General features: G+C 37.9%; 1 protein-coding gene across 6 annotated transcripts; it reads right to left on the bottom strand.

Annotated features, from left to right (window-relative positions):
• Positions 1 to 33,023: 33,023 nt before the first annotated feature.
• Positions 33,024 to 59,688, bottom strand: SOCS6 (suppressor of cytokine signaling 6). Of its 6 annotated transcripts, XM_083872196.1 has the most exons (5): positions 59,575 to 59,647; positions 58,626 to 58,726; positions 56,017 to 56,151; positions 38,332 to 38,448; positions 33,024 to 37,351 (listed from the first exon to the last, which is right to left on the bottom strand). In XM_083872196.1, exon 5 carries the CDS (start codon positions 37,224 to 37,226, stop codon positions 35,622 to 35,624), a length of 1,605 nt encoding a protein of 534 aa, XP_083728322.1. In that variant the 5' UTR covers positions 37,227 to 37,351; positions 38,332 to 38,448; positions 56,017 to 56,151; positions 58,626 to 58,726; positions 59,575 to 59,647; the 3' UTR covers positions 33,024 to 35,621. The 6 variants fall into 6 exon arrangements, with proteins under 6 accessions (XP_083728322.1, XP_083728325.1, XP_083728326.1 ...); XM_083872199.1 differs by lacking the exon at positions 58,626 to 58,726 and having other exon boundaries at positions 56,017 to 56,103; positions 59,575 to 59,665; XM_083872200.1 differs by lacking the exon at positions 56,017 to 56,151.
• Between the last annotated feature and the right edge of the window lie 8,414 nt (positions 59,689 to 68,102).

Genomic DNA, 68,102 nt, shown 5'->3' on the forward strand with positions numbered 1-68,102 from the left:
AGCCTGCCTTCTGAAATATGGCAGACATCACTCTAGTGTTTTCTTGCTCAGAGCTATGAGCTTCTTTTAGTCACTGTCAATCAAAAGCAATCAAGAATGATAACTGACATATTTTGGGATGCCCTTCTGTCTTAGTGTTTTCATGTGCTACTTTTTCCAACTTGGCCCACTCTTCTCTAGCAGCACCTGTCAAAGTCACACTGTCAAGGGTTCTCTATTCCTGAGCAAATTGACATTTCTCCTTCATTTTTTGAGAAATAGGAGGGGAGTACTCCATGGACTATTACAGCTGCATTAAGTGAAGATTGGTACATAATTCCTCAAGCTCTGCACTGCTAAACAGTAAACTAGCTGTGGGAAAATAGAAATTCTCTGTGTCTCTGGGATAATTTTCCCCATATTGGTCACACAGTTTGGACGCACTGCCCCAGCACATCTGATCCCATTTCCCAAGAAAAGTTTATACTTACTACCTCTGGAGGGGTTCAGGAAGAACTTGAAATACTGGGGACAGTTCAAGTGCTTATGATGATTCCCTGAAGCCAATACCACACCAGGTATCCAGAGAAGGGTGAAAGTTGTCATTGCACCACCACCCCTACACAGAGCAACTAGACTGCACTGATGGTCCAGTGAATTCTTCTGGGGAAAAAAGAAAACTCAGCACTGGTAGAATAAACTATCCATTGTCTTGAGGAAGACAAACTATGAAACAAACCCCAGACAAAACACAGCCACCAAAACACCACCTGTGACAGACTCACATAATAACCAAAAGTGCACCCACTGCACTGACACTTCCTGCAGAGTCCAAAGGGGACAGAGACTGTGGAAAGCAGCATTGTAGAGGCCACTCACCCACTGCATAGCCAAACTGAGTGGAAGAGAAGTGGCCAGCCACTTTGCAGAAGCCAGAACTATGCAGGTAATATTAGAGTGGGTTGAAGGGAAAAGTGGCCTACAGGTCATATCTGTAACTATTCCTGAATGGCAACCACAAAACTGTGTGGGAATGAATAAAACTATGGAAAACAGCAAAGGGTGGAAGCATTAGGATGAACACATCTGGCCAGCTGAGTGTGTCAATGGGTAGCTCATCAAAGACACTGAAGACCAATGAGAGTTCAACATGTCAGTGCACCCATCCCAAACAAAACACTGCAGGAGAAAAGAAGAACCGAGGTGTATTGGGTCTGACTGAGGTAGAGTTAATTTTTCCCCTAGCAGCCCTCAGAATGCTGTGCTTTGCACTGGTAGCTGGCAGGGTGTTGATAACACACTAGTGCTTTGGCTACTGCTGAGCAGCACTGTCCCTCTCACGTTCCATCCTCCCATCAAGGGGCTGGGAGTGGGCAAGGTCCTGGGAGGGCACACAGCCAGGCCAGCTGACACACATTAACCAAAGGGACTTTCCATGCCACGTGATGTCAGCTCAGATATAAAAGCTCAAGGAGGGAGGAGGAATGGGGGTACATTTTTTATTCTTCAGTGTTTGCCTTCCAGAGCAAGCACTTCATGTGCTGAGGCCCTGCTTCCCAGGAAGTGTCCATAGGTCACTCACTGGTGGAGAGTAGAGATTAACCTTTCACTTATGCATGCACAAACTTTTGCTTGTTTCTTTCTTCAGCTTTAGTAAACTTCCTTATCTCAAAGCACTGGTCATCTTCCATCTTATTCTCTCCCCTGTCCCACTGGGAAGGGGGAGACTGCAACAGGACCGCTCAGTGTTCCAAGTGGAACAGTGCAGTCAGCCTGGACTTACTGCAGGGAAACACTGGCTTCTTGGTCTTCTGGAGTTCCCTGAGTGAATCAAGTATACAAGTGGATAAAAGAAATCAAGAAGACTCCTCCCAAGTGATTTTTTAAAATACTTCTGTTATCACATAAAACAGTCGCCACAGAACTAGAGGGGTAAAAATACTTCACAGTTTAATATGAATCAAAAGACTTAATGAACACTTTTCAGGATCAAGAGGAGTCAGCTGTCAAGTTCCTCAGGGGATTATACTGGTTACAGCTTCATTCAGCCTCTTTATCAATGATCTGAGGAAACCGCTGTACTGTGAAACCTGCAAGCCTGAAGCCAATTCCACTCTTCGAGGTGGCCCAAAGCCAAGTCATCAGCCCAGAATGCCAAAAATTCTCAACAAACTTTCTCAGTGGGTGAAAAGGTGGCAGGCGAGTTAAAAGGTGCAATAAGGAGAAACTACCCTAAATCTTGCATACACTGTGCTGCATTAATAAAAACTCAGTTGTAATTTAGGAGGATTTTAGATTTGTCGTTTGCAGTTCTCTGAAATTATTGTGCAGCCGTAGCCTAAAAAAGCCAATAAAATATTGGACATCAACAGAAAAGTGTTCAGAGCAGAACACCACTGTGCCATTTTAAGAAATTTTGACCATGTCCTGATTAGGACTGCTATGCAGGTCTGGTTTCTGCATCTGAGGAAGGAGATAGAACTAGAGAAGATACAGAGAAGGGCAGCTAGACAACCAAGGGGCTAGAGAGCTGCCTTGTGAGAAGATATGTGAAAGGCTGAGAGTCTCCAGTATGGGGCTAAAGAGGTCTTAAGGAATCATGAAGGCAATGGAAGATCTGAAAATAAAACTATTATTCACAAAATCCTGTAATTAGAGAACAAGGAAGTTCTTGTTGAAACACTAGTAGGAAGCTTACTGAAAACAAGTAAAATACTTCTTCATCCAATGAGCATTAAACTTACAAAAGACAGGAGGACATGGAAAGGAAATTATATCATCACACACAAAAAAATGAGATGGACTGATTCATGGACCACAATACCAGACTAAACTAAGAGAGGTTAGAGATGTATCATCTAACTTTCCTAATATAATGATTGGGGGTGCTGGGTTAGTAAAAGGGGAGTGAATGCTAAATATAACAAACTGAGTCTGCCTTGTGCTGTCCAGAGTAAAAGTATGAGATATAGCCAGTCTTTTAGTGTCTTAAATGTAGGTTGCACAGTATTAATCAACTAACACATGAGATATGTGTCAAAAGTTGTAATACAAATTTCTTCTCCCCATGTCATTCCTTTTCTTCATTAACTCTTTAGTGACATCTGCCTCCATTTTCCCACTGGTTATACATGCTCCTAAATGCCTTCTTGACTATTTTAGGGATGGTAGATTTTGATCTACTCCTAATAAGAAGGGAAATAAAAACATCTTTAAAAGATACTCAAATAAATGACAATAGCACTAAATAAGGTTGTCAATCCATCTTAACCCAGAAACAGATGTTAGTAGAAGGAGTTGGCACTTACTCAACTCCAAATTGTCAGGAAATGTTTAGGTGTGCCACACTGTACTGAAGCTGACAAAATTTGAAGATTTCATTCCCAGAGGAGATGTCAGCAAAGAGGGAAAAAAAAAGGAGCTGTGCAGAATCCCAGATATAGAACCAGAAACACAGTATTTGCAAATTCAGTCTCTTCTACACTAGTCTGAAACCTCTTATACACAAATTTTCAACTCTGCCCATCACTTCAGTAATGTTTAAAATAGTTTTCTTATAGTAAGTAGAGAAGGAAAACAATGGAATGAGGTGAGAAATGCAGAACTTTGAGGCTATAATGAGACTGGAGGGTACACCTTTGCTGATGTTTGACTGTTCTTTTGAGATTTACCATAGGTCAGGTATGAGACTTCACAGGATGCTGAAATGAATAGTTTTTACCTATATATGTCCCTAATTCTCCGTGAGAAGTTTACAAAACCATCACATACGTGAAAATTGGATGTTTCAGGGAACACAGGTACTCCAGTGGCCACCAAGGCTGCTACACACAACCACAGGTCTTTTAGTGGAGAGAAAAGAGAAATAGTTGGTTGTAAACACCCTTCCAAACCATAACATGACATACACAGTAGCAATAGAAACTTAAGTGTTGTAGCTCTGTTTTCATTTCTCCTAATTAATAAAATTATCTTACTTTTGATATCTTCACTTTGTCAGGGTGAAAAAATAGATTCATACTAACTGGTTATGATTTTGGACTGCCTAAATGAAATTGCAGCTTTAAGCATGTACTGTCTGGTTTCAATATACGTATCTATCCTGTTTAAAAGTAACTAAGTTCAGAAGAGGAGCCTGAATATCAGTGAAAAATAGTGGAATTCAGCCTCTTGTATTGAATAAGTCTGCATTTTAAGTGTTTTTATGTATTGTCTAACAAAATTTAATTATCAATTGTGTAAGACATAATGTTTAATTATTCTAAAATTTAAATTAAGTAGAGCATAAATAGACAAAAGTACAATCTCAACATACTTTTTTTAAAATCACATTTGACACAGATTTTCACTTTAAGCCCTTTTTTTGTACGTAACACTCAGCTTCAATGCCAGGAAGAAAAAATAATAATAAGGGCTTCATGTCTGAGAAAGAAAAACTGTTTTAAACTTCCCATCTTTATATTTTAATTTTGCTACAAGCATTCTTGATTCAAGAAATCGGGGGGGTTGTCCTTCCCCTCGACGTTTTCATGCCCAAAATTAATTCTTAAAATTTAGCAGGCAGGAACTATAAATATTTGTTTCCCCATAGACTGTAGATGTTATAAGGCATTACCAGAATCTTGATCTTCTAATCCGTGTAAGCAAATCTATGAAATTAATTTTGATAAGAAAATAATGAATTTCACCGCGAGGGGGCGCTGATGGCAAACCAACAGAACTGTTTTGCCTGCTATCAGTGTCCTCATCTGATTTTCTGCGTGAAAACTTCTGGTCCAGATTAGAATTTCATCCCAAAACACAACAGGTCAGACATGTTTGGTCAAATTTGGTGAGACAAATCCTGAATTAAAAATACATAAATAAATATTCTATACATTTACATTTAGGAGAACAAGGATGCTATGTAAATAAGGGCCAAGGAGTTTCTTAAGTGCTGATATTCTGTAATGCATTTAGCACTGTTTTTCATAAATTTACATTTATGTAGTCAACTTAAAAATGAAGGTCTTTTATTAGTTCTAGGCTCTTGGTGAGTAGGATGTACAGAGGAGGGAGAAAAATGCAGAAAGTGTTGGGGGGGCGGGGGGTGGAGTTAAAATAGAGCTTTATTTCTCCCAGCAATCTTAGTTTTGGACACTCTTTAATACTAAAATTAGGTCAAAACCTAAACTGATGTAACTGAAAGAGACAAAGTTAATATATTGTTTTACTGCTAACATAAAAACACATCCACAAGAATCAAATTGAAAAATAACTATCAAATATTAAAATAATTTCTATCTAATCACCAGTGTGGTTTTATAGCTTGTACGTTAATGTAGAGTTCAGAAAAAGATAAATATTTCAAAATACAAATTCTTGTGAAAGATGCCAAGATTTTTTTGTCTGGTTTCGGTTTTTTTGCCATTAAGATTTTTTCTTGGCATTTCCAAAAAAAAAAAAAAATCTATGTCTTAATTATCTTAGAGTAATTTATCTTTGCTGTTACAATGCTCTTTTCACGTGGAATTTATATCTTTGAAGCCACTGACTTGACACTGGAACTTGCATGTCCTCATGATTTGGCCAATTTACATGGCTTCTTAAAAAGAGGAGAGAAAAATAAACTTCTAACTGTAAACTAGTGCTTTCACCCAGCAAACATGGAAACTGTCCATTGAACTTGAACGAGCACCGCATGGTACTGTGAAAGCAGGGCTCACAGCTGAGCTGTGGATTAGCTCTCTGTCCTGGTGCTGGAGCAGAGAAAAAAGTGAAAAAGAGATTACTAAAAAGACAAAGCTGTTTCAAAGCTGTGCAAGAACTACCAGCTGGTCAAAATTCAGATAGTATAACAAGCCCCTTCAGAGACAGGTAAGGACAGCACCACAGTGGTTTAGGATTTACCCCTTTGTCATCTACCCTGTTCCACTTGGCACACCACCTGTTGGAACGGGAGCAATGCTTTCCTGGAGAAAGGAGAGAGCTAGGTAGGATTTACTAATAATGGGCATGAAGGTTATATGAATATGTATGACCTGAATTCTCTGGGTGTGCGGAAGAAGACCACTTTGGCTGTTCTGCCCATTTTTACCATGATCTGCTAGCAGCAGATAGAATTCACAAAGAAGCCTTTTTAAAATATTGAAGTCATTTCTCTTCCCTGCTGCAATAAAGTTTGGAAATGACATTTATAGTCTATAGGTCAGATCCTGAGGGGTACAGTCACACACTTGCAAGAATATCTGGCCAATTCACTGTATGAAGAAAGAGTCCAGTTCCGTAAGTCTTGCGGAACTAAAGTCCCTGTCGGGAGTTCCTTGACAGTTGCTTTTAAGAATGAAAGACATTCAAGTTAGGTTGGACTAGTCTTCTGTAGGTTTGTAACTTCCTGTGGAAAGAGAACTTAGGTCTTAAAAGCTGTATCTAAAATATTCTGCATTTCTAAAGCTACCATTACACAGTGGTATTTGTATCATATTCTTACATGCATGTCATATTCACATAGATTTGTATCAGACTGGTTTTCTTGTCTAAAGTCAATTGAACTGATTGAACTGAGCCCAGAGAGACCAGCAGCAGCTGGGAAGTTGCTATTCACAATTCAGTCATCGTTTCAGTCTGCTCAAAACAAAGTCACAAAATTTTGATGCCACCAAGCTGGATGGGAACAAGTAATGAAATCTGATATTTCTTATATGCAGAAGGATACAGAATATATGTACACTGTGTGCTTCAAAACTAAGCATAGTCTGTAACTAAGATATGCTGATGGACAACAACTCACATATTTCTCATAATAGTGATAACAGAAAAGTATAATGATAGTTTACATATAGTTTTACACCTGATGTTTGTGAGAACATAGGTCTTTCACCTTCCTCTCCTCTTCCAATCTGCCCTTCCCATTCTGCCCCCATTAGCCAGGAATTAAAAGAGCTACAAATTGTCTCCTTTTAAGAATTAAGGTTTCTGGGACTTCTTACCCTGTCACAATCCTTTCTATTACCCAGTCCCACAACAGCATTTGCAGGCTCCCAATAGCCCCACATGTGCTGTACTTCTGCTCCATCCTGCTCCAGGATTTTCTTACGAAGGCTTAGGAGTGGGATAACCAAGGAGAGGACAAACAAAATTCCCTCCTCCAAGCTGCTACTCCAGCAGCAATTGGTGGGAAGAAGGGTATGTTACACAGAAGCAAAAGCATTTGGGATTTGCAAAGCGGTGTTGAGTAGTATTGGCAGCATCAACGTTAATAATGCTGGCACTTCCTCAGTATAATCTGCACTGGGAACAGTGAAAATTTATACTGATCATCAACAGAATAATGTAGTTGTATACATCCACACATGAGGAAATTCAGAAATTTGAATCACCCTTTTCTCTCATTCCAGCACATTTCCATAGATAAAATGTATGCTCTGTGCACTTCTGTAGCACTCTTGAGAAGGTGAAGGGGACAACTGCAAAACTACAAGAGAGAACAAACTCTCCATATGCAGTAGGCCTGACTGTAACCACAATTTCTTTTGCTCTATGTCCTAAACAAGTGGGATTCCGAACTGATCCCTTTATCCCATTTCTGTTTGTCAATACCTACATAAGCCTGCTAAGGAAGGGTACCATACACCATGTCTTTAGGCTGCTTGCCTTAGCCTTCCAGGTTTTCTCACTTATATCTCAGTCCAATCTCAAACAGTTAAGATTCAATTTATTCAATATTCTGTTAATTCTTTGATTTTTTTTTAAGTTTGTAGGATGAAATAAAAGCATAAGTGATATTATTTCTGTAACTCAATTAAAAGTAAAATAAACCAGAACTCTTTTATTCCAGATGCAAACAATTATTACATTAAATAATAAGACACATAATTTTGTTTCCAGGATGCATATCTACATGTATTTATCTGATTATTTCTTCTAGGGCTGGATATATGCATAAGAGTGATATGCAAGTGACACAGAAACAAGGATAATTGACCTTACCTGGTTAGTAACTCATACCATTCTGGACATGCTAAGCAAAATAATTGTATGGACTTCATCCAGTTTGTTAAAACCTTTTATCTTTAAAGCAGGGTGAAAGCAGCAAGACTCATTAATTTCATTCTGCCTTTTAAACTAAAATCTGGCCAGACACTATCTGCTGGATCTCTACCAATAAACTCTGTTGCAGGTGCAGCCTGATCACTGAAAATACTTACAAACCATAGGGTCATCCTGATCCAGCCTGCATGAGTCACCCATAGCTGCCTTAGAGAAAAATAAGACAGAGATATCTTGAGAAAATTAGGTCAGTTAACCTGAAAGAAAAACTTTTATTAAAAAGACCCCAAAACCACCAACCCAAAAAAAACAGCCAATCAAACAGAAATGCAGCCACCCCACCCCACAAAAAACTCAAACAACAAAACCAGCCCAAGACAATCTTGACTGGGACCTCAGTTGTGAGTAGTGTGGTATAAAGGCCACATTTAGCTTCATACACATTTCCCCAGTCATGCCTGTGCACTACAGATCCCTCCAGACTCTGAAACTTAATTCATTCTCATAAAAACAAGGAGTCAACATGTCTGTGTAGCCCCAGTCTCAGAAGTACTTTTAGGATCCTTCTGATTAGAACCAGGTTTGGTAGTTAGTCTTAATGACTGGGGAGCACAATCCTTGACTGTCTGCCAGAATAAAAAAACATTAAGACATATTGTGAAAAGTTTGAAATTGAAATTATTAATGTAAACCTTATTAAATAATTAGGGAGCATTTTAGATTTTCAAAATAAAGGATGAAAAAGAATTAAAGAGGGAAAGATCACACATGTGAAATCTAAAGACCTTAAGAGAAATGAAGAGAAAATGAAACAATGGGAAAACTTGTACCAATAATAGCTGCCAGACCTTGCAAAACCCACAGGATTCCACAACAAGATCAGTACATCTTACCTAGGAGGTAGCCTCTTTTGCTTGAACTGCTGTTCACACATGATGGTCTTGTAAGGAGTGCTGTTTGATTTTTGAATCAAAGAACTCTTGCTTTGACTGTCTGACAGCTTCAGGATACTACACCTAAATTATACATATTCCAGTGCAACTTTCATCCTCCTCCAACTTGCTAAATCTACCCCAAATTCAGGTGTCTTATTAGACCATCACACCTGGAGATTTAAGAGAATAAAAACCACTTGCAATATGTGAACAGTTTTATTCCTCATGGCTCTACCCTGCCAAAGGCAATGAGGCACAGTTATATAAAGAGTGTTCTCAAGTGTGAAACAATGTCCTCAACCACCAGTTCAGACTGCATCTAAAGCAGCAGGGGCTCCCACAGCTTTAGTACCATGGCTAAACCGGTGAAAACAGACGAGATGTTCACCCAGAAAGAGACATGCTGAAACTGAAAATTAAGAAAAATTGCAACTGAGGATAAAAAACTGCTCTCTGATTAAATACTCTTGAAGTTAATGGAGAACTTTCCCCAGCAGTCAAGGACTGGAAGTAGCATCTTAAATCTGGTTTTGGTCCTTATTGTTGCTAGCTTTTCACAGAGAGTAACAAGAAAATATAGAATTATTTCCAATAATTAATTTAACCTGCTTTTTTTCAATACAGTTTCTGTAAGCAGTTAATATCCTTGAACATATTCATTTAATTAAACGTATTTATTACTTTAATTTGCTCACCAGAAGCTGGCAAGAATTATTTCATTTAATCTCTAGCCTGCACACCCACACACACTTTCCTGCAAGAATTTTAGATTTAATGTTAGAAACCTGAGATCATTTTACTTGCAGAGGGTCATGAATATTGTTTATCCCTTTTAACTGGCTCCAGTCATCAAAGAAGTGTTGAGGGAAGCAGCTGGGACTGGGAATCTCTCAGGAATAGAAAAGGGAATGGTAGTAAATCTACATCTCTGAGTGATTTGAGGGTAGTAAAGACCTTCCTAGGAAACAGAATCCATTTTAAGATGGCACACACACATAGCTGCATCCAGAACTTAATTTCTGAAATGGATTTTTTCATGTAACAGTCATGAAAATTTTTGACCTCTACTGTTTAAAGGCTGTGGCACAGGGACCATTTTGCTGTTCTGATCATCCTTTGCATAGATATTGTAATGTCTGTCATTCACTGAAACATGAATTTTCTATGTGTTCCTGAATGCTGTCTTTAATTGCCTAAAAAGTGAATCAACCAATGCTGATACATTTCACAGTTACATTTCGAGAGTATTTTTAACATTAGTTGAGCTTTCTACATTGCAAGTGGTTTTGTTCATTTATTAATGAATATTTCTCTGCCCATGCCATGGCATTTTAACAGCCTGTTCTGCAAAGCTGTGATATTACATTATTGGATGGTATTTCTAGCAGTTGTAGAAAACTCACATGAATCTTCAGTTAATTTTTGAATACATTTGCTAAAAGCCTTGATTTGCTTGTAACTTAGAAGGCTGTTTTGCAGCTGACAACATGACAGATCAGGTACCTGCACATGCCTAATAAACATCCTCATGGCTCCCAGAGGAAGATCCATTATCAACGAACCTTAAAAAGGAACATTCAAAGGGCTCTGATGGTGACCTAGGGTGCATCTCACCAGGCTGCAGTGTGGGAACAGATCTGCTCCTGGGAAGCTGTGGAGAAACCTTGACAGAAGTAAAATTATAAGCAGCAATTTCTCTTCTGCCATGGTAAGTAGCTACGGCCTATCAGATCAAAGTGAATCCATAGGACTCCTGCCTCTTACATGATGAACACAGGCAATGAAGGGGTTACCGTGTCATATTTTTTCCCAATTGCTGTAAATGTGGTTGGCTCAGGATTCAGGAAATATTTGCTATAGTTCTATGCCAGCACCTGATTGTGAGAGTCTGATTAGATTGAATTACTGAATGTATTGTCTGGTTTGCATAATAGAACAAAGAAAGGACACACCCTTCTCCTAATCCTATACACAGTCCTGGTGCTGTATTTCTACACTGAACAGATTTCCAGGTTTTCTATGTTCATTTACTACCCTTACTGGGTGAAAATGTAAGTTATACTTAAAAAGTGTGTCACCACACTAAGTACGACTCTAGCTTTAGAGCTATTTTCTTCTTGTCAATCCTAAGGTTATCTACCCCCAAGCTATCATGTTGTTGCACATCAATGCACCATTTACCTACCACAGTGTAAAACATTGTTCTCTCTGCCTAGACAAACCCACAGCAGTAGCCCAAGAACACCTAACTACACCTGAACCTGGCTTTGTTTTACTGTGACAATATTAAATGTAGCTCAAGAGGAAATTTTAATTTTGCCAACTACAGGGAAGTCAGAAATAAACTTTGAAACATCTAAAAGACTTTACTTTCCCACTGGTTGCTTTCAGCCTCTCACTTTCTGTGGCATGAGCGTAGTTGGAACATGTTTTCTCAGATGAGTGTTCTGTTCGGACTTAGATACATGTGAATGTATTGCGCCAGTTCTTACAGACACATCTCTCATGCACTGGAGAGTTGAGCATAAACCTATCAGCTATTTGATGAATATACTGAGCCTGTTAGTCCATCTTGTAGTTTCTGCTGCAAAGTGCTCTGCTGCCTCAGTGGAGCTGCTACTTTTGTCTCTCTCATTTGTTTAATATTTCTTGCTTCCTGTCTCGTAAAGGCAGAGCTGTGTCTGCTGTGATAACACAGATCAAACATTTTTGAAACAATGAAGAAACCCAAATGTGCAATGATTTATTTTCAATATATGTGATTCACAATCAGAGAACTAGGAAGTGGCAGGTACAAGTGTTAAACTGCAAGATTTGAAGTGTAGCCTGCTTTATATATCTTGAATGCAAACGACAAGTGAAGCTGGGAAGCTGCAGCATCCTGGAGTGAGTACCACAAAGCCAGTCACTTATAGAAGAAGCCACAAAACCATGAATGGGTGGAGACAGGAAGAAAATCCACTGTTGTGAACAGAAGAATTATGTGCTTTGGGGCACTGAGGTCATTTCATCAGTTCAAGAGGACAGAATCAAACAAGCATGAGAAACCTTACAGGAAAGTCGTCATCACTGTAAAAATAGGAACTCTTGTAATGAAAACTGATATAGTCCAAATGACATCAGGGAGGAAAGTAAATGGGATTGATGTCATCTGCCATCAGGCAATTCTACAGTATAATCAATAATTTGTTTTTTCATTTTTTTTTTCAATGGACTGCAATTTAAAATAACCTCAGAAGGTCTGACAGCCTCACAGAAAATAGAGTTGTACTATATGGTCATAATTGCTCAGTTACCATATAACTTTCATTTTTAAGGTTCAAACCAAAAACTTATGGGATAAACAGCTTCCTACATACTGTGGCAAAACTTGTAATGGTACAATGGTGTTCATGACAAAAGACTACACAAACCTAGAATGATTCACAGAATCTTTCAGGCTGAAAGTACCTCTCAAAGTCATCTAGTTCAACTTCTTGCTCTAAAAAGGTCCATTCCATGTGGACTTCATGTTCTTGTCTAACTGAATCAATCTCTAAGATAATGGAACTTCCAAAGATGCTTTGGGCAACTCATTCCAGTGTCTGACCATCCTCAAGATTAAAAATTAATATCTCTATTTCTTACGTAGAATTATATCTGAAAAGCATCACAGCTAGAACAAAGCTCTCACCTACCAACTCATGTCTCTCATCTCAAAACCATGTGTCTCCAAGAGGAGTCTCACTCCACCTTCTACATAGTCTCCCACTAGGCAGCAAAAACAGTGTTGTGTCTCAGTGTTTTCTTCTCAGAGCTTTCAGCTAAAAGCTGGATTCGTTCAAGCCCAATCCTCCCATCTTTTCCTCATATACCTTGTGCTCCAGACCCTTGAGCATCTCAGCGGTGAGTCCAAAATGGGATGCAATACTTCAGAATTTATTTCACAAGCACTCTACAGAGGGGAAGAGACGTCTCCCTTTGTTTTCTGGCTGCCATCAGGCTAATGCAGCCCAGGGTGCAACTGGCCTTCTTCAGTATAAAGATACACAGCTGGCTGATGGTCAGTTTGTTGTTCACCATGATTTCCAGGGCCTTTCCTCTGAAGCTGGATTCCAGCTACTCATCTGCAAACTCTATCTGTGCACAGGGTTATTCCACCTCACAGGCAGGACTGTACCTGGTCACGTTTGACTTCTCACAGTACCTGCATTTTTCCAGGCCACAAAGATCCTTCTGAAGAGCAGCCCTGCCCACTATCATCTGCTGAGAGCACAGCAAATATCTTCTCAGCCTCATCATTCAGTTCATTAAGACCATATTACACAGAATCAGCCTCAGAACTGACCCCCAAAGGACATGACCAATAAGCAGCTGTCAGACGGCCTTAGTCCCATCAATCCCTCTGAGACCAGAATGACATGCCCAAATGAAAAAAGGGGCAATTATGGCTCTTCCCCTGCCTGTGACTGGTGAGAGCATATGATTGCATTGGCACAGACTGTCCCAGGGCAGGAACTGCTGGACAATCCAATTCTCCAGCTGTGTGAGGGAATGAATCATACAAAAATGACGAGATCTATACTAATCGTTCATATGATGCCACACTATTCATTCTACAAAACTAGACACAGCTGAAGCAGTGGAGCTTTCTGCAAGCTCTTATCATCTCCCTGATAGTTAAAAGTGTCATCACCTCTGATCTGGGTTCTGTTTTCAGATTTGCAGCAGATTTCCTATATAATATAAACCAGGGCTCTCTTGAGCTATTTACTTGGTTAAAATCTATGCAAAAATGCTATCACAACTTTATTGAGAAATCTAAAAAGTGGCTTAATAATAGAAAATAAGATTACTTCTTTCACTGCATGTTCCCCTTTTATTAAATGCTATTTATTCTTATTAGTGAACACTTGAGTCTAATGGTATTTGCAAGAGATTTGAGATATTTGATGGAAAATGTAAAGTGGCACCATTGTTTCTTAATCAAGTTCTGTGACAATTATTTCAAGGGGTATTTAGATGGAGGCATTGACAAATCTCCAAACCAACTTCCTCCACACCCTAGCTCTTCCCCTGACGGTTCAGGGCTTGCAGTGCTCCCATCAGCTAGGCGGGTCCCCTCAGCAATTATATGAGTGAAGCCATCCAGCATTTCGCTTTGAAAAAGGAAATGCATTTTCCTGAATATGTGCCAGGTTCTACTCCACCCCTAACTCTCTGCACTGCTCAGTTACACATACTTTAATGGTGTGAAGTTACAGAATTAGTGATCCACTACTACTCTATCACTGCATTTTCAGTGACAATGACTGACTTTATTACATTATAAATAGAAGTATGAGAATAGGTGTAGCAGTGAACCGTGTAGATAAATGAGCCTATGAATCCTAGAAGATTCTAAAACTTTCTTTTGCACCTGAAAAAATGGAGAACCAATTGCTGAAATGAGATAGGACGTGTTCTAAATATCAAGTATTCAAAATAATGTGTGAAGAACCACAGAAAACATACTCTGTGCATATGAATATTAAAAAAGATAGGTTATCTATGATAACAGTTTTTTTAAGCTCTACAACACTTAGTAGATACAGCAAGTAATATGAAAACCATTACATCCAAGGTAGACTCTGTAAAAGCATAGAGCAATGAAGTACTTAGAAAGATCCATGACAAAACGCAGTAAATATGAGAGACATAGCTACATCAGTTATAATTCTTCTGTGTTAGTAACCTTCAAAAAACCCCTCAGTAATTCTTGAGGGGTCATCCAAAGAAATTAGAAGAGGTAGCACAGGAAGTGCCACTATCTCCAAATTCTGCTTTTGATTACCAAACAACTTAGCCAGAGGCTTTCTGAAAATACCAATTACTTATACAGCAAGAGGAATCATTATTCATCAATAATGAATACTCTTGATGACTCCATTTCATTTCACATCCACCCAAAGCACCTGTTCATCCTTATTATTTCAGCATGATGGAAAAAATAATACTTCCCTAAACATTTCATTGAATGTGCTATTCACCCTATTTTCAAAACAGTACCAAACTGAGTTTCAAAATAAGATAGTGAAAAATTTCGTTTGGAGAAGAATGACATAAAATATTTTTATGTTCTGAATTTCTTCCCCTCTGCCACCCTGTTTTTCAGATAAAACTACATGCCAGATTCAAAATTCCTGAAAATATAGCCAGAACTTTTATACCATCTGTTTTCTGCCCCTCTGCTGAGGTAACATCCTTTCTGCAAAGTTATGTCAGCAAAGATTTTATTCAGACATATGCTGAAAAATATAACAGCTAATTTTTCAGAGGCTAAGCTTTAAAAGATTTACTTATAAGAGTAAAATTCGAGTTAAAAGGGGTAGGTTGAATTTGAGGTCTCCACACAAACATTAAAGGACTAGTATGACCATATCTATCTGGGGCACCATTGTGAAATTCCAATGATTGGATGTTAGGCATATCATTTTCTGAACTGTATATTTCCTTCTATAAATAAGGTTTCCAAAGAATAATTGAAGGAGAGGAAAAGAAACAGAGGATAAAAATATTTTTTATGAAAATAACCTTTAGTTAAGTACACACAAAAAGTTAGCTGTGTTTTTACCTTAGTTATATTTTAAATTAAAAAAATAAACTCCAAATTCTTCTACCAATTGCTCATTTATTCAGAAAAATGGCTGTTACTGAAAACTATTCTCTCTAGGCCTTCTCACCAGATGCATAAGTATGTCTTGTCTTAAGGCTCCATGATTTAACAGAACTGTGTGTAATATGCTTCACAGAAGTAATTAATAGGTGCTTTATTTTGTAATTCAAGATTTAGGCTCAGTAATCCATAACACAATGGGATCAAAAAGAAGGCACTTGAAATTGAATTTCTGCTTGGAGGATACCTGAAAGCTTTGCCCTGTTCAACACCATGTTTTGAATGAAAGATTAGGAGGTTTCATTTGAATTTTGCTGAGCGTTGTTAATTTTCATGCATGGAGATTTTGCTCATAAGTTTACGACTCAAAAATTGTCCTAAAGCATGGGACTAGAGTTTTCAAGTGGTTTAACTTCCTTAAACCTTCTGGACAAGATCCTGCTTTCAATTATGAGGCCATGCTTACAATGAAATTTCATTATTTTCTCTTTAATTTAGAAGTTATAAGGCTACTTCTACCTATTTGGTTTCCTCAAATGTGTCCTCTTCTTCTTCCATATGGGATTTGAGGACTCTGGACCCTCACGGGATTTTTACTGGTTTCCAGTAATGCCATCGTATCACATATTTGAAAAATCACAGAATGCCTCTCAGATCTACCTTGCTGCAGGGGAAATCTTCCCATGTTTATATCTCTGGAAGTAGATATTCTCAGTGATTCAGGTTAAATTTAACACAAATCATCTCAGGACTGAAAGCAGTAACATTTTATGTACATGGCAGTGAGATGCATGGGCTTTGCATAGATCCCATATTTCTAGCCTTCATTTACATAGGTTTGTATTATCTGTGCTTTTCTCTTGGGCACCAAAATCCTCCATTACCCAGAAAACTGAGTGTTAATTACAGTTGGTTCTCAAAGGAGATTTGGTTTTCAAGCTCACAGGCACAAGAACAGCAGAGCACTGCCTTCATCTCCCAGAGCCTCCATCTCCTCTGACCCTTGCATCCTGGGGATCCAAACTGAGCAAAAACATTTTCATCCAAAAGCAAGTGATAAATTTGATCTCAATGCTGCAAATTCTTACACATTTAGATCATTTCACAGGTCTGATTATTTCTAAGGAAATTGATAGCTGTGGTACATTGTGTCTCTAGAAGCACAGACAAGGCCTGAGTGATCCTGTGATCTGGATACCACAGGTTTGAGGCAGCTCTAAAAGTAACTGAAAGAAATAAGTAATTTTGCAGAGTACTGAATACCACTCCAGTCACTAATCAAAAAATAAAGTATAAAAATATATGCTTTTTTTAAAAAAGATAAAGTGGTTAGCTATAGCTACCAAGACTGCTGCCACAAAAAGTCATTTTCTTTTATCATGTCACCAATGATAGGAGACAGGTTTATGACAGCACTTGCCACTGGTTGAAGGTATCACAGAGGTAAGAGGAGGTAAAGGGAAGAAAAAGCAAAAAATGCAGCTATGGAAGCAATATTCAAGAGAGATGGAACAAAACCATTCTTTTTTCTTGGAATTTGCTTAGAAAATCTTCTTTGCTTAGGAAAAAAAGTAGCAGCAGCAAACAAAGCTACAGTAATTCACAGTAACTACTTTTCTTCTAGTTTTGTAGTTCTCTTTCCTTTCCATATACCCTGTGAATGAAGCCTGTATAAGGTTCTAAGAAACACAAACCACAGTCTTTGATGAGTGCAGTTGTGAATTATAATGAATAATTATGAAGCAGTCTAGATTTGAAGATTTATGTACACAATCACTGCAGGCTACCAACAAGGTCCTTTTTAAGATCCTACTTAATCGACATTTTTATTAAGGACTTCAGAGGAAAAGAGCAAACCATATAAATTCAGGGTTAGCTAAAGGCCTACTCATGAAAGCATCTGGAAAAAGGGATCCAAACAGTAAAAATTACATTTCTTAAGTGTAAATCAATTCTGCTGAGCAAATATAAGAATTACCAAAACCTTCTATGCCCCTTTCCCGATTTGCACCTCATCAAGTCATAAAGTTACTGTCCTAATTTCATACTCCTCCTTAAAAAGCTATACCAAAGTTCTTACTTTCTTTCTGTTTCTCCTAGATTTTGATATTTGTATATAGTCACATTTTTTCATAATTTATGGGGAAAATTTAAGAATACATAGACGTTTATGCTGTGTCTTTGACAAACCTTTTCCATATGATGCCAGTAAATAATTAGAATAGTCCCATACTGCACCCTGTCAGCATTCAGATAAGTTAATTACTAAGGGAAGAAGAATAAAGAAGGCAGAGTGAATGTCTTTGATATAAAGGAGGTTTTATTCTGATTTTTCCTTGTACATAGCAAGAGAGGTGTTGTCTTGTTCAGCCACTTTGGGCGGGAACTGGTCTCAATTGCCCTTTACAAAGATTTAGCTGTGCCTCCTGAGCCTGCTATTCTGCTTCTGTGCACAGGGTATGAAGAACTGATGTATGTCATTAAAAAATCAGCAAATCCCTCTTTGCTGTCATTTCAACCAACTTCCTGCCTGATGATACTTCTCTTCCTGCCACAGCCCATGCCAGTGCAGTACCAAAACCACGTTTTTTCAGTTATGTTTGTGTGCTTTCAAAAAGAAGAAAAAAAAAATATATATATATATCCCCAGAGAGCACTAGTTGTGTTATTGCTGCATCAGCATGTTCTTGCTTGCTTCCTGTGATCACTAGGCAAGGAGCAGTGGCCACAGGCAGAGTACCTCCCAAAATCAACAAACAGCCAAGCTGATGGGTAGGATCTGGTTTTGAACTGAGAGCAAAGAACTGAGCTGTGATTTAAATCAGAACTAGTAATAAAAAAATGTAGAAGATGAAAGGGGAATGGGAATAGACTCAAATATCTGGGGACTGCTATAAGAGCTCTCATTTTACTGTGTACTGAAAAGTATCAGGTCAGCTGATAACAAGAAAATACATTCTAATCTCATTATTGCTGCTGAATATTGAAGTGAGAATAAGCTAGGTAAGCCTGTCTCAACCTTCCCATTTTGTGTCATCTTAACATGTCAAAGACAGAAGAATTAAAGGCTTGTCCTTGAATAAATTACCTCTTCTACACGTACAGAAATGCTGTATGGGTTACAGTCTCTCTCATTTTCTCTTCTAACCATTCTTCATCACAATCACAAATCTACAGCTAATTGTCAAATGGCACCCTCCATGACTAATTAACTATCAGGGAAGCTAACATTACCAGGAACAAAGTATTTGATGGGGTGTTTCCCTCTATTTCACATTCAAATAGCCTGTTATAAATTGATGATACCACAGCTGACTTTTCTTTTAAATGCCAAAGCCTTTCCTATGTAATAGAATGTGAATTTAAAGTAGAAAGGCATTATCCTTTATGAACCATATCACTGCAACACCATAAATCACTTTTCTAAATGATTTCTCCATGTTACATGAGTAAAATGGTGAACCTATCAATCCCTCTTGCTTTATGAGTCTTGGGACAGCACAAAGGCATGAAAGCTGAAGGAGTACATATTAATCCTTCTGAAAACTCACGACTCAGCTAATGTAAAGAAGTGAGCATGCCTGACACTGTTCATTTGAAAGCTACAAAATGAATAACTCAAATGGAGAAGGTAGTGCTACCACATTCTCACAAGGAAACATAACAAATGGCAATCTACTGAATATATATCAACACTAGTAAAAACATCTATCGTGGAGCTGTCAGCACAACAAAGACATGAACCTTTTGCAGTGGGTTCAGAGGAGTCTACAAAATTTATCAGAGGGCTGCAACACCTCTCCTGTGAAGACAGGCTGAGAGAGCTGGAATTGCTCAGCCTTGAGAAGAGAAGGCTTTGAGAAGACCTTACAGCACTTTCCAGTACCTTAAGGGGGAGTATTAAAAAGACAAACCTTTTAGTAGGGCCTCTTATGATGGCACACGTGGTTATGATTTTAAATGGAAGGAATGTCAGTTTAGATTAGATATAATGAAGATACTATTTACAGTGAGGGTGGTGAAACACTGGAGCGGGTTTCCAGGAGAGAATTCCTCATCCTTGGAAACATTCAAGGTCAGGTTGGATAAGGCTCTGAGAAACCTGATCTAGTTGAAGATGTTCCTGATAATTGCAGGGCGGTTGGACTAGATGGTCTATAAAGGTGCCTTCCAATCCAAACTATTCTATGATCCTGTGATCTTCCTTAATATATTTAACTCTTGTTTTGCCCTTTCTACTAACTGGTAATTGTACACTGATGTCAGAGTCTACAATATTTGCAAAACTTATTACTTCAAAAATTTTAAATGGTCAACATTTTAACAGTATTACTAAAATTGTAGTGATTAGCAGATAAATTCCTTACTATAGTGAAATGATGGTTTTACAAATATTCCTTCCCCTGACAATTGTCTTCCATAGTGACAAGCTTCAAGGCTTTGGATCACCTCTTTCATTCAGAGGTGAAGGAAGGAGACGCACACTCCACAGCACCTTTGTCTTGCTGGAGAAACCTGCTCAACTTTCTGTTTGGGAATTCAGAGATACTCCTTGGATATCAGCAACACCAAATCCAAGTGTCAGTAGCAAAACCCAGACTCCTCAGCCAGCAGCTGTTAATGGTTAGCATACTTTTAAAATTTAAGTATGTCCCGAGGTTCCTCCAAAGAGCAGCCAAGGTTGAGGGAAAAGTTTTGCTTTTAAAATATATTATCTTTAACATCCTAACCTGTGGAATCAGTACTTGGCCAATTGTTGGATGGCTTCACAAAGCAGACTCACTGGTGTGTAACTTCTCCTAGGACTGAAAGAATCCTTGTATCACTTTCATCAAAGAACCAGAAGACATAGCTGTAATTTTTGATAGTGTTTCTTTAATAAAATAAACACTATATATATAAATAAAGCAATGATATGCTGGTGAACAGAGATTTCTCTTAGTACACTACATAAGGCTGTATAGAGCACTCCACAGAGATGTAAATTACCAACATCCATTGGAGGACATTATGTATGAATAGTTTAATTTCAAATTTGAAGAGTGATTCCATGTTTCTACTGATCAATAGTGATCTGATAATCTTTCTGAGTACCTGTCCATAGATACTGACTCTCTGCAGACATATTCCAGCAGCTAATTACATAAAAAATAAAATAGACTGTACAGTGAAATTTGAAAAAATTCTCAGTGATATTCTAACATCTCTGAAGGCAACATGGTTTTGATTTCAATGGGAATGGAACATGAATTATCTCCATATTGCTTTCCAAGAACATACAAAATTTATGACATGGTGAATAATGAATTTACCTACAAATCTCTAAACTATTTCTCCTTTACTGACTGTACCATCAGAAACTTTGAAACCTCTAATTGGGGACAATGCTGTCTCGTACTTTTATGGGGTTTGACTACTTTTAATTTCTTCTGTTCAGCAATCTGGAAAAGCTAAAATAATAGATATAAATTTCATACTTTAAAATACACAAGTGAGCTCGTTGTTTATTGCTTTCCTTTTCACCTCCACATCATTAAAATAATTATCAACATACTTAGAGAAATCACAATTGACAGACTCTAAGGTACAAGTTAGCCTAGAAATATGAAGAAAAGAGTAATTTGATATTTAAAGTTATTAGCAAATTCAGGTCCTTAAAACAAGTCAATATCTATTGGCACTAGAATATTATTTAAAAAAACACAACCCACTACACAGACACAAGTAGTTTCTCATATGGTCTGACAAATTAGCACTTCTGTTAAGTTGGCACAAACATTTGGCTTGAATAATTTCCTAGAAGTATATCCATTACAGTTTGATGCCTGTGGCTGAACAAATTTCTCCCTTGAATAGAACAAAGATGAGTTACTATTGACACCCACAGAAATCTAATTGCCCCCAAAATCTTGACTAACAACAGCCTCTGAACTCTGCAGTGCCCCATCAATGTTTGTTAGCTTATGTCAGCTTACACTGACTTTAAAGCAATTTATAGTTTGTCATAAGAAACATTTGTCATTATATGAATTGTTCCTGATTTTCTAGCCAGAAAAATCAAGTGGAACTACCTGTCTATATTTTTGGTTTAAATTTGTTTTAATTGTGTTTACAGAATGAATGAAAAAAAAAAAAAAAAAAAAAAAAAAAAAGAGAGTATGCCTCAGTCACCACTCATTAAGTTATGAATACTTTTTTCAAGTCATAATAAGAAACACAGACCCAGAGGATACTTATCCAATAATCTAGTTTACAAGAAAAACCAGAAAAGGTTTACTAGTTTCCAGAGTTCTAGGAGTCATCTTTTAATCAATCTGTATTTCATATAATTTAGCCAAAACTTTAGTAGTAAGCTACCCTGCTTCCTCCTTCTCCAGATAGTTTCTTACCCTGAGTCTACTTAACACAAGAGAGATCCTGTGTCGCTTAGAAAAAAACAAGCAAAAGAAAAAAAAAAAAAAACCAAACCTACACAACCAAAAACAAACACAAAAAAGTCCACCAAAACCCCAAAACCAAACAAAAAACAAAAAGCAAACAAACAAACAAACAAACAAACAAACAAAAACACCAGGAAGAAACCCCCAGAAGGTACAAGGTACACACAATGCAGAAATGTACTTTAAAGCTATTTTTTTTATGTTTTCAAGCTGTTTATGCACATAGGTGATCCCAGAAATTTCCATGCACAGTAAACATTTGTCTTCATGTTATCATGTTGCTTATGATGGCATGAGAGCAATTCATAACTGTGTAAGAGCAAATTCATAATTGATAATTCATAATTGTGACACAATTCGTAATTGTGTGATCACAAAGTCTTAAATGCTCCTTTGACCTGTCTGAACTTCTCCAGCACCTTCTCCCACACAGAAACGAATGTGCACAACCATACATGCACAAAAATGGATAGACAGGTTCCACTTCAGATCAAAAACTCAGTGTGATTATTCCTTTGAGTAGACTGACTTACCTGGATAGTTTAGGTGCTCTCTTTGGAGTCTCATCCAGCTTCACATCCTCCCCTCAAATAACTCATCTCAAAACAGAGTGCTTTGTGTAAAATTTATTTTCCTTTTCCATCTGTTTTATCCAGCGGTTTTATGTTCTTGTCTGGTTGTTCTGCCAAGCTTACTGAGGCTCAGGGAAATTAAACAACTGGTGCGGGGTCACATATGTGTCAGCTCAGCCAAAATTAGCATTGAGTTTTAAAAACAGACATGTAACTGCATACAAAATAGGAAGAAAAATGTGAAAACTCATCACTCTGAGAGTTGTTGAGTTTGGATTGGGTTTTTTTTCCTACAAATAAGCTTAGATAAATTATGATGCTATCAAGAAGAGGTTCTCTTCTCCCCTTTGTCCTGGTAGATCCTTGATTGTGCCATAGAACCATCTTTTTGCTCAGAAGGAGCCAAGTTCGTAACAGCTTTCCCCTTCTTGTACCACCTCAGAAGGACAAGTTGTAGAGATGAACAGTGCTGTACCCAATTTTTAAAAAAGAAAGACATAAGTGGCTCTTGGTACCTACATTAAAGCCTCTGCTAAACAACAAAGACCCACTATTTGTTGTAACCATTCTTGGAAGCTGAGAGAAAAACAGTACAGCAGTTCACTAACGTGAAGAAAATTAGCCTCTTTTTCTGCCCTGATTTTTAAACTTTCCTGTTTTATGCCTGTAAATAACTGCATTTAAGAGAATTCTGAGATGCATAATAACAAGACAAAGGTAATAAAAAGTATGAGGTTATAAAATATTTTCTGTATTCATATCACTGTGCACCTAAGAAAAGAAGTAGTAGATATGAAAAAGAAATTCAAGTGGGATCTGTGTGAGGCACGGACAAGCTTTAGTTTGGCTCAAAAGTTGTCCATATATATATATAGTTCCACAATAAAACATGCATTAGTATTAAGAATATATGAGGATATAATACTATACTATCTTACTACTAAGGATAGATGGGATTTTAATAATATATCACCTTTCTACATTATATGAAGGCTTTTAGTTCTTGACATCTTCCCAAGAAGCATGTCAACTGCCTCATGATTATTTAATATGTGTTTGTAAGTCTAAGATTTGAAACTTGTAAAAGGTCTTTTGAGGAGAAAAAAATTGTGTTCTCCCATAATTTCTTTTGTAATTCCACAGCTCTGCAATATAATTTGTGTTTAAAATGAAACAGTGACTAGCACCTTCTAGCAAAAGCATAAGCATCTGGTCCCAACAGATTCCTAGAGAAAGGCAAGAATTTCAGTTGATTGCCACATTTTCACAATATCCACCCTCTCAAACTAGAACTTGAGATTTGGGGGGAAAAAAAGGTAATAAAAATTACTTCTTTTATTATATAAAAGATACATTCTTTTTCTCCTTGCAGTACTATTGACTAGCTCAGTTCCTAATATGGAATATTTTCATTTTCCTTGACTTTTAAATTGAACAGGTGATGCACAGGCATTTATGGTTCTATATGCGTGAGGCTACAGATTTTCTTATACATTCCAGTGCTTCGGATTTTTCTAATACCCTTTAAGAATTTCAAAATCACTCATTGTGTGCTTACTACTTTTAATTACTTCCCACCATTTCAAAAAAAATATCTTTGGTCAAAATCCTTGGTGATTTTCACTTTCTCTCCTCGAGAAAATAAAAACCCTGCAGTATTTGACATGTCCTTCAGCATTAGTACTTTTGGAATAAAATATGTCTTCCCTTTGTTCGTTATCAAAATCTATTTATATATTTCCATTGGGAAATATCTGAGACTCATAAAGCAATGAGAAAAAGCACCAATCCATTCATTAACTGAGCATTTGATCTTTTTCCAAGACTATTCAGGACAAAAAAATTAGACTTTGCTATTTTTCTTCTACAGCAATATAATCTTTAAGAGAAAATAATCAAAACCACAAAGCTCTTTTCTGATAGGTCTTTGAAAACATAATCTCTGAAACTCTCTGAAAGCAAGCTGCAAAATGCCTTTGAGAAGAAATATTTACAGGTGCCAAATTATGAAGCTCAGACACACGTACAACAGGGGTAGCATGACCAAACTCAGCCACACACACACTGAAAAAATAAAAAATACGAAATCCCTGTAATGTAGTGGTAATCTTTACTCAAGATGTCTCCAATTCCTCTACTAGTATTTCTTCTCTTTTTTACTTGCATATAAAAATAGAAGGATGAAAGATGTTTTCCTCATTCCCCTCCTCCCCCTTTTTTCATTTCCTCTTAGCTATTTCATCACCTCAGCAACTTAAAACAAACCAACCTCCAATGTAAGAATTAAAGTACAACATTAAATTAATATCTCATTATGTTTCAAATCAATTTTAAGGATAAGCAGGTTAGATTTTCCTCTGATATTAACTGATACACAGAGATTTCCACCCTTTTCTGTGCAGTTAAATATGCTTATGCTTTGGCAAACACAGGAGAAAGAATGTAATTTCAGATTTGCTCTTGTTCTTCTTGTGTGCTGAAATATTTATACTACACAGATTCTATGCTGGTTCAAATAAAATGTCTCTCTAAGATATGATATTTTTCAAAGCTTTCAGTGCTAGAACGAATATGAAGCAGATCTTGAATTAATTTTAACACTGGCTTTGCACTAAAAAAAGTACAGAAGAGCTTCATGAAAAATCTGTTAGATGATCCAGTTGGGGACAATCCTTTGCCTTGCAAAGGACAAATTATTTACTGTTCTGTTTAATGTTTCATTAACATAAAAAATATTAACACTTTCCACAATGATCAATAAGGTATTCATCTTTAAAATTCCTGCTAAGCCCAAAACATAGAAACAAGAATTCTTAGACTATATTTCAAGATTTACAATGTAAATTGTAAATTTCAATGTAAATTTCAAGATTACCCAATGTAAAATTTCAATATAAATTTCAATATAAATTTCAAGATTACCCAGTGCAAAAACACAAGTATATAAGTTGCAGTCAGACTACAGTCCCTCACAGCCCAGCATTATGTTTGTCCAGTTAGAAGCCCATTCTGGAATAAATGACCAGCACAGGAAGTAAAAGTAAATAAAAGCAAGTTAAAAAGAGAAAAAAATACTACTAGAGAGGTTGGAGACATCTTGGGTAAAGATTAACACTAAATTACAGGGATTTAGTCTTGCCTTGCATAAATTATCTGCTCTTCAGATGCCCTCCTAGCCATCCTGTGCCATCATTGCATTTAGTAAAACAACACAAGTATTTCTAACATGAACTTCCCATGTTCTTGCCCACACACATTCTCTGCAACTGAAAAGGATCATGAAAAGGAGCTTCACACCTCAAGACCAGCTGTATGAAGCACATACTTCTTTCTTTCGAACCTCTTCCTCCTACTTCACCTTTTTCCCCCTTAGACCTTGTTTTGGGGAAGGCAATGAATCATTGATCCCAGTTCATACACAGTTCATCAGCTACCTGAAATAATTCCTTTGTCCTTGGTCAGCAACCTGCACATTACATCCACAGCAGGCTGGTTGTGGTGACCCTGAGCAGCTGCAGGTCATAACTCAGGGCAGGTAAATTGTGATCAGCAGCATCAGTGCTAAATGGAAGCTCAATTCTCTAATCTAATACATTATTCTTATTCTTGTTATGACAAGCCTTGAAAATGCTTGTCTTAGACTGCTAAAAGCCTTAAGCATTATTTGTGGAAGTTTTCTACAGAGACTTCTAGAAGCTAGTAGTTCATCTGTTCTAACTTGAGGATAACTTCCTTCAGGTTGTCAAGCAACAATTGTTGCTGAAAGCAGACAAGGATTTAAGCCTTACTTGGAGCCCCTTCCCAGGGCTGCACAAACTCTGGAGCAGCTGACAGCACAGACAATGCTGGTTAAATGTATGATGTTTGTGTCGTGCTTCCTCCTCTCTGCCATATGAAGGGATAGAGGTTATCTTTAAGTCACATTGCAAGAAAGGACAGCTGGGGGAAATGGCACCAAAACAAGTGATGGAAGCTACAGGAGAGATGGAGTTGTAAATGATCAGGCTGGCTAAATTGCAAGGAGGAGAACTGAGTCACATTGCTGAAGAGAACTGCTGTCTCTACACACTGGTATGCCCCAATGTAGGTAGGTAGATACTATGAATATGAAGATGTGTCAGCATTGTAAGGCATAATTCTTCCTTTTTTAAAAAAAGCATAATTTTTAAAACATTGTTAATCTTCAAGTAGATTTCCTTAAAGTCTGTATTTTATGACAGAAAACAAAAGTACATAACACTACAATCTCTGGTTTAAAAGTAAACTATAAAAACTTTTCTTCAGATTTTTATTCTAGGAGCTCAAAGATATTATTTTTATAACTGTTTTGTTCCCTTGCATTGCATTGTACATCACATATTCTATACTATAAAAGATTGACAGTTTTACATGGACAATAACCTTCCAATGACTGAACAGATTATGTAAATTTTAAGAAAAGCTAATTTCTATGAAACTAAGCAGTTCCCTACCTCATCTTGTGCAAAATAGATCTTTAACCTTCCTGAAACTGCAGAGCAGAGAACACTGGAAAAAAGTCTACCTCCACAAAAAAATCCTCTTAGGTACTATCACAAGTTTAATTCTGATATAAATAAATTTGTATAAGGTAAGCAAGTAATTTGGGTATTACCTTGGAGTCATGACATCTAAAATGTCAGTCTCTGTTGAATAGAGCTGAAACTGATACTTAGAAGAACAACTAATTCACTGAAAGTTGAAACAAATTTTTATTTGTGTTGTATGCTTTTCTCAGGGTCATTAAAATTGTTTCTATTTTCAAAATCTCTCTTTTAAATGACACCATCATTTGTATATTTAACAACTACACTCTAAGACTTTTCTTGAGCACTGATCTATTTGTATGTAATATATACCACTGAACAAGATTAGCTATATATGAACAAATCTCAAGGGTTTATTTTTTTGTTGTAGTTCTTTCACAATCCTTTTTCATTCAAAGTTGCGCACAGTGGTCACATATAAAATAAATTGGGATTTGGGAGTGGCTTGAGGCAGGGATTGCTTCATTCTCTTGAGACAGATGTGTTTTTATCATTGAACAATGAGCTTAGCTGATCTTAGGAAGTTACTAGGTCATCTCAGCAGTACAGTAGGGTAACATCAGTGAAAGTAATATTTAGTTCTTTCTTGTATGAATTACAGTTGGAAGTCCTTTTATTATATTAGAATCATATATTAAATTCATACATTACCAGATGTTGAGACAATTAGTCTTTCATGATTACCAGAGCAATTGCTGTTTCTGAAACAATTCTTTCAGGCTAATATTCTGCTTCTTGGCTATCCACAGAAAAATGTTCTAGGATTCCATTTAAAATTAATTAAACTTGAACATTTATTGAGGTCAATGTTAATTTGAAGATTTGACAGTACTAACTTTTTTTTTTTTACATGTGAGGAAGTTTTTTTTCCCAAATACCAGTGTTGGAGAAAAGGTAATGATCTAATTATGAGAGGCTATGGCTTTCGTTCTAAGCAATAAATTATTTTCATAAGAAACTTGGATATACAGTGAATTAAGTACCAAAAGATGACAGAGAGGTTATCTTCACTTTCAGTATTTTATTAACTGACATGAGTGCACAATTCTTTGAACACATCCTAACAGTTAACTGGTATGAAGATGTTAATGATGTCAATGTTGAAGTTTATGTAACAGTCTGTAATGAGAAAAAAAAAAAATTCTCCCTGAAAATACGGCAATAGTAACAATTTCCATCATTCTACAATTTTTCAATTTGGATTTATCCACTGAAACTGAAAAGATACATGAAGAGAAAGAAAACATAAGGGGAAGTTAGAAAACTTCAAATTAATTGATTGTCACAGATGAGTGACAAAAAGGAACAAGTCTGCCATGGACCTTCCTACCCTCACTGTAGCCTAGAAAGACAGGAGTTTCTCAGAACATTGCATTTCCAAACTTCATGCTCATAAGAACTAGAGTATCTTTGAATTTGTTGTACAGTGAAGCCTTGAAACTGAGACTTTTAGAGATTTCAGAATCATCAGACTTACAGAAAACATTGCTTCACCAAAACAATTCAGGTAACTTTTTCATTAGCTCAAAATAGGACTTTTGAAAGAGTTTTCCTTCAGAAAAGATCAGGAAAGCTAGAGGAAAGCTAGAACATTTACAGATTTACTTTCTTCTCAGAGAGATACAGGGCAGACAGCCAAGGAAGAAAGGTGCTCTGGAAAAAAGTATGCATTTCAGAGGAAACATGAGTTTGTATTAGTGGGCACAGAAAACCTTTTGAACAACAAAAACTCCAACCAGAAACTGAGCAAGACAGCTGCTGTCTCCTGATGGAAACAGAGAGCTGGGGCAGAAGAAAAAGGGAGGTATTTTATTGGGAAGAAGCACTGTCAAAAATCCCTTCAGCCCAGATAGCTCCTTGGCTCATGGTGGTTCACAGGTGTGCTCAAACACAGAAGGACAATTTGAAAAAGAAACAGTTTAAGAAATACAAGTTGTGTTTTCCTTTCTTCCTTAGTTGAAAGGTGTATAACTGAAAAGCCTTGTGAATGAAGAAATAGACACAATGATGATCACATAATAACAGATACCCGACCTATTTTACAAAGGGCTGGAGCATTTCTCCTATGAGGAAAGAATAAGAGAATTGAGATTGTTCAGCCTGGAGAAGACTGACCTAATTTTGGCTTTCCAGTACCTGAAGGGAGCCTAAGAGAAAGGCGGGAGACTTTTACCAGGGTGTGTAGTGACAGGATGAAGAGGAATGTCTTTAAACCGAAGGAATGTAGGTCTAGATTAGCTATTAGGAAGACTTTTTTTCCTTTGAGGGTGGCAATGCACTGGAACAGGTTGCTCAGAGAAGTTGTGGATGTCCCATCCCTGAAAGTGTTCAAGGCCAGGTTGGATGGGGCTCTGAGCAAACTGGTCTAGTGGAAGGTGTCTCTCCCTTGGCAGGGGTGTTGAGCTAGACAATCTTTTAAGTCCCCTCCAACTCCAAGCCATTCTATGAAGTTGAACTAAGAATCTACCCTGAGGCAGAACAACTCCTATTTCTAAGTCATTCCTCAAAGCCTAATAAATAGCCATTGGTCTCCACTCCCTACAATATCCGATTCTTACTTCACATGACTTTGACAGGAACCAATGGTTATTACCTTACCAGAAAAGAATCAAAGTGCATACTAATGGTGCAAAAGATGCCAAAATTGGCTGAACCTTAGCCTTTGAAAAGGAAAAACAAACCAAAACCAAACCAAAAAGATGGATTGCAAGCACATGCACGTGCTGGGGGAAAGGAACAGAATATCGGAATATTGTTTTCCTAAGTATCAAAGACTTCCACTAGACCTTGCAGCTTTATAAGTTTTGAGGTCTTAATATTGCAGAAGGTGACTTAATTCAGCCACCAGCTGCCAAGCCCTGCGTTGGTCCCAGGGTTGTGTTATTAGACATACAGCACGATTTCTGCTCCAGGCAGTGTCTCATTCTTTGTCTTCAACCACAACTATGAAGATTGAATGTGGGGTAGAAATAGTACTGTAGGCATCTTGATTATATAAAAAATCCAGCTCGGTCTGGATCATGTGAATTTTACAGGTGGCTGAAAAATTACTTCTTACTCACTTTTCACGACTTACCATGGAAATATTTAAGGGTAAGTTTATTTTTCACCAAATTTCTGGAGTGAATAGAACAAACTTAAAGAAGAACATCACGCAGACCTAGTAACAAAACCCCTGCAAGGTTCCCCAGGGGAACAGCCACACAGTGTAATGAGTGTAAAGTAATACCAGCCCCAGTTGCAGGAAACAGGAGAATGTGCTTTTCTCTTCAACAGCAAAAGCTATGAATTCTTCCTGGTTACTGTTTGAGGACTAAAGTACAAAATAAACAGAAAAGTACATATCACTGTGGACAATACAAACACTAATTACTTGCTGCCAAGGCTAGACTTTTAGTTTGTTTGCTCAAAAAAACCCCAAACCAAACAAACACCACCACCACACCTGGTTATAAACCAAGACATAATGCTGCTGGCATTCACTTGAATTTGAGTAGTGAATCTAAGTCCGAACTACATGAAAACTTGTGAACAATTGTGCATATCTTAACATAGACACTGTTTATCTTTGATATTCTGTTCTATTTGTGAGACTTCCCAGGGTTTAAAATTTCACTCTCTTTTTAAAGGGAATCTAGGACAGCATCAAGTGAATACATGATGAACAATACAATACTTAAATTTTTATTTTGGAGCTACCTAAGAACTATTTGGTTGCTTGAAAGGCAAGAGGCAATATATTGCCTCTTGAGGTACATCTGGATGAAATGGAGACTTTTGTTACCAACTCTGTAAATTGTTAATGGAAAAAAACACTAAAATGATAAAAAAAGTTAGATTATTATAGTATTAATGAAGACCTTACAAAAATAATATTCTAGTTATATCCTGGCAAAATTTTTTGTTTTGTTTTGAAAACTAGACATTAAAATAATTAGCATACGGAAATATTTTGAAAGTCAACTAGCAAGGGTTAAAAAATGCAGAACAGTTTAAATAGTAACCATTAAAATTAAAATGTTTAAGTTAGATATCCAAATTTCGCAGTGTCTCTCAGGATTTTCTTGTGGTTTAGGATGTCATTAACATACAGAATACTCCACAAATCTTTATGTGAATGAAATTTTTATTTACACACTGTATCCAGAAGCAGATACATAAATCCTTATACAATTATTTTTCAAAAATGTGCAAGAAATTACTATAATTTTGTTTACAAACCAAAACACATTAAAATCAATGGACTTTGGATAATTCACTCTGTGGCGTGCTGAGTACAAATAGTGCACACCAGGTCTGAAACAGAGAAAAGTGTAAACTACAGCAATCTGGATTGCAAGTATTAACTTCATGGCACTCCATCATCACTATAAAAATTCTTTAACCCGATAGGTATTCATAATAAATTCTTTTAGAATTTTTCATTATCTCTGTCGAATTTAGCTCACTTTCCAGATACAATAATGCCATATTTTTCACATTATGAACTACCATCTAGGCCATTTTTTATTTATAAAGAATGCCTGTAATTTTTATTCTTTGCAGTCATAGAAAGATTTAAAGAAATTAAATTGGCAATCATTAATTCACCTATAGCTTAGCTCACAATTTGAAAGTTCAGTAACAGAGAAATACTTCTCATCATAGCCCATATATTGCTGGTATGCTGTTTTAAATTTATAATTTCAGTATTCACACAGATGAAATGCATCAAAACAAAAACTGCTCAGATTTTACTTAGCCCAGCAGTAAATATTCACAGAAAGAAATTGGCTTTAACAAAATGCAAAGTCAGCTCATCTGAGAACAAAGAGTTTAATTAATAATTGCATTTCTGATCCTTCTGACAGAATTACATTTTGATAAAAAGATGGCATTCACTATGTCAACAGCAGGATAAGTGCTATATCCTTCAAACAGATCAAAGAATACACATCACTTTCAGTTGTTTATAACACTGGCTTACAAAAAAAACCAACCCAAAAACCAAAAACAAAAACCCAACAACAACAAAAAAATCCACCTAAAAAAAATTCCCCCCCAAAAAACCACAGAGGAAATTGTGCAAATTTATTATTTCCAAATACAAGGTGTTGTTTTACTCTTCTAATTTGTAAAGCAAAATTATCAATAATGTCAATATTTTCAGACACTCAAAAAAGGAGTTTTATTTAAAATTTTCATTTTCAAAAACATTTTTCCTCAATTCAATTGCATAAAAAGCATACCTTTTGAACCCTTAGACTGCTCTGCTGAATAAATAGCCATATTTCTACTCTATAAGGATCATATTCTGTTAAGCTTTTATTCCTAGTGTATTTATTTCCAAAGGTCCCCAAAACATTCTCCATCATCTTTCTTTTATTTGTCAAGGACACTTTGTTCCTCTAATTTTCATGAAGCAGAATTCAACACAAATTTTGCAGTTATTTGAGTGCTTTTAAGTTGACTCATAACTAAATGCTACCGTGTTTCTTTTATATTAATCTTTTTAATAAGAAATTGTAAGTATCTTTAATGTATTTGAAGTATTTTTTCTGGGCTCCTTCTCCTGGCTGGCCAGACACCTCAATATTAAAAAAATGCTTTGAGATTCTGATTAAAGAAACCTGTAAAAATAAGTGTTCGTGTCTACTTCCTACTGATTTAAAGTGTTTGGAGCTTAGAAGAAATATCACCACCATTTTTCATTCGGAAGCAAAGTGCTCTATGGTTCTTACATCCTAGACCTCAACCACTTTTAAGTGTTCCTTTTGTGGTAGCTTTATGGCAGGGTGGAGAAATGGCAAAGTTAACTTGACCTGATTAAGTTCACAGATGAAGAACAAAAGCCAAGAAGGCAATTCAAAAACTGGATAGCTGAAACAGTCTTTTTTTTTTTTAAAAAAAAAAGCATCATTTATGAGTGAACAACTGAAATTTATAAAGGCATGGGCAAGAATTTTAGCATGTGTGTTCTTGCATGTTTTTCAATTCCACAATAAGACCAGAATATTGTAGTTTCAAATATTTAGGTTTCAACGCAATGACTGCTAAATTAATGCATGTGGCATAGTATAAACATATGCTTAATGTATTCAATAGTGGTATTAAGTGGCAAAGAAAATATTTTCTACACTATAATCTTTCAAAGATTCTGTAGAATGCATAGGCCCTCTAGTATGGGGAAAGAATTTTTAAAGTGAAGAAAATGCCAGAGGTTTTCTTCCAAAAGTATGCATCTGAAATCCATAAAAATTATTTTCTTTTTCCTCCCCACAGACAGAATCAGAACACTGTACCATACAATAGGTTATTGTGCCTTTTTGAATAAAGTTAGTGACCCTGATTCAGGGGAGGGGGGGGATGAGACTTGACTGGGAAGGGGAAGTCAGTAGAGGAAAAAAAAGAAAACAGAATTCTCCCTTTCATACATATATCTCCATGGCAGAGCCAACAAATTACATGTATAGACTGCTCTAGATTATTTTCTTTTTTAAGTTTAAAACTTTATCAGACTAAAGAGAAAATCCTTATTCTCCCTCCCTTAAAAGCAAAGGCAGTCTTTATCTACCTTTGAATTTATTTTTTTTATTTTTTAGTTAAACATTATGGTCAAAAAATAAATTAAAAAAATATAAATTTTGTCTATCAATTCAGGCAACCCAAGATGTAGTGCTACTGCACCACCTTGCAGCAATACTGTATTCACTTCTAAAGACTCATTTTAGGGGACAGAAATACTAGATTAAATAATGAGAAGAAAATGACCCAAGCAAGAAAGATGTATCAAAGATGGACTTTTTCCTAAGGTGATCTTTCCTCATTAACCACTTCTACCAGAGATGGGGAATATGACATTCTAAAATACAAAACAGGGGGCAGAGGCATGCAAAGCAAGGCCTCTCAGCAAGGCAGAGTCAGGCCTCCCTCCCAAGCCAGCCATGACCCCTTTAGCAAGTGACTCATAAAAGTGATAGAAACATGAGAGAAAAGAAAACCAAACTAAAATCAAACAGGAAAATGCCATGGATTAACCTTGCATGATGAAAATATTACAGTGTAGAACCTGTACTCCCCACTGAAAGTCTTTTTTCCCTACAGAAGGTTAGAATAACTGTAAGCTTTTCAAATGCCAGAATCTTTGACAGATATCATAAACACTTACTTAATTGATTCAATATTTCATATGTCAAAACATATTTCATGACAGCAAACTGAAACATTTTCTGCGGTCACTATATATCCAAACATTTCTTCCCAATAATTTGAAAGGCTAGGAGAATAGCACTTTAGAGATGTATTTTAAACATCTTCCATATAAAATGTTATCAGTCCTGTTCCTTCCTCCTCAAAGAATATAGAAAAAAGGGGAAAATGATCCAAAGGATATTAGTGTATTACTGTACTTTCTGAAATGAAAGAAAAATGTAGAAAAATGGAATTATAGCATTTCAAGTAACTTGAATATAAATATGGTAGAAATCATCCTATTAGAAATTTTACCCCATCCCCAAAATGGCTTATAAATTTACGTTCCCATGATAACAATTCCTAGAGACTTCCTACAAATCCAGGAAATTTCCCTCCCTTACTCTGCAAGAGTACACAGGAGGGAAAAGGAAAGAAAGATGGGATCTGGTAGGTGTTCATTTATTAACTGATGGCATGATTATAAAAGGTAATACTTTACAAGACCCCAATACCACAATTTCCTTCTTGATACAATACATTGACTTTCATAGACTGTTTTTAAAGGCCATTTTTAGAGGACCAAACACTGAGATGAGAAGAAGGCTGAACCAACCTTCTCAAACACAAGCACGTACGGACGTACAAGGCTTAGGAGGAAGGCTTTTTTTTTTTTTTTTTCCCAAAGATATGCTGCATAATCATGTTCTTATCACACAGCTCTGTCTATACATTGGGGCATATCTCTATAGAAATGTCTAATTATGACACTAGGAAACAGTTTTTAACTTAGATGTAAAATCAGTAATTTAGAATACCAATATGTTCTTATCCATAATCATTTTTTTCCAGAGGTTGTTTTAAAGGGAAAAAAAAATCCATTCAACAAGTTTCATTTGACTTTTACTTATCGTTGAATACACATGAAATGTGCTTTCAATGCATAAAAATCACAGTGGATAGCAGCAAAGGACTTGGGGGAAATTAAGGAGAATTTGATCATTCACATTGTGATTAATCTGCACATTGATGAAAGATAGCTATTTCACACTTCTAAAAATAAACTTGAGATCAGTCTTTCCAACAAAACAAAACAAAGAAAAAAAGCCTCCCAAAATACACAAAACCCCCCAAAACAAACATAAATCCAAATGCATTACTTTTCTTTTACACACAAAAATGAAATATTTTTATGGCAGCAAAAGATTTTGATAATAATGAAAGTCTGTAAACTGTAATTCAATCTCTTTTTGTTGTTGTTGTTCCCAAAGTGCAAGATGCAAGGTTCCCGTAAGCTTTCAGTAGTGCTTTTCCTGTAAATAATCCTTCATTTTGTTTGGCAAAGGCAGTTTTTGAATCAGGTCTATTCTGGTGTACTGACGTATTACAAAACGACACAGGTACTGCAAAGAGCGCACCTGCATGAACCGGGACACCGGATTTGTCAGTCTCACTGGGTAAGTCGCCGATCCAGGCAGCCGGGATCTCGAATAGCAGAAAGCTCCATTTTCAGAGTCCCTGATTGAATGTTCAATTAAGTCAACTATAGACGTATGTCCCTCCACATCTGGCTGTTCATAAAAACTAAACCTACCATTGGAGTGTTCAATTCTAGTGTGAAGAGTTTTTCCATGGGAACGAAAACTCAAACTTAAAAGGTAACGGTCATCAGAACTATCTCGAACGAGAAACGAGCCATCAGGCACATTAGCTAATTTTCCCTCTGCCTCCCAGCGTGTAATGGGGCCCCAGTACCATCCTTGTTTTGCAAGCTTTTTCAGTTCTTCCGTGAGGCTTGTCACAACCATAGGACCGCTGTTCTGTACAGAGTCATAAACTCTCCCAACTCCTGGGGCAGTGTTAGGATCAAAATTCAAATGGCAGCGCATACTTTCAGCCACGTGGGCATCTGTGCCATTCAATCCATTGAAGTTCCTTTGGATTTGATTATTCTGCATTGGAGGTAGCAAAGGTGAGAGTGGAGGGACATCGCTATGATTAACTCTTGGGCTTTGCAACATGACTCCTGTGGTACCAATCAACAAACCATTCATCGTCTGGTCCACAAAGATATCTGGTGCAACGACTACATCCTGATCCACTTGGCTCTCATCTTCATGGAAAGCATTTCCCCCCACTTGAGAAGAAACAGTCGAAACTTCCATGGGTGAGGAACTATCCAGACAGTAACTACGTGATCCTTCCAAAGGATACATTCCCTCATCTAAAGGCACAGTATACTGAATGTAGTCCTGAGGCATTAATCCAATAACTACAGGCACATGTTCATCAATATGAAGATGCAAGTCCCCGTTCTGAGATTCCGTATTTTTTAATGCATTGGTTTGTTCCTGGAACACATTTTCTGACTGCAAGTCATGGAAGTCCTTTCGAACACCATTCAGTGCTGGGCTTGGATTAGAGGAATGGACCAAGGCCTTGACTTTCACTTCCATTTTGATGCAAGTCTCTTCTGAATTTGTAGGTCTTAGGGGCCATGGAGTTGGGCTGTAATGGTGATTACGGAGGGAAGTGGATCTCAGAGGTCTTTGAGCTCGCACATCTTTGAATGTTATTGGAGCAGATGAGGAAGAAAATGTGTCATCATCTGCAGAGCTTACAGATGGTGTGCTGCCTTTGCCTTTCTGTTTTTGTTTTGCTGAAAGCCTCCTTTTTAACGTACCCATTAAACTTTCACTTTTTGATCTATTTTTGCCTCCTTTTTCATCTTCACTATTGACTTCACAGCTAGCCAAATCTTTACCATAGCAGCTGCCAAACAAGGAGTCATCTTTTCCAAATTCACTTAATGATGGCTGCTGAACCACTACAAAGTCACTTTCATCTTTACTTTTATTTAAGTTAAAGGACTTGCGAATTGTTTTGAGACTAATTTTCTTCATTATGACAAGTTACCAAATCTGGCTGATCAGCAGTGCTTGCGGTGATATAGCCCTAACACACGACGAGCAGCTTCTGCTTCATTTGTGTGTTTTATCCAGCCTCATTTAACTTCAAGAGCCATTTCCTGGAAACAAATAAAAAACAATTAAATTCACAACAGAAATATTTCAAAAATCATCTATAAGGGCTTCCCCCTCTCCAAGCAAAACAGGAATTGCGGTACTTTGACAATGGGGTAATTTTATTTTGACGTACAAGTAAAAATAGGGAACTGACTTTGAAACAATCAGGCTTAAAAAATGAAACTCCTACACTGGCCTTGGAGATTTCCACAACTTCATTCTGCTTTCAGCATGGTATTTTTTGAAATATCCACACACCTTATATCACACTCACAGCCACATATATATACATTTATATATAATTTTCAAACACATAAACACTCCTCTCTTTCTGAAGGCTCCTAAAAAATCTCCACACAAGTAACTACAGAAGATAAAACTACAGAAAACATTCTATTCAACAGAATTCTTACATGCAGGTTAAACTGATTGGTCGCAAAAACATGGTCTTATAAGGTTATACTTTCTCTACACAAGAAAGTTGAGTAATATTTAGAAGGTTACATATTTATAGGAAAATTAACTGTAGTGAAAAAAGAGAGTTTCCTAAACAGCAAAGTAACATACATTTAGAGAGGGTCCCCTCCTGAACTTCTGTGAAAGAGAAGATTTTCCATCTGGTTTAGGCACAGAAGACAAAGTCACAGGCTCTTATTGCCTAAAATTATTAGAACTTTTCTTCCTCCAGTACTTCTGCCAAGACCTAGTGGATGCAGCTGTTTGAGTTCCAGTCAACTGCCCCCACCCAGTATCTTGCAGAATCAGGTACCCACAAATTCGATCATCCTGATTGGTTTTTTTCTCGATTGAGGTTTGACTGTGTTTTGGGGAGCTTGGTTCATTTCATTTTAATTTTAGCTAGACCTTCCAAAGTAAACAGCTCTGCAAAGACAAGGATAAGGCATGGGAAAGAGAAGAGAGGGAAGTTGCTACTCGCACAGAAGTAGGTACTACAGTTAGCAGTAACTGTTATTCCACGTACCTCCAAATACGTGCGATGTTAGCAGCACAACCTGCAGCAGCAAGCCTGGCTCCAGACTAAGCATGGCAAGCTGAAGGGGTCTAAGAATCTTTCAAGAAATCTTCCAACCTTGGTGGACTGAGGGGAAAGTAAAACAGTCCTTATATATGCACTTCCCACTTTTCTCCCACAGTATCACAATACAAGCAAACTGAGAAAAACAGTGTAAAGGACTGAAGTAAGTTTTATCAACTAAACAAAACCGTTTTCTTAAATAAGCATTCAAAACCTGTGTAAAAGCATGGAAGGACAGTAATTACAATAACCAAAAAGCAGTCCACTGCCTATTGCTGTTGCCCAGCCCCACTTTTGTAGTCCTCAAGTACACAAAGGCTTAAGAATCATATCCAAAGCAAACTAAAAGGCAACGTGATGCATCTATGGATTCTGAACTTCAAAATAGCTTGAAAAACTTTAAGCCTTGCTGCTGGAGGGATGGACATTGCTCCATAAAAAGCAGAAGCAGTAATGATTGATTTACTTGAATTGTACCCTAGTCCTGTCTGCATCAACCTATGTCAAAGACTGGTTCTGTGTCTTTGTCATAACCTCCAATATTTCCCAAGTCCATCTTTAGAGCACATTCAGGTCTTTCCACTTCATTTTCTTAATTACCAAACTAAATAACACTTTGCTTTCTTTCAATGAGGAGATACTAAAAAGTTTCTCTTGTCTCTAAACTGGTTTACTTTCTACCAGCAAAGAACAAACATGACCAAAACACTTCCTAGACAAAAGCCTAAGAATCAATTAGTTGCTATAAATGAGTATTAAGACCCTAAAAAAAACCAGAACCAGTATTTTATAATATGTTCACTAGTTATTTTTCCACTTTTTACATGACACCTGTTGCATCAGGAGTCATGAAATCCTGCAACATCATCCTCCAGTTACACAATTTGAACACAATCCTGAGTTATGGGTATGAATTTTCAAAGGTTAAAACACTATGTTTACTTTCCTACAAGTGCAGATAAAGGGAGACTTACATGTCAATTAAAAGGAGACTCAAATGTCATTGACCTTCTCTTCCTAAACCATTTGGAATTTACCACTTTTCCAATTTGCAGAACTCTTTTTGTCATATGTAACCAAATTAACCTACAAAATGAGTGAAAACTACAACTTCAGGATTGCATGCTTTTCTTAAACTAACAAAATCAGAGCACTGATTCATTTGATAAACTTAACTGTGTTTTTTTGTGTGTGTAGTACCAGAAGCCTGGGAACTCACATTAGCTCCACCTGTGAAATCCACAGTGTTCTCCAGCTGCTTCTGACATCCAAGCATTTCCACTTTTCCAGAAATGTTTTCCCCTCCTCGTGGAAGGTACTGTCTGCAGATACCAATCTCTTCACTCTTATGACCAGTGACAGGACTCAAGGAAACAGCACGAAGCTGAATCAGGAGAAATTTAGGTTAGATACCAGGAAAAGGTTTTTCAAGCTAAGGGAGGTTGGGTACTGGAACAGGCTTTCCAGAGAAGTGGTCAGAGCACAAAGCCTGACAGTGTTCAAGACGTGCCTGGACGATGCTCTTAAACACATGGCCTGATTCTTGGGGTGTCCTGCACAGAGCCAGGAGCTGGACTCAATTCCCCGGATGGGTCCCTTCCAACTCAGTATATTCTGGATTCTATAAAATGCACGGCTTATTAGTTGTACCCTCATAAAAATTCATGTCAAGATATAAGAAAGGTTTGATAATCAACTGTAAAGCACATAAACAACATGCATCTATCCAGATGCCCAGTCCATTCATGCATGAGAAGATGATAGAAATCTAGTGACAGTCCAGGCCGCAGCTCTCCAAAGTAAACTGAACACACATCATGAGTGCAAATCCCTAAACAAGTTGTCCATGAGACTCACTCTGTGATACCTCCTACACATATTTTATCTGAGACAGGAGAAAACAAATACACCCTGAAGTCAAATACCCTAATTGATCCCGATACTCCTCTTTCTTTGCACGTACTCACACAGCACCAGCCAACTCTGCATTGCATATCAATGTATTTAAAAACGCTGTATAAACAGCCATCAATATATGATACACTCATATGCTTGCAAGTATAGAATTCTTCACAGTCTGCATCTAATAGAGCTGGAGCAGAAAAGCCCAGACATACACTCCTTCCTGGAATACATTAAGATGAATTATGCAACTTCTTCACAACCCTCAGCACAGCAACAGCTTCACTAGTATTTTGCACGAATTACGGCGTGACTGAAGTCTCCCACCAATGTGCTCTTCCAGTGCCATCTGCTGTACAGTGAATTAGGCAGCCTAACAGGAGACAACTCTAGAAATTCTTCTGGCAGATATTTGCAGCTATAAACAGACTTGAACTCTACCAAAGAATTCCCAAAGCCTGGTGGCTATCTGTGCAGAAACACCTGGAACACACAGACTGAAAACGAGAGTTTAATCAAATCCAGAAAGAGAATGAGATCTTAATGCACAGAATAATGTGGGTGAATGAAATACAAACTTACAAACTTTCATCACAAATTCTCATCTCAGAATCTGTAACATTATGCAGGGTAACAAAATATAGGCCAGGCCTCCTGGACGAAAACGACCAGATTTCGTCCCAGCAAATGCCACGTCCTCTTTTGCACATAAAAATAATGAAAACTGTATTTGCACACCTCACTTGGAGGAAGAGTAACATTTATCAATCACGTACAAATGTGAAATTATTAGTGGAAATAATTTAAGCTAAAAGTTACAGGCTGTTTCTTAGAAACCTGAAGAGCAGGCCATGCAATGGTACATTAATTATTATGGTGGCCACCACTGATGTATGAAAAATTATGGAAGTTTTACATATATGTCAGTTTCTGCAAATCTGGTTTGAATATTCCAACATTTCAGAGTAGTTTCAGTTTGGCAGCACAAAATAGTTTCAGTAGATTGGAATCACATAGCTATCTTGAAGCAGTGTTTGCAAAAGTACACCAACAAAAAAGTTTAATTATACTATCTTTATTAATTTCTGATCTTTTTCACACCTTTATGTTAGGCATACTCATTTCCCGAGACAAATACTACAAACAATGTTGCCAAAATGCACTACAATAGAAATAAACCAGGATTAACTTTAAGGAGTTAGGATAGAAAACATCATACTGGAAACATACAGCAAAATACAACTCATGTCTGAACAAAGAATTGTCCTTAAAAAGATTAATAAAAATACAAACACAAAAATTACTTCGAATTATTAGTCAATGCTGCTTCAGATACTTTTCTAAAATAAACGTTAATCTGCTTATTTATTTCCATAAAGTGAAACAGTTGAGCACCAAACTTGATTTTTTTTAAATCTACATGATCCTGCATCATTCCTGAAAAGTCTGTCTTTCATTTAGAAATATATAATCTTTATTCTTATACTGGATCATCATAAGACTTACATCACTTACAATTTCAATTAATCATATTTTAACATAAACAATTATATTAGGAAAATAACTAAAAATACCTCAAATGTGAAAAGTTTTTGCAATCCTGGGTATGACAAGCACTAGATTCTCATCAGTCAGATAATGAAGCCCATTTTAATCTGCAGAAGTATAAGGTGTCATTCTCCTGCTTTCTCCAAATTCCCACTGAAAAATATTCATGCATTCTTTGGAAGAGCAGGTCAAAAACAGCATCTAAAGGTAATGCCGGTTTCAAGTGCTGTATTTTGGAAATTCCTAAGTGTCTGTATTTTCTCCAAAGTTACTAAATCTATTAACATGAATTATTAAGAAGTTGCTCTCTATACCCATTCCCATCAACTTTATTTCAATACTGAAGTATGTCTGTATCACCAGACGTTTTTCAACCAGTATACAAAATACTCAAGGTATTTCCTGCTATGTACTTAGAGTTTCAGGCTGTATGGGTCCAAAAACTACACATAAAATACTCATTAAGCAAAGAGAGATTCAGTATCTAGTTTAAACACCATTGGTTTCTAAAAGTACATACACACTACATGGCAACTTTTGGCTTTTTCACTATCCATGCCATAAGCAAACTGAAGATGGTGATGTTTTTCCTGCTGCTGATCTTTAAGTAAGTTCCTGCATTATACTCCTTTTCAGCAAGAAGAGCCTTTAAATGACGTAATCTAAATTTCATTGCATATTCTTATACCTTGAAAACAAGAAAAGGTAAATGGTTTTAATAGAGGCTTGCTTGCTACTGGATGAACACTCTCCTAAGATGATCACAAATTTTATAAAAGCCCTTCTGACCTGCATACCTGTTTTTCTAGTGAGCCTTGCAAGGCTCAAGGCGCACAACTTCACATAAAATTGGAACAAGGAAAGAACAGATGAGAAGCTCATCTGACAGTACATTACACTTATAACACTTCAAGAGTACTTAAGGCCTCCTATTTTTAAGCTAATTAATCAAAGACCTGAACACTGAGTTAACCACAAATTTAAACTTCTACCCTCTAAGATTTGAGCAGCTGAGGAAAGTATTGTCAACCTCTCTAAAAGGCATAATAATTGAACAGATTTTAGACAGGTTACAATGTAACATAAACCAACTAACCAATAGTAAGTCATGTAATTTAGTCATACCATCTGTCCTATTTTTTTTCCTCCTTCTATAAAGCTTAAACAGAAAACAGTCCATGGGCACTACTGTTCTAACACAGCACAGAGTAACCCTAATCACTACCAACGTTTGGCAGAGAATAACCAAGGTACACCATTGGTAATACATAGAAAACTGGGGTAAATTAATAATGAAAACTTGACACAATGGATTTTTTCTTTGTCACTTCTGATTATGGGAATTAGAAGTATCCAAAACCAGGAACACAGCCACTGGAAAAGTCCAAATACCTTGACTACTTTTCCCTGGCCTGCTGTTGAAAAAGAATGCCCTTTAACATTTAGATTTCCTTGATTTTTTTCCCCCATTTTCTTTCTTTGAACACTATTTAATCCATGAGTCCTTGCAGTAACTCCTGTTCTTTCCCATATTTGGTTGCAGAATGAAATATTTCTATCTGATTGGTGGTTTTCCTCTGGGGAGTAACTTAGAGGGTGTTAAATGGCATCTCTGTTACAGTTCATATGTGTATATACAGTCTTGTAACTACAATAATTTCATCACTAAAACAGCCAAACTCAGTTACTAATATTAGCAGCCCTCAGCCAAGGTTACATCTCTGCTACCCAAGGATGGCTGGCTGGGATCCATGTTTGCTCCTGAGCTACCATGGGCACACTAATGTGGGGGTGCTCGACTGGAGTCTCAAGAACACGCACAACATGGTGACACCAGAGCTGCTGCTGGAGCAGGAAACTCCAGGGAAGCTGGGTGGATGACAGCCAGTAACCACTTCAGCTGTTCCTGCTAGATCTCTCACAAACTGAGAACCAACACCCAAACAGGGAACCAAGCAGACTGTACTTTTCATACATTTCCAAAAGACAGACACAAGTACCACCTTTCATCACTTTCTTTTAAGAAAACATATGATAATAAAGCATACTGCTAACAAATTGTTTCAAGCATGTGGAAAAAAATATCAGGAAAATGAAACCACAATTTGGCTTTAAGATCCCAATTAACAGCAAGGGGAAAAGGAGTAAATGAAAAAAAAATTACCACAAAAAAAAAAAAAAAAAAAAAAAAAAAAAAAAAAAAAAAAAAAAAAAAAAAAAAACAACAACAACAACACCCCAGCAGTTCTATGTATGCCAAGGCTCTGAAAAAAGAGAAGAGTGGAACATTTTTGATGAATCAAATGGGAGAAGTCACTAGAGAAACCTGATGTGTTGATGTGTTTCACTGCAGGAAATCCCATCCATTGACTGCAAATAAACCTTTGCTTTTAGTTTTCACACAGCTGTGCAGAAGCAGAGGGAGAGTGAGAATAATGCTCAGTCAGGCTCTGTTTCCATTTCTTACTATTTTACAAGAATGCAGCAGCCACCCTTGCAGCAGACTATCTGTCAGCAAAAATCAAGTTTAGTTTCATAAGCAAAGGTTAGACTTCCTGGGAGATAATGCATGAGAATTCCCTTCCAACTAAGGGTCCATCTCCCACTCCATCCTGACAGCAGATAAATACACCAAAATGCTTCTCCTCCATTGTAAGTTATGGAGTAGCCTCAGCATGATAAATAGGAGGATTTATGCTTATCCAAGATATTTATGCAATCTTCTTTAACCATAACACAGTTAAGTTAGGAGTCTGAAAAGTTGTAAAGCTACAATACTCCACAAACAAGTGTTTCATTTAACAATACAGACCAACATCACATTCTGTAAAAGGAGTAAATTTTGAAACATTTTTGTTCTAAGATAGCAAAGAACAGATTCTGTGCCTACATATTTGAGAACAACATAAGTGTTTGAAATTAATATAGTGAAATTAAAGGAAGAAAAGGAAAAACACAGTAAAAACAAAAACTGCATTTCTGTGCTTCTTTTCTTTGAAAAGTATGCATAACTATCTAAATGTTGGAATGTGTTTTGAAAAGAACATAACATACATAACTGTATGGATGCAGGTACTAAAACCCAATTCTGAATGGAGTTTGATTTCTGAATTCTGAATGACATATTTCCAAATGTAATTTTAGAAATGCTATCCATCCGTTCCAAGCATATACCAGAAAGACAGAAATAATAAAGTAGACCATTCTCTCAAAGTGATTTTTTGTGGTCAGCAATAATCTGGCTACTCTTAATGTTAGTGACAAAATAAGACAATTGTGAGAAACTTTTTCAGCCCTTCCCAAAAAAGGAAAGAAAACACTCAGCAGACATGCAACAGCTAAATACTACCACTTCACATTGACTTATACTGATTTTGGTTTTGCTTTCCAAGCTCAGGCTGGTGTTTCTACGGCAAGCACAGAAACACTGTTACTGTGTACAACTTCCAAAACACAAACCAAGACAGCTGAAAAGGGCCTGCTGCAAACAAATACTTTGATGAGGAGACATAAAACAGGTACCACGAATGACCTTTTCTTACTGTGCCATCAGAACAGACATTCAGCTTCTCAAGCCAAACCTATTCACCAATGTGAACCCCACAGTAGGAGTGGCACGTTCCAAATGGGCAGCACAGAAATACACCACTCAGTTAACACGTAACACTACATTATGTGTTTGTTTCCTGCTTCCAGGGGAAAAAACACTAGAAAAAAAAAAAAAAAAAAAAAAAGGAAGACATTGTGAGGAGAAAGAGGAAAATACAGGAAAAGTAATAGAAAGAAAAGCCTCATCTCTGTAATGGTACCATTATTCTAGGAGGTATTGAAAAACACCTGGAGGACAACACAGCTATTGGTCACAGCCAGAACACTGCGCCATGAGAGGAAAATCCTGCTTGTCTCATCTGACTTCCCTTTATGACAAGGTAACCCATCTAGGGGATCAAAGGAAGCAAACTGATATTATGTTTTTGGATTTCAGTACTTTTTGGTACTGTCACAGGATCCTTCTGGACAAAAGGTCCAGCACACAGCTGGACTAACACAGCATGTGATGGATGAGCAATTGGCTCACAGGTTGGCACAAAGGGTTACAGTGAATGGTGTGACATCAGACTGGTGATCTCTCACTGGTGGGGCTCTGCAGGGCTCCATCCTCAGCCCTGTGCTCTTCAACATCTTTATAAATTATTTGGACACAGAACTGGAAAAGACACTGAGCAAATTTGCAGATGACACAAAATTGGGAGGAGCAGAGAGGTCTCGCAGAGAGACCTTGACAAGTTAAGAGGGCTGGGCAATCACCAGCCATCCAAGTTTAACAAGGGCAAGTGCCCAATTCTGCACCTGGGATGGGGCAACCCTGGATTTACAGACTGGGGAATGAGATACAGGAAAGCTGTGCCACAGAAAGGGCCCTGGGGGTCCTGGTCGATGGCAAGTTGAACATGAGCCAGGAGGGCCAACTCTGTCCTGGGGGGCATCAGGCACAGCATCAGCAACAGGGCAAGGGAGGGGATTGTCCTGCAGCCTCACCCCACCTCTAGTCCCTTCCAACTCACAATATTCTGTGATTCACATTTCTGCTGAAAATTATACAGGTTTGCACAGCATCATTACATTACACTATACTACAAATTTTTAAATATTGCCAGTTCTCCCTAAATTACAAGTTGTTAACTTGTTATAGTCATCTTTTTTGCCTCTGCCTGTCCCAGTCACCTGATGCGAAAATGAAGACAGAGGAAGCAGTTTTAAATTACTATAGCACCAAACAAGCATGACTGATAATTTTGCTTTCTTTAAGGTGCAATATGAGATACTCTCTTCTTCAGGAGCAAAAATGAGAAAATGACATATCAGGAGAGCTATGAAGTCAAATTCACAAGCGAAAAAAACAAACCCCAAACAAACTAACCCCAAAACACAACAAACTCAAAACAAACCTAACTTTTTCTTTTAAATACCTCACATGACGTACTATCCAGCCAACAGGTGCCTTCATAGCCCATGTTTGTAAAAGAAGTATCTTCACCAGCAAGTGGTAAACTCCTCACTTTCCCACTTACACTTATGTCATTTATGCTTATCTCACAGACAACCAGTAACATATGTAATTGCCCTTTATTCCTACAAATAACATCCACCTGGCATCAAAGATGTAAAAAAAAAACAACAAAAAACAACAACAACAAAAAAAATTGCACAAATTAGCTCCACATAATACAATTTCTTTCAAAATATCCAGATGAAAAAAAACAACCCAACCTTTTAAAAAATACACCAAAAACTTAGTAATTAAATTCTTCAAGCAATAATTCAAATCTAGTCATCTAATATATTCCAGTAGGAAGAAAAGAAATATTGTTAAACTCTAAAAGATAAATATATTCTATAGCGATTTGTCTACCAAATACATGAGCTGAAACAAAAGCACCTCAAATAAGTTTTCAAGATAGAGACTGGCTTGAAAATTCACTACACAGAAAAAGAGGATTCCATTTTTCTATCAGATGCAGCACAGTCATGTTCTGCAACTGGAGAATATGTAATTACAGGAAGATTAATTTCCTATTTTCCAGCTCTTCTAGAAGGCCCGAACAAACAGCAACAGACTGCAGCCTTACACCACCTTGTACCGCTCTGCCTTGGATCTCAGGACCAAGGCTGACTTCAAATTAACCTCCCTGGTACAGTTTTTCACTGAGGCTGAATGACCCTTTAACTTGTATGACCAGGTAGAATCGCCAATGTTTTTACAGCTATCACCCCCACCTGCTTCCACCAGGAACGCTTTCAATAAGAATAAAAGCCTTCTTTCCTCAGAAGATAATACTCTGGCCTCTCAATTCAAGCTAAGATGCAGCAGTTCTCTATGAGACAGTTCACCCTCATAAATGGAAGGATTAAATGAACCCGTTTATGGTTTGAAGGGAAAGAACACAGTGCCTTGATTAAAGAGAAATAAAAGTGGAAAGATCTACCACAACATCTGTACAGAGTTCATACATGCAGAGAAATCTCCAAGCATGCTGAGGAGGAAGAAGCAGCTAATAAGGACAATCCCCAGATTCACAGAGAAAAAAAGGACTGACCTCTGTTTTGGGACTTTCTTCACTAAATTATCAGAGAGAAATACAATGTATTTGCTACACAGATGTCACAAAGGTCCCACCATTCTCCTCCAGACCATATAAAAATGTTTACTGTCAATACTACATACTCCTTGCCTTGCATCAAGGCATTTGGTTGCCGCACAACTCAGATTTAATAACCTGCAGACACCAGTCTCTATGGCTTTACTTTTTTTATGCACATCAAATCAGTACACATCTTTAAGTTCTAACAGTGGAAAACTCCAACAGAATATAAACACCAACAACTGACATTATTCATCTGTGCATTGTGAAAGAAAAGTAATTTTGTGAAATGATAATAGATTTAATTCATTCTTTTTAACTAAAGACAGCAACATTTTTCTAAAGGAACAATCAATTGTGTTACTACAAAGCATACATAACATACACATAATTTGAAAGTGTATGCATCCTTTAAGTAAAATTCATTGAAAAGAGAAATAGATATTCAGTGAAATATGAAAGATCTGGGATAAAAAGGCATTGATTACATTTAAACAATAATTACATTTAGTCAATCAAGGTCATTCTAATCCCTGCAATAACAACAAATACATAAAATACTCCAATAGAGTGTCTTACATAAAGAAAGAGGCTTCTATTCAAGAAACCAAGTTCTCTAGTCACTTCTCAAAAGTTCAAGGAAAAAAAAGTTCAAGAGTTAAACTCACATTCAGAGACTATTGTTTGTTTTAGTATTACTTCCCACAGAAAGAAAACTCCACCAGGCAAGGCTTCTGTGTGTGCCCTGCAGCCCCTCGAGGGCTGCCCAACCAAGTTTTATCGAATAAGCAGATAGGCAATGTCCCAACTGAGAGAGAAGCCACGGCAAAAATTCATATATTCTTACATATACAAAAATCCAACAGCATTTCTAAATACAGAAAAAGCTTCCTCTGGAACTCAAAAGTATTTTGAAAACCAAGGAGAAAAGAGACCTGAAACACCGCCATTTCTCAGAGAGATACTGTTCACAAAAACTGTTTCATTGTAACATAAAAATGGTTACCTCTGACCTTAGAGATACCACCCACGTTCACTAGAAGTAAAAGTGGTTTGTTACTGTGACCTGTTTTTCAATTCTGATCAACTGTTAAAAAGAGAAAGGCTTAGGAGATACTTTTTATATCACTACATTAAAAAAACAGTAGCACAAAATATTAAACCTTTAAAAAATGATCTCTAAGTTCCACTGACAAGTTTACTTTCTCGAAAATTTAAAACATTATCACTAAAATAATCACAGTCAACTTCTCTCAGCAAGTAAAATCCTTTGTGGTTTCCCTCTTGAACAGCATAGTGAGAAAATCCATTTTATATCCTTTATCTCAACCATCTGTCTAGGAAACATAGTAGACAATTTCATTAAGGTTCAAAGTCCAAGAACTCAGAAGTTGAGAAAAGCCAGAAGACTTTCCTGACCAATTCTCTTTCTTCTTTCACATGTGGGACAAAAATGTTTACATTAATGCTGCTCTCCAACATCCTTTAAAATGTATAGTCCTACCATTTACTTACAGTACACCAATTAAACTCAAAGTTCCAGACAGAATTACTGGCTTTATTAAGGACATTTTTGCTGTCTCTATGTCCAGCATTTAAATGTTAGTGTACAGGCATTCAATGCTCTATTCAACACTTCATGAGTCAGAACACAGAGAAATTAATTTCTGCTTTTTACAGATGGGTTCATAAGCTGAATAATATGCAGCATCAGGCACTAAGGTAATTTAATTCTGAAACCTAAATTTTGAATTCACATAATGTGGAGTTTTGGGGGAAAGGGGTGAGAGCTACTGGGGTTTTGAGAAAACAGCTACCTACCTAAATCTGAAATCTCCACCTTTCTAAGGAGTTGACTGCAACAGCAAATCGACGTGTGCTGCAAGAGATCAAGAGATCCCTTAAAGCTTGTGGTCCCTTTCAGGGGTTTGCTGACAATGTAGGAGTAAGTCAAACACAAGAGCTTGGGTTTCATCATTCTTTTGAGATATACCAAACCTATCAGTAAACTTTTCTATCACTGTCCTCTAGTCAAGATTCAGCTTCCTGACTTCCTTTAAAACTTCACAAGGCAGTGGGTATTTTACACAGTCATTTCAGACAGTTGTTTTGTTTATTGAAGCAGTAAGCAAATGAATAGCCCATGTTACAGTACCAAGATGTAGCAGGATGAGGAGCAGAGGATCGTGGTATGTAGCTAAAGATGTTTAAAAGATGCAGAAAAAAATAAAAGCAAACCACAAAAGTTATGGAGGATAGTAGCAAAAAAAAGAAAAAAAAAAAAAAAAAGGCAGCAAACCAAACACCTTTCAAGGTTAGTTCTAAACCATTCATTAAAGCAATTGAAGTACAACCCACAAAGAAAGCAAATTCAGACTACCAAATAGGCCAAGGCCCAGAGTTTAAGTTCTGCATGACACAGGCTCTGAGTTGGCTAAACTGGTGTCCCTAGCACAGCACAAAGCATTCTCACAACCCTTACCTCATTCTCCTTGTAACACAACAGGTCTGACTGAGGTGGATGGCCTGCTTTCCAAAAATACAATTGAAAGCAAAGTACATTTTGACAAACTGCAAAGGTCAGAACTGCAACCCCTCTTACCTAAAACAGAGATAAGAAACCTGGCTTTTGTCCAAACTGGGATTATTTTTTCAGTACCTAACCATAAGCAATCCCTCTAAAAATCTACAGGAGCTGCATGTACTTTGGGCATACTACAACAATTAAAATTTTCCCAAACACGTGGACCTTTGTTGTTCTTGAAAAACCTCCACATACAGGGAGCAGATTAATCTAGAAAGTATCAGAATTTCACAGTGGTTTTTTTTTTTTTCTTTTAACTAAAAGTTCCTCAGTAGCCTTTAGTTTTATTTTTTGTATAAAAGCAAAAGTACTTAGTGATAAAAGAACTGTATCAGTGGCTACCTCATGGTTAACACCTTTACCTACATGTATCAAAACTGTCTGTCATCACACAAAATCATGCCACATAAAATTCAGTGGCAACCACTTCTTTTTATAGGCATCCTGAGAAGTGGAAGCACAATCATAGTATCCCTCTGGATCCCATAATGAGCTTTCACAAATGGAAATTAAACTAAAAAGTCTAATTACTTCGACAGTGGTCCTAGACACCATGAAAGGAGATTCTCACTTACTCTTAAGATACCCTACTCTGCAGCAACAGTTTCAGATGAGGGTTGAATTTGAACAGAAAGTCAGATGCAGTTTTTCCCTGTTCAAATCAGTTGCTTGCTCCACTGGGATGAGAAAAAGCACACTATCTTTATCTAAACCATTCCTTTTCAGCTCTGTTAATCTTCTTCAGAACAGCTTTAGAAGAAGGAATATAAATCTTTTCACTCTACAGAGCAGACAAAAGGGTGGTGCTCAGGACAGTCCTCACAGAGAAAGGACAGAAGTGGAAAATTTCTGTGGCTATCTTATGTCCTGAATGAGAGCTCTACCTAACAAGCTGTTATATCCTATATTTTTACATCACTGGGAAATGCAGCCTGTACTGCTCACAGTCTGCAAAACCTGTACATCCAAATGACAAGGGAATTTTTAGCTACATACTTCTGTATTTAATTTCATATTTCACTGCAGATACATTTTGTCCATCACATGGATGATAGGCCAAATATCCACCAATTATCTGTGGTCCTAAACAAGTAACAGTGACAACAATCTACTTCACTCACACCTATTTGGGAATCCATTTTAAAGGCAAAAGAGCATTTATATATCAAGCATAAGGAACCCACTCTTACATGGTTCCACCTCAATTCCATTTGGGAACACCCATATTATTTAATGAGACACAATTCAACTGAGATTGTCAAATACTATCAGCTGCAGAACGATGAGTCATGGGCAGGAAAAGAGATCCAATCAGCAAAACAGAAAGTAAGGTTTATTTTACAGACAAGCCAGCACAACACAACAAACCAAAAGGCAGCGGGTGAAGGGGCAGGAACAGAACTTCCTTCTCCTTGTTTAAAGACCAGGGAGATCTTGAGTCAGGTGGTGCCCAAGGAGCAATCATTCTCATTACCTCTAATGAGGCAATCTCTCCTGGAACACACCCCAGCAGCAGAACCTGGATCAGCCAAGCACCAAGTGTATGTGCCCACTGATCCCCCATGTGTTTGGTTTGGCTGCCCCTGGAAGGTCTTAGGACCCACTGCAGAGAGTAATCCAAGCTCTGTATTTCAGAAAGTGAGAATGCAGAACAGCTTATTTAAAATATTTCCCTTCCCAATTTCCCTGGCAGGAGGCCCAATAAGAGCAGAGTAAATGAATTATCTTCTTTATGGTTTAGAGTCTATTCACACATGGGAAACAGGAGACACAGCTGTGCTCAGAGTACTGTCAAATACACAGAGTAAACACACCTGTAGAGAGAGTATTATCTCTCATTAAATAAATTAATGACATTAAATAAATTTCTGAATCCACCAGTTTAAGTCCAAGGGTGCCTTTAAGAAGGCACATACCATAACACTGCACAACTTGCACACTGACCAGAACAGGAACAGAATTTTGACTGCACAGGCAAAGCTGCTTAGGCATCTTTTTCATAAAGTCCTGACTTGTCAGAGTAAAACCTTTTTACAGGAGTACACCAGTTCTGACAAAGCTTACTCTACATGCAAATTTTCTCATTTTGGGTCAAAATGAGAGAGACTTAATTATTCATGATTAAGATCAGGAAATTCTTTTTTTCTCCTACACCTACACTCTAATCACCTGCAGACAGAAACAGCTCACTACCCCAACCAACGAATCTGACAAAGAATATATTACTTGCAGAGTTTTTAGACAGACACTGTTTTGTCCTGATGCACACTGGGAGATGGTTGGGTTGGGGTTGTTGTGGTTTTTTTGAAAATAATGTCACCAGTAGCAGAAAATAATTTTCCGCTTAGCCCTAAATTATCTGATTTTGCTAATATTACATCCTAACTCAAGAAAGATTAATTAACTGTGAGCAGATATTAAACTCAATGGGACTCCTCACTGTACATTGTACTCAGCTTGGACATGAAAAAATTGTGCCTTACGCTGAGCATTTTCACATCAGTGTATAAATTGTCATACACAGCATCAAAGATAAAATTTTCACTGTCTGTATGAAGTAATGTGCTCTATCAGATTTACACAAACTCAAAGCCCTTAAGATAGCTATCTTCAGAGCAAGGTCAAATTTCTGCAGAGCCAGGAGTATCGAAGCCTGGCTGCAAAAGCCAGCTAAGCTTCAAAGTTCAACCATGAATAAAAGAGTCATGTACATGCACACTGACTTTCCTTTCTCCTGTTCTGACATCACATTTAAAGACATGCTATAAATAAAATGAAGAAAAAAACCCAAGCACTAGCCAAAAAACCAAAAAACAAACAATAGAGGGGATACGTTCTTTTCAATGCTGATACACAGAACTTTAGTTCCTTTTTTTCCCCTCATCAAACATTTAAAACACTGCAGATTCCAAAAGCACTTATTTTTGTAATACACAGGACACATGAGTCAGTACTGATATAACAACTTCCATTCACTGTCTTCTTCTGATCATCACCGGATTAAACAACAGCTCAGACCAGTGCTGTTGGTGAATATAGACTCTCTTTTATCCCTGCAGTAAGGGGACACAGAATGTTTACATTTACAGCAAGTATTTTCCTTAATAACTGGATTTTTTGCATAAAATAATGCCAAAGGCCTATGGCTAGTATTTTATTTTACTTCTTGGCATTACTTAGTACTAACCAGCAGCTCTTTTCCTTTCAAAAGCCAAAAAGAGGAAGAAAGTCAATGTTTCAGCATGCATTGATCAGCACTGGTTTTGCCTCTTTTCTGCTGAAGAGAGAACAGGGAGGGGAAGGAATAAAAAAAGCCACCAGGCACCTACCTTACACAGACCGAGACTTAAGCTCCTACACATAACTTAGTGACTCGTACCTCTGAATGCACAAACCAACTATTCTAGAGTCAGTCTCCTCAGGCTGACCAAAATTCCAGCTTGGAAAACTCCCCCAGCACAGGTTTCACCCAAACCAGTAACCCTGCACAAACAGCTTCTGTTAGTGAACCCGGCGAGAATTCCTTACTTGCCCAGTTCTCACCAGCTCCTGAAAGAACATCCATCTGAAAAGCTGCCTACCCTGTTTTTGGAATACACAGCTCATCCTAGAAGGCACACCTTCTGTAATCAAAAACCTTTGCCCTGCTGACACTTGTCTCTATTTCTCTATTTTATTACAACTCCTATTCTGATACCTGATTACCAACCCAAAGGGATTCCGAGGGCATTAAAGCCCATTACTGATGCCAAAACCAGTCAAAATTGCAGCTTGTAACTGCCCAGTCCTGCAGCACTTACTGAGGCAAAGCCAGGAGAGACAGAATACCCTAAATCAGAAGGAACAAAAAAAGGAAGGCAAGCTTGACCTCTGTATTGCAGACATCTTGGGACCAAACATGCTTCAGAAACATTTGGAGTAGCCTACTATGTTCTCAACCTATTTGAGGAATGCAGACTGCTTTGGAGAAGGAAAAACAATCACCTACTCAAGACTCCTACAAGCTACTGTTTTAGCACATTTACCAGAAAACGTCAGGATTAATTAAGAATAAAACTACTCAAGAAAAAACAAGAGATCACACACTGTAAAACCAAGTCTGACTGGAATCTCATTTCCAACCGTATTTTCAAAAGGAGCACTCTCTGTACTGTTTTAAGCAATACAGAATATCCTTGAGGAAAAATGCACATTCAATAGCTTTGGTAACCTCAAATGCTAAAATTAATCACTTTGTCTGCTAGCTGCACTCACCACATGAACTCAAGACCACCAAAACTTTGCACAACTCCCCTTATAGGTCAGTATCATGTACACCCAAGTTAAATGACACAAACACAGCTGCTGATTATACAGCGCACTAAGAACCAAAGAAAATACCATCCATATATCTGTGTGATTTACTTAACAATATGCACAGTTTCATTTTCATGGTTTAAATTTTTAACTTCAGACCACTTAAACTCTGAAAAAAATTACTAACATCTACTATTTATACCTTCACTGCCAGAGAAAATGGCTCTCATCCAAAACTATTTTACAGCAGTTAACAGCAAGATTATTTGGTGTTTCCAACAAAAACCTACTCATTTTATAAACCAAAGATTTTTTAAAAATCTGCCAACCTATTGCACTTGGCAGATTACAAAAAGAATGCTTCCCAAAAGACAGAGCACGAGAGGCTATGTGCCCTAAATATACACAAAAGGAAACAAAGTTAGGGGAGCAGCACCTGGACAGAAATGTCTATATACAGCATTCTATGCTTGGCTTTACCTTCAAGAAAGATTTTTTTCATATTCCTTCAATGGAGTTTAAAGTCAGAGGCATAACAAGTCAGCCAATGTATTCACATCCATGCTAAACAAACACTCATATTTAACTTGCATAGTTTTCTTGGTGATGCAGCAACCAAGAAAGAATTTTTTAGGTAACATGTGGCTTACATCCCTGTCATAAACGAGGCCAACAGAGTTCCTCAGAGTCCAAAGTGTTATGTGAATGGTTAAGGAGATAGAAAAGGACCAATAGTTTCCAAAGTATTTTATCTTAATAGTTTCCAGAAAAAAATTCATGAGAAATTATAATAGTTTAATTAATCTTTTAAGAATATGTAAAGATAGGTTGTTAAATCCATGTTACAAACTAATGAAGAGCAGTTAGAATTGCAAAGCCATACACCTCAAAGCCTTCTGAAATTGTCTGGAGTTCCAAATGCTCGTTGTTTGCGTGCCTGTACATGACAAAAGAAGACCACGAAAACTGGCAAAAAGAAATATCCAGAGCAACTTTTATTTAAGTGAGCATAAGGACTTGAAGAGCTTTGATCTGAAAACTTTAATTCTCACAATAAGTAGACTAAGCCAGATTTTGGTTCACATTGCCTAGTCTGTGTAGACTCTGCAAAGTTTGTGTACCCTTTGTCAATATCTTAATGTATCTGTCAGTCATTACCTCACATCCAGTCAGTTTTCCATTTTCATGCAGGGCAGTAATTACAGGCCAGTTTGTTTTCGGTTTGGTTTTATTCCCCAGGAGAGGCTGAAGTGGGAGACAGGTTTTTGTTTCAATAGCTTAAGATCATTCAAGCTATAGTGGGAAAAAAAAAAAAAACTTCTGCAACAAAAAAACCCCAAAGCTATGTGTTTCTAAATGTTTCTTTCAGAAGTAATGTAACTATTTTTAACACAGAAATTTATTCAACTTGCATAGTACAATGTTTTAATTCAGAAATCAGTTATTTCAAGAGGAAAAAGCAAAAAACAATAATAAAAGAAGAAACGTACTGTGTACCATGAATCCTTATATTCTGCTGCATCAAAAATATATTTGAGTGGTATGAAGCTGCTTTTTAATCCTGGACAATAAATATCCCATTACAAGCACAATCATCTTCTTTTCTATAAAAAGATACTGTTGTATGTAACTTGACATCTGAAATCATCAAGAACAATTTTCAAGAACATTTTTCTTAAAGGATACTTCCTTCTCTAACACTACAAATGTATTGGGAGGCACCAGGACAAAGGTGGTAAGAACTTGGGACCTTTGTCTTCTGAAGATTGATATTTATTTCCAGAAAATTAAGTGTGCAACAAAACAGAATGCAAACAAATTTTGGAATAAAGAAGGACAAGTCCCTATAAGGACAAGGAATATTACAGATATAATTATTTCTCTTATGAAAAATAAAAAAAACATAAAAAAGAGCAAACTCAAAGTTCTGTATTTGCTCTCCATTTAATACTTTACAATACAAAATATACAGTTACATGGAAAAGAGATCTCTGTTCTGTCTTTCCTCCTATCCAATTTATCCTCAAGCCATTTTAGCATCTGCATCACATTCCCTTTTATACTATTTGTATCTTATTTTCTTCCTTGGAGTATCAGGACTGCTTGAGCCACCCTCTCTAATTTGTTGCTAACACACATTAAAGCCCTATCAACAAAACACTGAGGCACAGACCAGCTGAGAACAGTCTCCTTCCTATCTACTTTACGTTATTGCATTGTTCTACCCAAACACTACCAAACTCGTGCTCTGTGGGCCCACGAGGGCAGTAAAGCAAGAGAAAAAAGGCACTTGAGTAAAGGATCACCCTGGACTATGGCCCCAGTTTTGCCAATAATAGCATAGCAAATATGTAGTGAACTCTGGGCAGCCCTGCCAAATGAAGTCCTGCAACTGTTATGTTCAAATTACTGTAAGACTATTTTAAAAATCATAAGAAAGAGAAGAAATAATAAACTTGTTTTGTAAGAACAACTTTCTGTTAAGAGTTCACTCTCTTACTCCACCAATTCATTATGCTAAGGAGATTCAGAAGCCATAATCTACTCACAGAACAGTAGGGACCAGTTACCTCTTCTTCAAACCATCCCTCTCCAAGAGTAACCCAAGGTTACTGACCAACTTCACAACACAGGATCAAAGAAGTTAATAGCACAGTATAAATTAATACACCACTGTTTTTCAGATTTCAGTATGTCAAGTTTCTACGAAGCTTAGAATTCTAAGCTTCTAATTATCCATCACGTCTCCTGAACCCATGCAAACACTTTGATGCTGCAATACATGCAGTGCAATAAAGTGATGCTCATGAAACCCCTGGAAACAACACAGAGCTTCTCCCTAACTACTCCATACCCTTGCAGCTATCCAGGGAGTCAGCTCATGTGGGTATGTCTGCATGACAATATACTGTTATCAGGGTATGTCTGTATGACAATACACTGTTATCACTTAGAAGTATTAAGGTTTAATTTCAATAAATTTTAACTTTAAAAAAATCTACTTAAATCTCAAAACTTGGGATACAGGGAATATACATCAGGTGAACCTGTTTCAAGTAAAATCTCAGTTACAAACACATGGATGCCAATGCCACAAACCAAAGAAATATCAAACAGGAAGTAAAGACTCCATTCAAGTACTGTTTAACACATCAAAACACTAAGTATTTTGAAAAAGCTGAAATTGTCTTTCTTAAGTTACACATAAAACTGTGAGTTATGACTCCTGTCTTATTGCAGAAGACTCAATACCTACACATTCTCTACTCATTTAGAGTCTTCCAGCCAAGTTAAGTAATTTATTTCATAATTGCACCAAAGCTTTCATATTTTCTACAACCCAAAGAAGTATCTATTTGCACAAACAAAAACTAGACACAGAACCAGTCCTATTTTTTCCACCCGGTGCAGAAATGCAGATGCATTATTCCTCGAGTGCTTGTGCAGACAGCAGCTCAAAGACAGGAGACCTGCAGCAGGCCTTTTTCAACTACAGGTGCATTAAGAGGATGGACATGGCATAAACATTCCCGGCCTGCAGGAAAGAGGGGCTGGAACCTCACAGTGAAAGGGCGCAAGAATTTTTTAAGGGGAAATCAGTTTCCCTGACTAAAGCATATTCTGCCACCAACTTCTTTAATGCAGTTACGTACTCCACAAGAAAAAGAAAACAACAAAAAACAAACCATTGTGTTCCAAACTAAGATGATTTTGAAAGCATAGGAAGACGAAAATAAAAAGAGGACAGAAAGACACAGCCAAAGTACCCTCACATCACAGAAGCATCATCCTCTGCATTCCTCAAAACCCCATTGTTTTGCAAAGGCTTTTTTCTTCAGCAAACGGGTTGGCACGGGCTAGTTGTTTTCTAAGAGAAGTAAGTGGCATCATTAGGGAAAGAGAGTGTAAAAAGCAGCTCGAAGAACAATGTAAGCGAGTAAAGTTTGGGGATTTGGTAACGCTTTTGTTAAAGTCAAGTTCCCAAGTGCTGCCTGTGACAGAAAGGCGCCTCTCCCGCTCGCCCCTCGGGAGCTCTTGGCACCCTCACCCCACACCGAGCCGGGGCTCCCGCGCCGCACAAACCCGGCACCGGCGGCCCCAATCGCCCTCTCCGGACACCCGCCCGCCGGGCACGGACACAGGAGCCTCAGCCGAGGGGGGTTTCACGGCGGGGTAGAGGGAACCAGCCCGATCCCAGAGCCCCCGTGACGGCCCCGGCGGGCGCGGGGCGCGTTCGGGCAGCGGCCCCGGGAACCGGCCCGGGAGGGCCCCGGTGCCGCCGCCGGCGGGGGGAGAGGCCGGCCCGACCCCTCCTGTCCCGGCGGGGCAGCGCCTCCCCGGCCCGGGCCCGGCTGCGCTTCCCGCCCGCCCCGCAGGCCGCGGCCCCGGAGCCTCCGCAGGGCCCGGCCCCGCCGCGGGCTCGGGGAGCCGGGCGAACAAAGGGAGCGAGGCCGGGCCGCGCTCGGGAAGGGGGCGGCGGGCGAGCGGCGAACGGCACCGGGCCCATCCCCCGGCTCTCCCCGGTCCCCCCGGCCGGCGGGGAGGGCAGAGGGAGCGGGGCCGGCGGCGCCCTGGCCCGGGGCCGCTGGCCCGGCGGAGGCCGCGCTGTCCCGCTCCCGGCGCGGCCTCTTCCCGGCACCGCAGCGGTGTCGGCCCGGCCTGCCCGGCCCCGGCCCGGCGGGGAGCGGCCCCCGGGGCTGGCGGAGCGGCACTCACCGAGGAGGAGGAGAAGGAGGAGCCGGTTCTGCTGCTGCTTTCGCGGGGCCCGGCCCGGCCCGGCTCCGGCTCCGGCTCCCTCCCTCGCCGTGCCGCCGCCTCCCTGTTCCTGGCGCCGCCGCCGCCGCTTCCTCCGCCTCCTCTGCCCCCACCCCTCCGTCCCCGGCGGGCGCGGGGGGCGGCGAGCCCGCGATGGCCGCTCCTGCCGCGGGCCCGGCTACGGCTGCGCCCCCCGCGCTCGGCCCGGCGGCGGCGGGCGGGCCCCGGGCATCCCCCTCCTTCCTCCGGCCTCCCCGGCCCTCCCCGGCCCCACCGCCCTTCCCGGGCTCGTTCCCGCCTGGCGGCCGCGGGAGAGCCCCGGGGGGCGGCAGCGCGGGGGATGGAGGCAGGAGGCGGTCCGGCTTTGTTGGCCCCGGCCCTGTCCCCGCTCCCCGAGCGCCCCGGCCTGTGAGCGCCCCGCGGGCTGCGGGAGATCCTCCACCCGGGGAGCCGCCTCCCGCCCGGCCCCGGCCGGGCAGCCCCTGGTTGATGCAGCCCCTGGTTGATGCAGCGCCCGGGCGGAGGGGCCCGAACCCCCCCGGGGCTCCCCCGGGCCCGGCTGCGCTGGGGAGGGAGCGGGAGAGGGAGCGGGAGAGGGAGGGAGGTGGATTCTCCTCCGCTTCACCTTCCCTCACACCTCCCTTGGCGTGAAAGCGACGCGCCAGAACAGGCTTTAGTTTTGTGCTCGACTCTGCTTCACAGATCTCCCCGAGAAAAGTGACACCAAAGTTTAGGCATGTCAGCTGTGCTGCAGCAACTTTGACTGCTTTGATTGCTTATTCTCTAATCTCTTTTTAAAAATAAATTCTAACTCGAGAACAACAAAACAATTCTTAATTTAGGATGTGTGACTGATGGAAGCGACTTAGCAGTGGGTGAAGAATTAAGATCTATGGACAATGCAGTTCTTAAAAGTTGTCTCAAGTCGTGTTTGCTGACTGATGTGGAGTTAGTCAAATACTACTTTTGTTTCCTGCTTGTGGTGTCTATAACTGATGCAAATCAACAACCCGATTTGCACAGATAAGCGTAATTTGCTTACCTATGAAGTCGCACGACCGTCAGTGTGATTATTTGTATGACTTACCCTGAAACTACTGATTTCAAGGTTAAAAAGAATCCATTGAAACACAAGATTGTGAGAATATTCATGCACGTTCTGCTTGAATTCTTCTATGAGATCAGAGGTGTTTGTGAGTTGAGGTCAGCGACTTGTTTAATTGCCAAGGTTATTTGAGGTCGGGCTATGTCCTGATTGCATTCACGTTTTCATATCTCAGGCATTTATAGAAAGTTAAAGACTTTGCTTGAGTTTCATCCAAGGCTTGTATGCTTCCTTATGTGTCTAATCAACCTCAGTTTCTGGCAGGCCAGGACCATTTCAGGAGATTATGACTCTAATCAGAGTTGCAGAAAGAATTTTTTTATTTTCAAATATGAAGTTTGGCTTTTTCATTTATATATAGAACGACTTATGTTTTTGTTTAGTGTTTTTAGATTAAAACTGTTTGCTTTACAATTGTGATTACATATTATCAGTGGAATAACAAAGCTAAGAATTGCTTCAAGTGTATCACATGAAACCTTATGGATTTTAACTTTTGTTTGTAAAACCAATATTGTTGATATGAAAAATACAAATTACTTTCTAGGTTGGCAGTGGTGTTCAAAGAAAGAAATAAAATTAAACAAGTAACGAAAGATTAACTTTTTTTTAACAACATAGTGGGTTCCTTTTTTTTTCTAGATTAACTGTTGTAAGTTTAGCAACCTAGTTAAAAAGGGGAATAAGAGAGAGCAAGAAAGGCTCTGATTGGGAAAATTTTGGTTTCAATTTTGTGCACTTCCCTAATTTCCTCTAACACAGAGTTTTTCTTTGTGTGTATGTGTGTATGTTCTTACCTTCTTCTTGGGCCTCCTCTTCCTTTGGATACAAGCATTTGAACAATTAATTATTTTCAGGATCCTGCTGGAGTTCATGCTTGACACATATACATAGTATAAACTTAAGCTGTATTTTCAGCAGCAGCTGCGGGACAATAGCAGCTGTATGCGAAGAAGCAAATGGGTTTAAAATGTTTGTCCTTAATTTTGCTTTTGGGGACCTTTTACCATAGGTAACTTTTTCACTTGTCTACATTGCATGCTAGACAAAATTTTTAAATCGTCTTAGAAATCTTATTCTACAGTCTCCCAAACTATTAAAAAACACTTGAGTCTGGATGATGAGGTTTTCCAGCCCATGTGTTGACCACAGGTCTCCATGTGTCTGAAACTGCCCCCTTGTCAGTCTTACGAATCAAAGGACTTCTCTTTTTGCAGAAATGGGACTGATAGAGAGGAAGGTTGAAGAAAAGTAATGCAAAACATTTCATAGCTTTTCCCCCCATGTCTTCCATACCTAATTTTCAGCTCACTAGGGATGATGTTAAATATGGCTTAAATTAGCATCACTACTCCAAGCATTCACCTTCCTCATTTTCTCTCCATTTCCTTCCCTCCTTCTGCTCATGCACACCCTTCACTTTTCTCATGGTGGCTCCAGGCCTCTTTGGCCCTCTCTAAGCCAGCTCAGGAAACAAAATTGAGGTTCATTTTCTTAACAATAAATCGTGACATGAAGAAGAACAATTGCCTTATTTTTCACATGACATTCTTTTCCATAGGCTACCAGTGTGCCCTCGGCTTGTCTCACCCTTAACATACAGCTTCACGTTTAGGATAGACTTTTTCCCATCAAAATGTGGCAGCAAACAGCCACATCCCAGTGAGAGCAACAGTTTATCACCAAGTCTGAATTCACTTAAGTGTGCTACTGCTGTTGCATCTTGGATGGCAGTCAAGCAGAGTGCAAGCAGGATCACTCAGATGAGTTTTTCTTGGCTTAAAAACACAGATATTGAACTAAATTGGGCTATTTGTACATTCCAGCATCTTGTTTTAATGCTCTCTGTATGTGTCACCTATCAGACTTGCCTCACAGTTACTAGCTTTTTTTAAATGATGAGAACTAGAAATTTGGTCTTAGAATAGAAAATCCAAATCTTTCATATCTGATTTGCTTATATTTGGGAGCTTCTAAAATCAAGAACTCTATGCCCAGTTTTAATTACTTTGGGGTTGCATGTTGATGCACTCTCTATTTTGATATGCTTATGTCTTTTTTCTCATTATACTCAAAAGTGGGATTACAAACTATTTCATTATTTTTGAGATCAAAATGTGTATATGCAAATCTGTAGTTCAAAGGTGCAGGTCAGAAACTTAAATTACGAGTGTTCATTGACAACAAAGACAATATTATATGCACTATATCTATTTTTTGGTATTGTTACCTGCCTGCCTGGCTTAGGTTATCATTACCTTCTACAACTTCCCTGGCCCTGGCTCTTTGGCCTGAATTGTGGTGGGAGGTTAGTGCTTTTGTCTTATTGTTCTTGCCAGCATATAAATGTGATTGTATTCTAAAGACTCAATTGCCTTCATTTCCCATTCTGTTCTATATATTTCAGAAAGGGAATTTGTTGTCATTTTGCTAGAATGTTCAAATTATTGTAATGCTTTACAGGATCTTGACCTTTTAGCTAGTAAATGTTCAGATGGCCTTGAAAAGTTGTATGCTTTTAAGGAAAGCCATGTATAAAAAAATCTTTAAATTGTTGGTTATTTTTTGTAACCGTGGCCTAATTTTCTGATTTTTTAATTCCTGTACTCTTTTATTATGTGCACTTTATGTGTTCCTTTTTTGTATTTTTAGATAATGTTGTGTATTTATATTCCTATGTTGTAATATGTATTAGAAATCCTTATATATCACATCATCACATATGGTTTTCAGACACTGTAGGTTGTTTGTTCCACTTCATTTTATCGTACAGCCTTGCACATTTTCTGTTGATAAATTCAATTTCTATTATAGAAGTTCATTTACGTAAATATTTTCAAAGGTTTTGTTGTTGCTGTTGTTGGTTTTGTTTCTTCCCTTTTTTTGGAGAGACTTTCCCCTCCAGCCAGCTTAATACTATTGTTATGAAAAAACTCCACCAAAATGAGGTGAAGTATACAGGAAGTTCTTTGACACAGAAAGGCTTTTTGTCTCAGATTGGAGTTAAACTGGCATAATACACTGACACTGCTGAAATTAGTTTAAGGCAAAGACAGAATTAAGACTTCTTCTCTTACAGTTACTAAAGAACTGTCACACATGAAAATAATGTGTTACATTTTAATCAGAGCACTGCTATTGCTTCTGCTTCATGACATGGTTATGTTGTGATATGCTGTATCTTTTAGGATTATGGTTAAAAAAGTCAGTCCTTATTTACTTGAGTTTTTTTCTAAAATACACCTATTTTTGAGTGCCACTCTCACCTCTTTAATTTAATGTCATTTCAAGAGGAAATAAAGTTAAAAATCACTGATGAGTACTTCTGAAATTAAGATTCTTAAATTAATTTCAAGGTTTTCTACTGATGATAGGGATGGTTCATTGTTTTTAGCAAGAGCACAGCTCAGTCTTTACTTATATCAAAGTTTTCTAACAATTATATTACAGTAGAAAACAGTGTAAAGCAAAATGACATCTCTAGTAATAAATCATAATCTGTTGAGTAATGTTCTAATCTGTTGACTAATGGAAAAAGGGAGGAGTCATTTTAATTGTTTATGCACCAAAAACTGAATAGTCAGGGTAAATTGGGCCCCCCAAAATGATTCCTATTAAAGTCAAAGAGATAAAATACCACTTTTCTTGTTGATGAAGATGCACAGTAAATTATGACTATAGCTGGCTGCAAATATCTCTATACAGTGAGGTTTGCCTATGTATCTTATTCATTGATTGCCCCTATTGCCTGTACACTCACTTGTAATTGGGTCCAAGTCTGCATTGAGTCATGCAGATTTGGAGATTCAGGAAGAAAGGCAAGATGGAGAACTTCTCCTAGCTCAGATCTCATCTATATAATCACTGTTGACACAAACAGTCTGAATTTCTTGGCACAGAGGACTTTGACCTGGACCAAGACGTAGCTAACAAAGGCAATATATATGAAGACTATACTCTCAAAGCCAATTGGTGCGCCTTTGCCTTGTTTCATCTGTTTCCCCACACTAGTTCATCAAAATAATATATAGAAAGCTAAAGTCATGTATTTTTCTTATAACAGTAAAGTAGAAACTTCACAGGGACCTCCTTCAACTTGTAGTGTTTCTTCTGTTAAAATGTAAAGTATGTATACAGTAAGAATTTTGATGGCTACTAGTGTCATATTTTTTTAAAAAAAGAAAAAATAATTATGTTTTGAACATTATATTCTCCCCTGCAGCCAGATTTATTATATTCAATATCTTAATTGTTCTTTAAAATGAAGCTCATCAGCTTGGCTTTTTCGGCCTAACTTCAGTATTCACAACTGGCCCAAGGAGTTCACCTAAAAACAATCATTTTGGAAAGCAAGTGCCAAACACAAATCAAACAAAACCAAATGTCAGTTAAAGATTCTGAGCTTCGGGTCATGGTTTTGCCATAAGTCTGGAGAATCACATGAGATCTGTGGAATTCGACTGAGATTGTGACATGGGTGTGTGTTGCTCCATTTTCTGGTATCTCTGTCTGAGGAAGTGAAACTGGTCCAAAAAATTTTCCACTTGAACTGTTTTTTCAGAATAGAGTTCATGACAAATGTGTGCCCCAAAATTTTCAAATCTAGAACAGGTAATTTTTAAAAAAAGCAATTTTATTTTTCAGAAGTTTATTATCCTTAAGCAGGACTACTTAAAAGGAAAAGAAGCTGTTGTGGTTTTTTTTGTCACCTTTAAGGGGAAGTAGATGAGGGAATAAAAAAAGAAAAAAGGATTTAGAAGATGACTTACTCTTTCCTTTTACAGTCATAAATATTTTTTAAAACTTATGAGGTAATATTATTTTTGCATTTTTTCTTCAGCCTGCTCCTGTTTGAGCTATATGAGGACTAAGCATACAGCTGTAGCTAGAATTTTATTGAAAAACCTAAATATAAACGTTCATTGACATCAAGAATCATACTTACTTCTTTAGACCACATAAAAGGATGTCAAGCGTAGATGCCGGGTCAGAATGCTCACTGCAAAGGATTATATTAAATTTGAAAATGTCTGAGAACAGTACTAGCAGGTGTGCCTTGAAATTAATGTTCTACTTGCTGTGTTACAACTAATTGTTCCTTTTGGCTTTAAGTGTTGCAGCCATTTCCTTAGTTATGAAAAAGAAGGTCAAACGGGTTCTTTTCCGTCCTCCTCTTAAGAATATCCTTTTAAAAACATGCATAAAAGCACAATAAATACTGGGTTCATGGGCAGAAACATATTAAAAACCAGCAAATAAATAAGCCAGCCCCTTAAAATGGAGGTAGGGTTGCAGGACGTAATTTCACAATACCAGCTGAGCAGTTCTTGTTGAGCCTTGATTGTCCTTCCATTCCAGTTCACAGAAAAGAATCACGTTTAACCCAACAGTGTAAGGCTCTGCCTGTGATGCCATAAGCAATTTCCCTTGATTTCTAGATTCTTTCTGTCTTCACCTAGATCCATGGCTCCTCCAGTATTCTCATTTCTCAGGTGCTTATCCTTGCACCCTTAGCTAGATCAGGAATGACTCTGATATTCTTGTTTCTCAAGATCTTATCATTAGAGGGTGTACCTGCAGCTGCTAGTTTTAATTCAGCATAGTTTGGAAATAATTTTAATCCCCATTTTTGTATTTATAAAACGAATGTAAAATAAATTTCAAAAGAAGACTTTGGGCTGTGTCAGTCAAGCAATTCACAGCCTTCTGTAATAAAATTTACTATTGTTGAAGAAGCAATGTTTCAATCTAGATGGCTTGCAGAGGTACATATGGAACTTCTCACATTTAGGTCACAAGTTCAAACACGGTCTTCATTAGCTGCAAATTAAAACTATCAATAACTGACATCTGTCACATAGCCAATATGGAATGAGTTGCTTTCTGAAGTGGATAGCTCAGAAGATATAATTGGTGAACTTGTTTCTAAATGCACTCTAAACATGTACATTTAAAGATGTTTGTTCTCAAAAACGAATAATCTTACGTCTCAGAAAGAAGTCAACAGTACCAACCTCTACATCTTGGCACAAAACATTTATTACTTTTGTAATTGCAATGAGTAATAAAATACTGATGTTAAGAGCTCTATTGTACCTGCAAACTACTTTCTCAATTAAGTCAAAGTTTTCAGCTAAAGTTCTTTGCATATGTGCTGATCTCTCTGTAGAGGTGAAGCTGATTGGCAATGCAAGCTGGAAAAGCCCCTTGCCTGCAGTAGGCATTTTCAATAGACATTGGTCACAAGTCAGATCACTGTAAAATCCTGAAATGGCATTGTGTGCATTAGGAATCACTCTACTGTGCCACTACATATAATTTTCAAAGACATCCCAAGAACGTTTATGAGGGTCTCTATGGAAGTGTAGGCCACTGAGTCAGTTCATTATATTTGGGTTGTTCTCCAGAAGTAAGTTTGTCAAATTCATCACATAAGGCACACTGAACATTTGAAAACTATGAGAACAAGATTCAGAAAAGGTGAAAAATCCTCATATGATGATTTGGTATCTATGTTGTTTTCAGTATGTAAAACAGTCTGGAAATATCTGTCAGCTCATCTGTCTCGGTGACCCAAGACAGAGTTGCAGTAGTAAGTGGATGATCTTTTATAATCCTTCATCCACAAAAGCTTTTTGGATGCCTTAAGGATTTCACTGCTTTTTATTTATGAAGCAATAAATTTTGTCACTGCTGGTTATAGTGTAGCAAAACTCTTTTTAGTCATACCATTCTGTTCTAGGTTACTGTAACTGGAGGCAACTTTTGGAAAACAAGTGAAAGAAAGAATCAGTGACTGCTACATGCACATGCGGAAGATCATATCACAGCTCTCATTCCCTTCGTGCGGGAATACAGCACTGAATATGCAGTGTGTTCTTCCAAAGCTGGAAATTATTACTGATGTAAATAGCATTGCAGCATCTTCTTTCCACTGCATATATAGTGTACTTGAATGTGCATCTTCATACACCACTAAAATCAACCTTGATAAAGGCACCACAAAGAACAATATAATCCTAAACTCCAGCACTGAAGTATTTCAGCTGAAATTGATAAATAAGGCTATTCTTTTAGGAAAAAAAAAAAAAAAAAAAAAAAAAAAAAAAAAAAAAAAAAAAAAAAGTTAATGTATTTGCTAAATGTGTTCATACAGTGAATACACTAATGCAGTCTCTTTTGTGCATAAAAATCATATTTTAGCTGGATATCAAATTTTGTTGCAGAAAAGAAAATGCTTTGATGGAAGCAATGGCATTCTACTAAATAGCATGCATTCAGGGCAGATTTTCAAAGACATGAAGGGCACTTAGATACATCAGTTAGGTGCCTCATGGATTTTCATGCCTTTGAAAAAACATCCTCTCTTGCTCTGTTTGGATTT

This window comes from Zosterops lateralis (genome assembly GCF_965231275.1).
Source record: "Zosterops lateralis genome assembly, chromosome: 1".
Taxonomy (NCBI): Eukaryota; Metazoa; Chordata; class Aves; order Passeriformes; family Zosteropidae; genus Zosterops; species Zosterops lateralis.

Coding starts and splice junctions, on each gene's coding strand:
- SOCS6 (XM_083872197.1), bottom strand. CDS start 37,226: ATGAAGAAAATTAGTCTCAAAACAATTCGCAAGTCCTTTAACTTAAAT.